The sequence below is a fragment of the Echeneis naucrates genome, chromosome 14, assembly GCF_900963305.1.
Source record: "Echeneis naucrates chromosome 14, fEcheNa1.1, whole genome shotgun sequence".
NCBI classification, from domain to species: Eukaryota; Metazoa; Chordata; class Actinopteri; order Carangiformes; family Echeneidae; genus Echeneis; species Echeneis naucrates.
In genome coordinates, this window is record NC_042524.1 from 18,603,624 (window position 1) to 18,658,845 (window position 55,222).

Sequence of the window (55,222 nt, forward strand, 5' to 3'; positions counted from 1 at the left end):
ACATAATTCATTCAAATACACTGTATGGGAACCATGAATGTCTGTTTAGTGCCAATTCATCTGCTGGATGGTAAGATCTAAGGGATAACTTTTTGACTTCCTGGGGATCAAAATGAGGAGGGTCCATCCCCAGAGCACAATGAAAGATGACAAGTTAACTGAAGGGACTGTAGTATGATCTGACATTAACTGTAGGTGTCATAAAGTTATGATACAATGACCGTGGCATATCTTTTGTTTTATACCTTTCACTTTACAAATAACGGTTAAATCAGCATCATCTTTACTTGTATACCATTAGAATATCAATCAGTGTCACACTAAAGATAATGAACATTCATTGTTCCTGACCAATAAATCAATAAAAGACAACTATGCACAATGGCTCATACATACATAGTTGATGGTCATCAGCATACCACTGAAATATCCACCGATTATCCCATACCAGGAAAAGTACACAATGCTGCCACTGATGATCAGTCCATGGCAAGTTTCATCACACACAGATAAGCTGAGGTAAGGTATGCCAAGGTTTCTTCATGATCAGGAGATTAACCTCCGAATGATTTGCTCTCCCTGGTTAACCCCACATGCTCTGGTAAATCTGCTTGTAGTCTAGATCCTGTGGCTTTGGCACAGATGTGTTTTTCAGTAGTTCAGTGGAAAAGAAAAAGCATTCAGGCAGTTCAACGGTTTGTAATCTTACAGTTTAATAGCACCTACAAGGATTGGTAAATGAACCAAAGGGGGCAGTTCAAATTGGTCAAATTACACAACACTCAATGATGTGAATGTCTTGTTGGTTACATAAGATGATCTTTATTTTGTTAATGCTGGTCTTGAAGTGAAACACTCTGAGAAATTGGCCACAAGAAAAGTATTTTAATACTGTTGTCCTAAAATTTCTGACTTTTTTTTTTTTTTTTTTTGGAACGTTGTTCAGTAATAGCCTAAGAAAATGTATGTACTTGGATGGATTTCAGCAGTAGCATAATCAGCAGTTCTACTATAACCATATTATGCAGCCTGTTTCTCTCCTTTTTTGGTGACGTTTAATTCACCAAAATGTTAACGACAAGTTAATATCACCCTGTGGAGCTTCAAGGAATCACCAGCAAAAAGACCAGCAGACATAGGAGATGACCAAAAACATTGAGAAAATGTTAATTTTACCGCTGAAGACATGCAAGAAACAAAGAGGTTGGGGCAACAAGAAGTTAAAGGCTAAAAGGAAAACTATTTCCAAGGCAAATCTGTCCATGACTAATGTATGAGGCAGTCAGGGGCAAGGTCAATATCTCAGATATTAGACTAGAGAATATTATAGCCAACAGTAGGTGATATTACACTGTCAGGTGATAACATAGGATGATAGTGGACGCAGACCTTCATAAAGACCCCGGGCAGGGACTGCTGTGATGAAATATGCCAAATAGAATTAAAAATCTCACTGCTAATGTGCATGTCAAAATAATGTTGATATTGCGAACAGAAGGTAAAGTATGTGTGTTCTCACTGTGAAGAAGGGACAGTCTATCTGTTCACGATTCCTGCAATTGTTGAGTCCTCGTGGATTTTGAGCATGATAAGGAAAAAACAGTTGACTGCCATATATTCTCCTAAAACACTTTTATTTGCCAGCGTAGAGCTAATCTGTCGAAACGACTAGTGTTTTTGCATGAACCCCAAACTTAAGGAACACGCAAATGCAAACATATTCAAACTAAATTTGAATGTTGTCCCACAGGTTTTTACTGTATACCAATAGACCAGCAAACCAACAGCAGTGAAGCATTTGTCCTATATCTGATATGCTGATGCTTAACACGAATTCCAATGAGCAGGCACACACATAAGCACAAAAACACTTTCTAAGTAACACAACAAGCCGCACTTCTTTCTGTAATTAAACATTGCATAACTGACATCTGGAACTTGCTGACACACTTGCAATTTCCAGTGAATGCAGAAACTCTTGAGGCATCCTATATAACATGAAGCAATGAGGTGTGCGAGTGTGTGTGTTTGTCTTTTGTGTAAGGGGTGGGGGAGGGGTACCAGCCCTCACCTGGCAACCCGCGTTGGCTACACTGTTCAAGCGTCAAACATTTCACAGTTCAGAGATTTCGCGGGGGAAGTCTTTAATATGGCTGGTAGTGTCTGCTGCTGCCTTTGCGTCTTTGCTCATCTGCCTTTGAGGCATAGCGGCAGATCAGATGCATCAGTGCCATCACTGCTTGTCATGAGGAACAATCACATCTTGAAATAACACAAACAGCCTTGTTCAAAGACTAGACATGAAAAGATGACATGCATATCAAGAGTTCTGAATACATTTTGGATGTGTGTGTGTGTGTGTGCCACAATAAGACAGACAGTTTTGCAGCAACACAGAAAAAAGGAGAAGTTTAACTTGAAGAAAAAAGGGGAGTTTAATGTGAATACAACTACTGTTGAAGAAAAGCAAAGAAAGAGTGAGAGGGACAGAGGCAGAACTAGAGAGACAGGCGGGTGAGGAGAGAGAGAAGGGGAGGGGATGAGAAGGATAGACTTTAACTGTCTGAAGGACAAAGCTACTGACCCGCAGATCATTCAGAGGATTGCCTTTCAGTTTCAGAGCAAGGTCAGGCTGCTTATTTTACCTCAGTGTTTTCACTAATCTGTTTTTTGTGTGACACAAACAAACACTGAGGCCATGTACACATACACACAGGCAGCACATACACACGCACGCACATGCAGACACTGAAACTAAGCCTTCCCATACTGCCTTGAAATAATAACAGCCTATGTAGGCTTTGCTATCAATAAACATTAGATGTGCAGGCTTTGTGCCTACACGGGTATCATACTACATTGCACCTGTCAGGAATATCAATTGCTGGGAGAGGGGCCGTCACACACTACACATGTCCACACTGCATTCTAATGTCGCCAAGATTTTTTCCTAGCTGATGATTTGGCCTTCAAATGAATAAAATAGTGTGAGCTTCATGCTTTGATCTATTGTTAGACATGGTGTAATGAGCTAAAATCAGCCTGTGTCTTATATTGACAGGACTTAATGAGCTGACAGTGGTGGTTGGTTGGCAGCTCATTAGTAGCCACACTACATTTATGTCAACGCATTTAGTGACAATCAGCAATGTTGGGAAGCGGTTGCCATCCCCTGGGACCCAGCAGCGTCTGTGGAGGCGACACACCAGTGGAGCACTGAGGAGTGATGGGTAGAACTGTCTTAGTGGCCTACTGTGGGCTTGAGGGTTGTTATGAAGCAGCAGGCCAAAATACCACACTGAAAGCAATGTAATCTGCAGCCAGTGAACGAGTGTGTGTGTGTGTATACAGGGTGGGTTGAAGTGCCCAAGTGTGTTCCATGCTGATCTGATAATGAGTGAGCAGGGTCAACAGGATGTTAACGTCCTCATCAGAATGGCTGGTGGCGCATGGGTGGTGGAAGCACGAGGGCTTAGGGACGCTGAGCCGTGTTTTCACTGTCCTCACTTACCACCGTGTGTGTGTGTGTGTGTGCGTGCATTTGGGCAGTGGGGCAGTGAGGTGCCTCTGTCCCTGATATTTGACTCTTTAGCTCAGCCCCTGCTGTGTTCTCTCAGAAAAGCCTCAGTCAAACAAAGCATCTCGTCGAGTGTAAAACCAACATCAACCCAGCAGCTTTGACTACAGATTAGTTGTTTCTCTGCTGCTTCATTTGTCACGCACATATTGAACAATTAGGCACATCATATGTACATAATAATAACAATGGGAGAAAGTTGGATCATAGTCAGCCTTGTGTTACACTGTCAGTCAGAAGATTGGCGGTACATGCAACAATAACAGTATGTGGGAAATGTGACTAATAATTCTCGCAAATGGACCATACTGTGTCGGATGAGCCATTATCCACAAGGTGAAGGAATACTTCGTTCAAACAGGAATAATCTTACAAGGAACCAGCATGCCAGCTGTGTGTCAGTGGCTAACTTCCTGTTACACGTGCGAGCTGACAGACAGATAGTGTTGACTGACTCAGAAAACACACACACACTCACGCACAAACACAATGAAAGTATCAGTGTTCCTTTGAACTAGTGGGTCAATACGGGCAAAATAATATGGATTCCTTTTATGTCTGACAAGTGGATGAAAGAAGAAGATCCATGATAGCACACAAGAGAGAGTGTGAGGGAGAGGGAGAGGGAAAGCAATGGAGACAGAGGGGAGGTGCGGGGAGCAGTAAAAAACATTGCATGTTGTGTTTGCAGGCGCTCCAGTAAAATCCCTTGATAGTACAGAGATCCTTTTTTTTTCTCCACAAGGCCCTGCCTTTGCCATCTGATATTCAAATGCAGAGGAAAGTGGAGGAGAGCTCCTCCCAGACCACCAGCAGAACTGTCAGGGATTAGTCAAAGAGCACCAACTAGGTCAAAAAGATGCAGGGCCAATGCATGTACAGGGGGATGTGAGGCATTTCACCCACACAGGAGCCGGCCTACTCTTGCCTGTGTGCTCCTATTCACACGCATGAGCTCCCTCTCTCTCTCTCTTTTTGTCTCAACACACAACAACACATGCACACAAATGCCATACTCTCACACAGAGACAGCCACGCTTACGCAGTGACCTGTTTTCTCATACTTTGACAGTTATCCAAAAACAACTCCAAAATTCCTCTTGATTTTTCTATTTCAGAGTGAGTGAGTATGGGTTAAGCATTAGATATGAGGACAGGCGTACGGAGATGTAAACATTCCCAATGCTGTCAGCATTGCCTTACAATTGATTCCCTGGTAGAACATTTGCTTTGCCACGTGAAAGCAAAGTGATGAAACAAGCAGTATTTTTGATAAGTGAAGATGTCCTTTTTAGAACAAAAAAGTTGTTTCATCTCTAAACTTTACACGCTGTGTGAGTCCAGGTAACTTAGACTATTGAATAACCTCTCTGAAGTTTCACAGTCACACCTTAACAAAACAGCTGCAGGCATGATGGCCTTGGAGATTTTTTCCTCTTCTTCAGCTTCTTCTTTTTCCTTGAAACCATGAAGGTGTTTATTAGACCTACTTTTCTCTGTGCCAGTAGCAGACTGAAGAAACTGTTGAATGGGAAAACAGACACCGCCCCTATTGTGAGGCTACCATCATGATATCCCTTCAGAGAGCATTGCGTTGTGTGTTGATCCTTTCAGTCCGCTCATTGGCTCTCCAGAGAAACTCAACACTGGAGCTGCTGCACTAAATAACAATGTCATACCTGGACAGTGACCATAGTATCAACTGTCTGAGTCTCAATACCCCTGAAGACATTTGTCAACGTCCCATGGTGACCTCAGTCAGATATAAGGTTGCTTACCTGGAGCACTTTCCCAACAGAGCTCATTTAAATAACTTAACGCTGCGTATTTATTGTGAATCTGATGAGAAAATAATGTGAAAAGGGAGAGGTGGGGTCATTGTATTCAGTACTTTGGCACACCTTCTCTGACAGTGGCAGCAGTGACTTTCATGTATCTCCTCTCGTATGGCACAGTGCTGCATTGTACTGGAATTATCTGTCTTGTCTATCAGACACAGTTTCATCGCCCTGACACACTTCAAGGACAAAAGTGGAATATTTACTGAGATGGCTGTTTAGCATGTCTGCCATAATCCAGTCATAATCACTCTTGTCTGTTTATTTTGAACAGAGGTCATGGATTTTCTTCCCCATTCATAGTTTGCCGCACCAATAAAGAGAGTTTCTCCGGTTAATGAGTAATCCACTCATCATAAGGCTGGAGTGAGGATGTCACTTTCATGACACTGTTCATTGTTTAGCAAGTTCACGCACTCACCTTGTTGAGAAAACTTTAACAAGCCATTGTAGATTTGGTAAAACTTATGTTATTACTTTAATACAGCCTAGAATTTACAGCATATGAGGCAGGCACCAATAAAATTCTGAGCACTTTCTGGTACAGTCAGAGAAAATAAGACTATGGGGAACAGGGAATCTTTTAACATTTAACTATCACCTGGAGCTGGTCAGTTTTTATTAGCACCAGAGCCATAGTAAGAAATTACAATGTAAATAGCAGGCTATATGTTGAGATGTTCTGATAGATTTACCTACTTATTTATTTATTAGCTGGTGAATTAAACATGCAATACAGTGGAAGAATCTAAACACACCTCATCTGTCTCTCTGTGGGCAGGCCTCTGCTGCGTCATATGGTTTTTAACAGAACCTTCCCTGCAGCTGTATACGTGGGGAATGTCACAACCACCCCACACTTATTCCAGTTCAAAGGTTACAGTATGGTGTGACTTCCAGAGGGCCCTCCCACTGCAGCTCGCACCTGCCTCCTCCCCAAAAGGGCCTTCCTTCACTCCAAACCTTGGGAGACAATGTGGCTGAAACTGGGGAGCAAGAAGGGTCAAAGGTTAAGGGTTAATGTGTCCTGACACTGTGACTCCCTCCCTCTGAGACAATCAGGCGTCTGAATCTAAACTCTCCTATGTTTGCACTGCAGGGCCGAGAGAACAGCGCCACGGAGCCGACCTTTGCCCACGTATTCGTATGCTTTAAATCTATTTGTTTCGTTACCTTGAAGTATTCAGTGGAGTACAGTACAGAACCGGAACTAAAGAGGGACTGGGTGTCCATTTAGTTGATTCTTAGATGGAGGAATACATCAAATCTGCCTTCAATCCAAAGATTTCAATGATTATCTGCCCCCATAACTGCTGAATGAAGCCATGCTGATATCAAGGTGTATCTTAGATGAGCTGGCTACCTTACAGTATTACACTTATGGAACTGTGTCTGTCTGCTCTAAGTGTATATGCTTTGTAGTTTTTCATCATGGCGTCACCAAACAGTTTTAATTCATGGTATTCTCTATTAGGATATGACATTTCACTTTGTGTGTTGTTAAAGGAATTTTGAAATCCTCATTTTCACTTTGCTTTCACTGTGTTTGTTTACTCTGCAAAATTTCAATCCAGTATTGTGTTCCACACTTAATACGACACTGTGTTAATGGGATTGTGAAAAGTCAGTCATAAAATATCAAAGTCCATTTACTGATGATGTTTTAACGCTTGTTAACCTTCCTCTTTATAACCCAACACACTTTTCCCATTTTCTTTACTTCTTTTGTCCCAGGCAACAGCAGGAACAAGCAGCCCATTTACATCTGTATCTAACCAACTTCACTTAAGTTCTGAGCGGAATGTGTAAATCACATAAATAAAATTGTGAGAAAATGTTTTCAAAAAGGGTTCAGACTTTTTCTTTATTTTTTTTTTGTCAGGCTCAATCTGTTCCTTCAGGTTAAAGGACAGAGTTTCCCGAACCACATTTCAGTGAAAAGCTCCAAGGGCAAAGTTCAACATGCTCTGGTTGAGGGGAGGAATGAAAGGAGGGATATTGTATCTCCATTTATGTGGCATTGAAGGCCAGAGTTCAAAGGTGAAAGGTCACTCCAGTTTAGAGGTTACAAGGTGAGATACCATCCAAATGACGACGCCAGTCAGTTAATATGACTGAGAGTCTGAACACAAAAATAATGTCCTGGACAACACTTGCGGTGCAATCAGGCAACAACAATAAACACAGCAACATCAACTTTTTATGAATAGCACTTTGGCGAGGACTTTGATCAGACTTTTAACTGCTGTTGCACTCAAAATGCAAATTGCAGGTAAAACCCATTGCGAACAACAGCCTTGTAAAAAAAAAAACTATCCAATTTACCTGAATGACATGTTGAGTGCCACCTCTGTTTATACTACTGGCAATGAACTGAATTACTGTTTAAACACCACAGTGGGGTTACAGCAGGTTAGGAGGCACAGTATCCAACTGGCTGAATACAAGTGGCCAATAACACAGCAGGATGTGATAGCACAGCAGAGGGGGGAGGAGGGGCAACTCCCACACTCACAAACACTCTCTCTCTCTCTCTTTTCTCACACACGCAAGCACACACACAAATACCCTACACCCAATCCTCCACTTGAGAAGAGAAACACAGACAGAGACGGGTCAAAGTAGGTTCTGTTGTTGTGTTCTCATTCATGAGAATACTGATGTTCCCCAGGTCCTTAGAGACATTTTGTTCAAGGCCATGTTGAGATGACAGACTGTAGGCCAGTGCACCTGATAGCACAGATTAGCGCAAGATGACAGAAAAGAAAAGAGGAATTGGGAGCACAAACATGAGATTTAAGGATACAGGTTTGCATCTCTAATGGTCAACTGTGAAAACTACTTCTATTCAGAAAGCATGGGGGTGACATTTCAGAAGTTTCCTTGAGTGCATCTGCTATTTGTGAATGACACCCTACTTCACACTTAAGCAGCACACGTTCACACCTGGGAGCTGCTTGGGTGACTTGTTCAAGGGCGCCTTGATGTCATTTCTGTTGTTCATTTTCTCCACTTGGTGTCTTTGTGCTGGGGCAGGTTGTAAATCTCCACTACTGTGGTAGATATAGTATTTTAACTCTCATATTTTGGACAACATCCAAGGAGAGAACTAATGATTTGTTTAGAGATGCTGACTAAAAGGTTGGTTGGGGCACTTTTTACTTAATTCTGCATTTAACTAAAAGGCCATTCTATTAACCTGCTTTTGTTATGCGGTAGCTAGATTGAAGAATTATTATCCAGTTTCCATTAAAATTGCTGTCTCACCATTAATTGGTATTTCATTGGTCATGATAAATATGAAACATAATAAACATGACACGTAGAAGTGATGCATTGTCGCAAACAATGGCTGCATTGGTCACCTCCACCAAGTTCAGGATTAGTCAAACTATGGGGAACAAATTTTATTTAGGAGAATTAAGGATGATCCTGTTGTTAATTTATGGCATTTTTATAGAAGTTACAGTAAATTGTATATATCAACAGGGGAGTGATTCATTACTGCACTTCACCTAAGTTAGTAGTCTTGCTAGAGTAAGACATTAAATCAAAATTCATGTTGCTGTGCTGGAGAAATCTAATTTATACTCCTTGTTATGTACGAAGCTACAATGACATTGGCTCTTACGTTTCATACTTTTCACCAGACCTCGCCTACATGGTAACAAATTCCTCCATTTCTTTGCTCAAATGGAGATAACCCTGACAATATCAATCGGGTCGTTTTTTAGACTTTGAAAGGCTCTCCCACAGGCACACGAGACATTAAAGAACTGTCTCCACATACATATAACTAGTAAACTGAAGTGGATGTGTTAAATTATTTGGCCCTTTAAGCGACTCTGTAAACTCAAGAATCCCAGATGATATACACTTTAAAACACATTATTTTTGAAGAGTATACTAATATACAGCAGCTAAGACTGCCACGGAAACAGATACTGCTGCTCTTCTATGAACAGATTAATGTTAATGTTACTGCTAGTTTTAACATTACTGGCATGACCTGGCGGAAGACTGTGAGGCTAGCCATGCTGATACTGTTTTTCATTCATTCATTCATCTTCTACCACTTATCTGTTTCTGGGGGGTTCTGGAGCCAATCCCAGCTCACACTGGGTGAGGGCGGGGTCACCCTGGGTAGGTCACCAGTCCATCACAGGGCCAACACACAGAGACAGACAGAGACCAACAACCATTCACGCTCTGACCTTCTTGTTGTGGGGCAACAGTGCTAACAATTATGCAGCTGTGCTGCCCCAACAGCAGGATAGCATTACTATAATTATTTTTGATTGATTGTCAGCATTCAATGAGTGACAAACAAACTGACTGATGAATTATATTCTACTCTGCACCCAAACTGAACTGGCAAACTTCTTATTCATATTGTGGGGCTACAGCGCTAACCACCATGCTGCTGTGTCTGTTACAACCTCTAAGCACAGTCACAATAAGAAACAAGAAATTGCAAATAAAGTGTGAAAAAATAATGTGTAATAATAACAAAATTGTATTAAAAGCATATACAGTATATATATTACATTTCAAATGATGGGCTTCTACTGGGTGGGTTTCAAATCTTTTTCTCAGAGTTTACGCCGATATCACTGTATTTGTGTCCTTTTTTCTGCCAGATATCGTCTTATTGAACAACTAATCAATACTTCTGTGGGGAGAAGAGTTTATTAATCATTCATTCCAATTGCCATCAACTTTAAAACAACTTTGCATCTCCTTAACCTTTAGACAATTAAGATACCAACACCATCATTTATCTCCAGGGATCAATAAAGTATTTATTGATCCCTGGAGTATTATTATTATCATTATTATTATTGTTATTGTTATACTGTGTTGTGTCATGTTGTTTCGTGTCGTTGCGTTGTGTTGCATTGTGTGATGTCTGGCTGTATTACATCGCGCTGTTGTCTGATGTTGTATAGTATGTTGTGATGTCGTGTTGCCGACCAGCAGCAGCGGCAGCGGGGGAGGCCTGTCTCTTTAAGGGTGGTGTCAGCGGCAGCAGAGGAGGAGGAGTGTTGCTGTCTCCGCTCACTTCCCCACAGCGAGGAGACTCCGAGAATAAACAATTCACAGACTGTACGCTACACGCCTCAGTCCGCGCGCAGTCCTTCCAAATACGAGCCCTTTTTTTTTTCCTATTTGGGACTAACGTTTTCATTTTTATTTTTTTTTTTTAATTTTCATTTTTCTCCGTTTCCTTCCCAAAGTGTCCAGACAGATGCGACCGTTTTCACTGGATTTGCCTCCTCCTCACGAATAATAACGATGCGCCTCTCCGGCTGACTGTGGGGTGGACAACGCAGGTAGGGATCCATGCCTGTAGATAAACGCACTGTCATATGTGGATGGGTATTATTACTGCGGGGAGGGAGGGAAATACACGGTGTGGGCTGTGTCCGGGACGATGTGTCGACGTTTGTCCGGGAAACGCGGTGTTTTTGTCGAGGAGAGGGAGGTTGTTGGTGTCGTAAGGCGAACAGAGGCGCATATGGATTTAGCGCTGAAAACGCTGCATAAAGAAGAAGTGGAGAATAAGCCTGAGTGTGCGGACTCCGATCCGCCTGCTTTAGATCACTGAGTGCTTTTGTAACATCAGCCTCAGACTGTAGCCACTGTCCGTCTTCAGGCCAGCACGTTTGGCCTAGAATAGGAACATTTTTTTCTGTATGAATGTGGCTGATTTGCCCATGTTCATTTATCCTGTCCGAGCGACCGCAGCTGAGTCCGATGAAACCGGCCGTAGTGTCTGCCAGCCTGAGCCCAGTCCTCAACACATCCACGGGGACTGTGTGTTGACACCCTGGACTCTAATATAACGACTATAAACCCTATAGGGCTGTCAGAGTCACAGCAGTTACTGTAACGTTAACGCAGTTAATGTACTTCATCACACTGAGTCATAACAGTAGGAGCCTCCTGGTCTGAAGCACAGTTAGCACCACCAATGGGAAGCACTTCACAGTTGCACTCTTCTCTAAATGACAATTGGCAAGTCCAGCTCCTTTCAAAGACCTGCAAGGACTGTCAGGGACCCCCTGGGCCTTGAAAAGGACGTGAGTGCAGGTAGGTGTGTATTGAGCATGAGTCATAAATGGGCTTTCAGAGGTGGTAAAATACAGCTGTGTCCTGGATGCATTAGGCCACTAAATGAGAGAGCTCCATAGCTGCCCAGAAACATACTTCACTGTGAGGTTTTTGTGGGTGTCCGTCCAACTGTCCATCCTCTCCTAGTCAATAGAATGTCTCACGGGATTGCTTCCAATTTGGCACAAACCTTCAAACAGAGTCCGATATGAACTAATTAGATTCTGGTGGTTAAGGGTCCAAGGTCTAGGCCGCTGTAACCTCATGTCTGTGTCATATTGAACACAATATCGCTGGAATGCCTATAGAGGATCATTCATATTTTGCAAAAATGTTTATTTGGACCTCAGAAATAACTGATTAGATTTTGGTAGCCACAGGGTAAAGGTTGAGGTTACCATGACCTCACATGCGTCCCTTCTCGTAAGTGTCATATGTCACGCGCACCTGGAGAAATTTTCATCCCAGGCCCAAGTTGGGCACAAATGTTCACTCAGATTCGAGGATGAACCGATTAGAGTTTGGCAGTCAAAGGTCAAGGTGACGGGGAGCTCACAATGCACATTTTTTGGCTCTTGTTCAAGAATCTGCATACTAATTATAAACTGTAACTTGACTGGTCGGTGGAAGCAAACAACTGTGTTGCAGCAATTACAGTTTTTGGCTGAATTGGTCTTAAATTGGATTAATGTCTGAAGGAGTCAAAACTTTTTATTCTCCACAGTGTCATTCTCTGTATTTTTCACCACATAACCACCCAGAGGCACCAGCCCCTGAACATGTACAGTAAATAGGCAGAGATAGCTTAAAAAAAGATTATTAATCATTATTGTAACAAGCGTATATAATAAGCAGTATAGAGATAATTGGACACTTTTCTTCCATGACCTCGATTCATGCTTAAGATGATGCTCCCCATTAGTGGTCTTTTTGTTTTGCCTAACATTGGACCTACTGAATGGTCCCTTGAAGTTTATGGAGAGATTTCAGTTAAATGTACAGACCAAAATGCAGCCAGTTGAAGTTGGTCAGTTGCAGCCTATCACATCACTGTCATTATGTCAGATATGTTTTGATAGAGTTCAAAGACTCATGGATGTTTTTCAGTAATTGCCAGGGAAGCTTTGTGAATGGCCTTTGCGTAGGTGCTCCATTTCCTGAAATGTCTTATTGCTTCATTGGACTTTGGATCAGTGTGGAGGCAAAAGGTTAGGGGCTGAAGTTTGCTGCAAGTAACAGGAGAGAGGGCAGAGTGCATCTTCAGTTCATGTTCTAAAAGGGCAATTCACAAAGCCTCCCAGCAGCAGTATCTTTGGATGTGATGATATGAGAATGAAAGAGAAAACTAGGTATGTTCAGTTAACACACTACCTTGAAGAGAACCACTGTGACTTAGACTAACAAAAAAAAAAAGTAATATGAAGAAAAGTGAAACTTTTTTTGAAGCCTTCTAAATACTGTTGCTGTGTGGGGGTCTGCCTTTTAGCCTTCCTTTCGTTGAGCATTTAAGCTGCTTAATTATTTGACCTGAACTTACACAAGATGTTCACGGTAGTTCAGCTTGTCCTCTGTTGCATAGATGACTAAAACCTCCACATTTATAGCCCAACGTCAAAGTTGTGCTTAAAAAGTAGTGTTGTTTGTGTGGTTTGACCAGCTGTGACATACCTCAAAGATTTCTATGAACTGGAAACACCTCAATTTGATTGAGCCGTCTGCTATTGTCCTGGGAGCTGCTGTTGAGTGATGTGCACCAGTCTGCAACAGAACCAGAGGACATTCAAATGGCCAAATGCAAATGTTGTTGAGGCTGCTGAACAGTCACAAGATTGGACTATGTACTCTTTGCTCTTATCCACTGGCTGCCTTACATGATACCAAATTTTTATCTGTCATCAAAACAATAATCCTGTTGTGTCAAAGTGGCAAGTTTTGACGTGTGAGTGATTGTGTTCATGCAGGTGTAATCCCATGATCTGTCCCCCCCCCCTATTTTTTTTTTTTTTTTTCAATTGTGTATTTATGGATGAGGCTTAGATTTGTTTTTAGTGTGTGACTTTCCTTTCTCCTTTAAATAGTTTGATGCAGTAGTATATTTTTGTGCAGGTTGATTCCACAGATACAGGAGCCCATGCACAGTCACTTATCTCCACTAACAGCCTCTCTAACTACTACCACTCTGCAGACTCAAAGCCCACTGGTTGTAGATCTGTCAGTCACAACAGCACGAGACAGAGGGCAGACACAGATTGAGGGTGACATCTTGTTTTTGATTGCTGAGATACAAACAGACTAATGTTCAATCTACACAAACAAGTTACACATTTACTGCAGAGTTTTTGATTTATCACAGACCTGGGAGCTGCCCAGCACTTGTGTTGTTGGCCACCGAACATTGTTCAAGGGCACTTTGACAGTAGATGTTGAGGAAGAGTGCATTTCTCATCCAGTTACAGCCCACGGAGGAATCAAAACAGAGACCTACTGTCCATGAGCTAATTTCTCTGATTGTTTGGGCTTCGTAATATCTGTGTGGAGCATGCTTCAATCAAAATTATTTTATTGTTCTCTTTATGGTCTGTCTGCTAATAACAATGTCCAATACAATACTGTTGAGACACCACAACACATGTGCTGTAAGCAAATTGACAAGATGAATATACAAGTCAATGTGGAATAAAATGTTTGAAATAATCACTTCATGTAAAAGGTCCACTGTTGTATGGTGCAAGATGTCTTTGTCTTTCAGTGTAAAGCAGCACTATGTGCTGTGTTAATACAATGGCATGTGGAGTCCACAGACAAAATGCACGCAGGGCATGATCAAAATCTGTGTCTTAAAACCTTCATTGGGGCTTATGCAACTTTGTGATGTCACAAAACATAGTCCACATCCCAACCACATCCTACCACGGTCTAATGGTGGAGAATTAAATAACGTCTTTGTGTTGTTCATCTGAAAGATGCTGAATTGTCAGTAAATTAGAAGAAGAAGAGAAGGAAAAAACTAAATCTTCATATGGACAAAATCTTCAAATACAAGTATGACATATTTGGCCCTTAAGAGCATATTAGTGCTCTTTAGTATCTAGTAACTGTGCCTCTTCGTCCACGCCTCAAATCTTTCAATGATTATGCACACATACACACATAGAAATATCCCAGACACAGTATCAGCTCTCATCACTGCAACAGGGGCAAATTGTACAAAGTTGGAATACAATGAATGCCTTGATATGACAGAGACAAAGCTTAAATGTCAAGGCATGAGTGATGTCAGTGTAAACATACACAGATTGATGTAGCACCTGATGACCACTGAAGCCAACAAAATATGCAATGCACACTTTAAAAATCAACACTGGTGCTCCACTGCTCCGAGGAGATCATAAATTAGACATGCACATACATAAATGGCCATGTGGAAACGTGTACTATTTGCTAATCAGAATGAATTACGCGTGTATTCTACTTTTCATTTCAGAAAGCAAATTATAAAACTACAGAGTTTGAGTTTTGCTTCCTGGAATAAGATCATTGTGTGGACAGTTTAAGATTATTCCTGCTGTGTGCCGCTGAGGAGAGAGGGTTTTAGTGAGGGCTCGCTGTTATAGCAGCACTATCTCATTCAGAGGCAATCGCTCCAGCTCCTGTTGGTGCTTCTGTCATGAACAGAAGGCAACCAAAGTCAATGGGACTCATTTTGATGACACGGCAGGAATTGCTAAATGTGTCTTTACAGCCATCGCTCCTGGATGCAGGCTGGAATGACGAAATGCGAGGAAGAAAGATGAACGCCTCCACTGCAACCCCTTAGAGCGATACTAGCCCAAGCTCATCTGTTGAATGGCTCCCCTCCCTCCTTCTCCTCCTCCTTCACCCTCAGCTCCAACTCTCCACCCCTCTGCCTACACGTTTCACCTTGGCCTTGGTGCAGTGACAGGGCCCTCAATTATCACCCCCGATTGATCGCTGCTGATTGCAATTGCTGTGAATTATTTAGACTTTGCTGAAAACTGCTCACGGAAAGGGGAAGAGCATTAAAGAGAAAGATGTGGGGGGTCAAATAAATTGCGTGATAACCACGTGAAGCATGGGCTTGTTTCAAAAACAACATCTGTGGAAGCCTAACTAACAATCAATGAGCAGTGCAGGGTAATGGCGGCAAGCTACTTTGTACTGTAACTGCACTAGCAGCTTCACAGTGAATCTCCACTGTATCTGTCCCCTGGTAAATTAAGGAAATGCTGGGGAGATGTAGTGTGGAGCAGCAGACCTCTTGGCTGATGTAGGAGGAGCTGACTCTTTTCCTGTCCAGGTTGGTGTGGTCACAGCATGGAGTGTAAAGGCACTATCTTTCTCCCTCATTCCTTCCCTCTCTCCCTCTCTTGCTCCTGTAGCAGAGCTGCTGCCCCGGGCTGTAGAGGTGCAGTGGGAAGGTTTCTCTACCCATTGTGGCGAGCCTGCTGCCAGGATGCTGCAGTCAGTCTAGGGGAAGGTCTCACAGACCCAAGCAGGCCAATGTCACATGCGTGACAGAGTGGGCAGTCTCCAAGGGGAGTGAGAGGACAGACGCCCCCAGATAGGAGGCGTACACATTCTGTGTAACACAGAGCGTCTGCCTTGTTTTCTTAGATAGGGATACACAGGATAAAGACAAAAAGTTCTCTCCAAGCTTGTTGCTTTCGTTAGGATTGTTTAGATGCAACCATCTGAGGAAATTTCTAACAAAGTCTGCGATAATACAGTTGTTAATCCAAAAGGTCATATGAAACACCAATTCACACAAGCTTGCTTTAGACATTGCAACCCCTGACAGGCAGCCGACAGGGCTACTGCACCTAGTGCACTAAATGCTATTCCCGTTGACTGCAGACCTATCCTTGCATATCTCCCTGTCGTGGTCTAAGAAGCCTAAGGTTTGGAAGCTATAATAATGGGTCGCAAAATCCACAGACAGAGGTCAGCTGTTATTCAACTGTGTCTTATTTTAACCAGGTTATGTGGCAGAAGTGCAGGGGAGAAGCAGGGGCTAAGTGAAAATGCCACTCATTCCTGAAGAGTCCCTGGCCTCATCAAGGTTAGTGGCTTGTCTTTGTAAGTTGAGGGATTGATGCATGAGCCTGTCTGGCGCTGAATTCAAAGTCCAAGGCTGTCACGGGCAGCAGCTCTCTCCCCCTCCTCCCTCCCTCCCTTTGCAGGCTATCACAGGGCCCCGTCCTTCCCAACTTCTTAGCAGCCTGTCCTTTTGGGAACCTTGAGCAGCACAGGCAAGGACACAGCGTCTGGTGCAGTAAGCCTGTGCAGAGGGGGAGGCTTTACGTAACGTTCTGCTTTAAACATGGGTGTATGACTTCCCTGACACGGAGCAGTGCGGTGCAGAGCTGCACAGCTCATAGCACATGTCCCCTCGGCCCCCCTGGACAAGGAGGGGGCAGAGAGAGATCCCTGCAACTTAATTATATCTTTCTCTTTTAAAAGCTTTCGTTTGAAATTAAATTTTCTCAGGCAATTAACTAAAGAGGAGTTTTCAGCATTTATGAATGAATGATGGATATATTGCTTGGGACGACTGTGGGGGTGGGGGGGGGGGGAGTGGAGGGAGGAGGGAGGGAGGGAGGGAAGGGAAGGAGTGGTGTATGCATATGCAGTATAGGCTTCGAGGCTGTGTCCCTGAGATTTATTTCCATTGCAAAAAGGTGAAGTTCAGGGAAATACAGGCATCATTAAACTTTGTACCTAAGAGCCACCAGCTCAACAACACTTCGGAGTTCAAAGTACAACTTTCTGCTGTCAATATTTGGGTTTTGTCAGTGTAACTCTGTGAACATTCACATGCTTTGACATTTCTTGACTCTGCAGCATGTGTGGAAAATGCACAATTCAGGGTTTCCCCACTCCATCGTTCATTCAGACCCACATCTTAAAGAAGTTGGATGTAACTTGCTGAATGATGTTACGTAGTCCAAACCCCAAATCCTCTTTTGGCTTGAACTGTAATTGTGTAACTTTTTGGCTTCTAGTGATGAGCTGAATTGTTGCTGGGCAACAAGGGACCTGTGGGGGTGGCCATGGAGAGTCAGAGCTGTGTGAGTTCAGATAGATCTGCAGCACATTACCAGGGCTTCTGAGAGAGGAATGGTACTGAATCCCTGCTTAAATTCTTCATGCTTTGCATGTTATTCAGAGATACACGGCGTGCTTTCTGGCCAAATTCAGATTTCATCAGTGTTTCTTGAAAGATGCATAAACGGCGACCTTGTAATGGCTCTGGCATTTCAAATTCTTACAGCCCCATTTTAAATTTGTCAATGAATGCATAAATGACTCATTGCTCCGCCGATACATACTCTTCAGCAGAACGCGGCAAAATAAGTGGCATATCTCTAAATTAAAAAAATGAATGCAAGGACTGAGGACATTTGGCATATGTCCAGTCCCCCTCTTTCACTGACAGTGGTCTCTTGAGTTTCTGAAACATGCCGTCCTTTTGTGAACCTCCAGCCCACTTGTAAATCCATTAGTGAGGTGGTGTTATTCAGTACATCCTCACTAGAGCAGACTAAACAGTCTGAAAGACTGAGGTTCAGGAGAGCAGCTTTCTGATAACTGTGTTAGAAGGTTCCCAGTAGTAGAGAGGCCATTTGAGAGAAGATAGAGAGCACTGGGCTGATGACTGGAGGCAGCCATATGACCTATTACTTAGGGAGAATGGACTGGTGACCAGAAGATTGCTGGCTCATACTCTGCTCAACCTCTGCCCTTGAGCAAAGGCAATTAACCTGGATTTCTCCAGTAAATATCCAGCTGTAGGAAAGGAAAGAGATCTGCAAGAGTGATAATTGTGTAAGTGACTTTGAATAAAACTGTCCACTAAGCAGGAAGATTAATACAGCTAATAAAATCAAAGCTTGTGTTTTCAAGTTATCAAGGACCCGAGACTGCTGAACATGTAGAGAAGAACATCATCACTCTTCCCTCTCATCTGTCTTTGTGCACTCTTCCATGCACACATGAAGAGACTTCTCTCTTTTCCTTTGGCATTAAGGCTAGAGCATGACCTTGACCCGATTGCTGAGGAGGCTTTTTAAGTAACTCTCCAGAAGGAGATCCAATCATATGACACCCTTCACCCAACCTCAGCCCCTACCCTCTCTCCCAACCTTGTATGTCTACCAGGACGAGGGGGTGGAGACACATGCCACAGGCCTGCATGCAGCTGCAGGGCCCGCCATTCAATTGGATAATGCTCCAAGGTCACGGAGGGTTGAGGTCAGGTCAGACAGCCACGTAGCCCAAGTGGCCTCTGCCTTCATCTGAATTTCGGGAGTGGCTCGGCTACACGTTTCCACCCTATGTGACTGAGCTGGCAAACCAAGCAGCCTTAGTCATCTTAATTCTCAATCACTGATACCAGCATATGTCATGGAAAGGTCGTTTCTTGTCCAGAGTGATTCATGTCCAGAGTGAGTTGGCTGCTAGGATTTGTGTCATTGCAGTTGTCTTCACTCCCTACAGCTGCCCTCACTGTCTAAACCCCACACTGGCTCACTGTCTCTGCTTTTTTTGTTAGTATGTTAACATTTCTGCCCCCTGGACATGTTTACCATATGGCTGGGGAAATCAGGAGCCCCACTCCCTATGTTAGAACCGAATTAGTAGCCAAATACCAGTCTTCTGCCACACAGGTTAAATACTTTTTTTTTTTTTACTCTTTCAGGACATTTAACTGCTCCTTCAGTATATTTGGACAACCAGACACGGAAAGAGAGGCACTGTTCTCCTTGGGCTCTTTAGTGATATATTTTCATAATGTGTACTGTAAGACAAAATAAGAAGTAAAAATGAGGGTGATTTATTTCTTTCTTTTTATTCCTCCCTTGTGTAAATTCTAGGCTGGGTTCATATTATTAGAAATGTTGTTTTAATTTAACTTTCATTTCTGATGATGATGGGGTATCAGATTCCAGTGAACTTTTAAATTAATATTTCTTGTCTAAACGGTATTCTGTCCTTTTATTTACATTAAATCAACCCATGAGAGCAGCATAATCGAAATGCCAGTTGAATAAACATATATTTTTATCAAGTCAAAGTGCTAAATTGAATTGAATTAGGTCAATTTTTTTAAAAGAAAGAAGGTATTTTGCCAAATGATGACAAATTACCCAAAATACCCTCCACTGTAAATCACAATCCTGAAATGATAATATGAAACTTAATCTGATGATTTTTTTAGCTGTGCTACCCCCTGATATGGGTATTATGCTGCATCTGACAGGAGAGACTTCCAGGCAACTATGTGAAGAGGCAACTTAATCTCTAGCCTTGTTTTCACAGAAATGTTGTGCACTGAGCCAAGTGTCACCAATTCTCAAATGCTTTGCCTCTCATCTCGCTGTGGTGTTATTAGAACACAAGCCAATTCTTCAGCTTTAATAAAATGAGCTTATCATGTTCTGCTTGAGGGAGTGAGGAATTACATAAGACTGTAGCTTTAGTTGCCACTGGCCACAATTTGTCTGGATGGATAAGTGAGGATTTAGAAAGGAAGAAGATGAGCATATGTTTCCTATCTGTTACACACAAAGAGCAAGTTGAACTCATTGTAATTCTCACATTTGTGTAATCTTTACCTTTTTTACTTTATCTCTGGATAAGTTACTCAAATATACAAAACATTAAAATTAGAATTAAACTTTTTCGTTGAAAGTTTTTGCACTTTGAAAATGTACTGCTTCAAGACTATTTAGGGGGCTGAAATCATCAGTGGCCCCCTTTGCAGTCAACCCCCAAAACACCTCATAAGGCTTTTTCATTATGTGATTAGAGTATTACTGTACCAGGACTTGACAGTTTTAAAGTCACACATACCCAACAGAGGCTACAGCAGAGGGGCATAGATGTGTAACTGTACTATGCTCAAAGAGCAGAGCACAAAAGTTGCTTACCTTTCTTTAAACAAAGCCTTGTTTTGGACGTAAAAGCAAATGTGAGCTACAGCAAAGCCTGCATGTCCATGTGTGATATTTTATTTTAAACAGACACACACGCACCCGCACACCTAAGCATACCACAGAATAACTGTGTGCTTGTGTAACTGTGTTTCCACGTCTGGTTGGTGCTGGCACAAGAGCCAGACGAATGTGTTTTATCCAGGGCCTCTTTCTCTCTAAGCCACCTTCCTTTCCATTCAGCATTGACCTTGGTGCTTATGAGGAGGCAGGGCTTGACCTACATCCACCCCCGTAACTGGAACTAGAACCTCCACCAGCCCCTGCAGAATAAAGAGACCTGACACCATATTCTACCTTTTCTCCCCAACAGCCATTTGCTCTCTGTCTCTGGTCATATTTGCTGCACTTCACACTTTGAAAGTACAATCCGGCGTAGCTCCAGCATTTTTTGCAGATTGTCTGGCAGCTGAGGAAAGTGGAGCAGCAGGCTTCATGACTCGTCTCTGAGGCACCAACATGTCTGTGTGCACTAGGTCACCATTAGCACGCAGGGGCTTAGCACCATGCTGGTGAGAGTTTAGCGGCAGGTAAACCCTCCTCTGGTTTTTAAAGCAGAAGTGTCAAACTGGCTGATGCAAATGGTTGTACATACATGTAGCTGCTAGCATCTGGTTGGAGTAATGTTCTTGTTCTGAGAAACTGTGTGGTGGTAACAGAAGGTTAGGATAAATCTCTAACTATTTGTAAGAGGTGTGTGCAACCAAAGTCTAAAGATTTACTCACACATGTGTGTGGTTTTAGAAAGGCTTGGTTGGGTTAAATCATTGTAATGCACAGTGAGTGACTTGCTAGTGCTGAATAAAAAAGTAGCACATCACTGCTGAAGTAGAATTGTTCAGTTCAGCAAGTCTCTTTAAAGGTAAAAGGTTTTTAAAATGTAATAATTAAATGTCGCTGTCAATGCTACAAAAATATCTCTTGAATAGAGGCTAAACAAAGGTTGCTAAGCGACTCCAAGGTGCGGGTGAGTGATGAGTGGTGATTTTTGGCTGGCACATTAATATTCAAATTAGCAGCCAAAGGTGCTTGTTGATGAGGTATTTCAAAGTGAGTTCAAACAGGAATCAAACACAGACAAAGGGTGTCACACAGTAAACCATCAGTTTTGTGAATTAATGAAACTCTTAGCTGCTGTTGGAGGAGCAGGCCCGTTGAGGAGAGTGTGCTTAATGTGCGGAGGGATTACCAAAGCAATGCATGAGTGAGCACGGTTTTGTGAGGGGAGGGTTTGCATGAAAGCACCATGCGTGATTGGAGATATATCATGAGTAGTCGAAACCCACACAGAGGAAATCAAAGTGGTAAGTGTCATGCTACCAGCATTAGGGAAGCTCCTGGCAGAACACAACCCGTAATATCTGACCCTTAGCCAAGAAAGGCTCATCATTTTTCTTGCTGGATGGCATGTCATACCTCCACTGGTGTTGAATGACTGCAAAAATGCGTGTGTATATGACAGTGTTTAAATAAGGCCAAGGGACCCATTTAGCATTCTGAGAGAGACATGAGATAATGGACACAAGTGTTGATGTAGAAATCAGGAGGTGGGGTGGACTGATGAGGCCTCTAGATGGTGTTTCACCTCAGGAGCAGTTGTATCAAGGCGTGGGAGGGTTTTTGCTAAACATACAGCAAGCCAGCTGATAAGGGTTGCCTCTATTCCAAAGACCACAGGAACAGTTTGCCTGAATGCAGGGATTCATCACAGAGAAGTCTCTGGTTCTTTCTCTTTTTTTTTTTTTTTTTTTTTTATTTCCCTTCTTTTGTTTCCCTCTCTCTCTCTCTCTCTCTCTCTCTCTCTCTCTCTCTCTCTCTCTCTCTCTGTCTCTCGCTCCCTTTTACTGTCTCACTCGATCATGCTCTGCAGAACTCCTTGCACGATCTTAGGGAGGGGAGAAAAAAAGAAGAAGAAAAGTGGGTCAGGGCGACCTATTTTTTTTTCCCACAGTTCACGGAGGCAGAGGGTGGCAGTGTTATCGTCAGTTAGACGAGGAGCAGGGCCTGATGGGGAGGCAGGGCCTTGTCGCGAGACGCAGCCACTCAGAACTGGGTCAGCAGCAGAGGCTACGTCTTGTAAACGGCTTGTCATACTGGGGAGAAAAGCTGCAAATGAACCATAGATTATACGCCCCAAGCTGAGCACTGAGGTCTCTCCTCACTCCCCAGCCCCACACTTCAAAAAACATACACACATATAAGCCTCAGAGTAGTGCAGGAGTCTCTGAAGTGCTGCCACCTCCTATAAGTTCCTCTCTCCTCCTCTCAGTCCTCAGTAATAGCGTTTGATTACTGCAGTCAGACCTGACAAGCTCAAAGCCTGAGCCACACATGCTTTTAAGTAAAGGATCTTTTCACATTTCTCTTTCTCTCTCACTGACACACACGGGTGCTGTTTTCTAAATATAGTCTGCTTTCTGCCAGATTTGCTTCGCTTTATTCAGGTCAGGTTATTTACTGTACCAAGTTCAACTGTGGTTTAGATACGATCAATAAAGATGCTTATTCAGATGAAATGACCTATTTGCATATCATCTGTCCCAAATGTCAGGTTAGTGAATAGATAATATGCTTATAGAAGTCCCTGTGAGATGTTATTTGGCTCATTCTGATAAACTTTTCAAAGGAATCCCAACATTTGAGCAGACTGATAATAAGAACAAGGCACATGTCCATATATTTTTGATATTGATTTTCACATGGGCCTGCTGCCTCATATCGTTTGTGTCTTCAGACAAGACAGAGCAGGTTAAACACTGGCTTTGATCGTCTTCTCACAAATAATTGCTGCAGCTGTTGTACTGAGCTAAGACCTTTACAACTGAAAATCAGAGCTTATTCTTGCATTGGGGGTCTGCTTATGGAGCAATGCAATTTTCAGGCAGTAGAGCTCACTCATATTTCACTATGTGGAACAAATCTGCCTGTAATGAATCTCCCAGGACACACTGGTGCCTCTACAACCGAGTCTGCTTTTTGGCTCTAATGTGGGGGGTGGAGGGGGCATATAGTGGGTCTTTTTTAATATTTTAACGCACCATTCTCCCTGATATGAAAACAATATTTTTTATTTATCTATATATATTTTTGATGGCAGACATTTCATTGCAAATAAGCACAGCGTTCATTAGAATTAGTCTTTTCTCTTTTCCTATATCAGTTCTGGCTAGTGGTAATCATATTGGTTTTGCTCTCTGTAAAAACAGTCTTATTAGACAAGGTGTCACGCTAACAAACATAACATAATATCCTGAGGTGGGGCTAAACATGGCAGGGGATCAGATTAGCAGTGAAGACTAGTACACACACACACACACACACACACACACACACACACACACACCACTCTCCTCCGTGCCACAGCACCCGAGCCCTGCCACTGTCAGGAAGTAGACCTATCTCATGTTATTCTTAGCCCCAGAACCTCATGTCTCTGTGCAAAAGCCCCTTCAACACTAATTGAGGAGACTGCTCATGGCTCATGTCGCTCAACGGCAGCCTCTGAACGGGTGTATACATGTCACAGCCTGTGTGTTTGTGTGTCTGTGTGAAGGTGAGACATGCTGAGCAGCAAACCAGTCAGAACCAGTACCTGGCCACTTCAGCCAGTGCTTTTTATATATTTTTTTTTTTTTTTGTTTGTTTTTTTTTTTTTTTTGGTGACAGGGAGCCACCACAGTGCCTTTAGCAGATGGTTTCCAGCAGGCCAGCGTATGACATGTGATAACATTACAGTTTTGAAAGGTCAGGCATGAAGAGAACCAGCAGGAGGGCTAGGACAGTCTCCTGGTGTCCAAACCTCCAATACAGTAGTCTGTACACGCACAGTTGTTCATCATATGTATGTATGTTCAAAAGAAAATGCCTTTTATGAATTTTCAAAGTATTGTGCACACTGCTCCCAACAGGGCAATGCAAATATTTACTGGAGTATTTGATCCTTTGTGGCCTGAGCTGCCGTTGCAGGGAGGCTGCTGCAATATTTGCATGCTGATAAAAATCCTTTCTTGTACTTTTACAGTAGACTATGCTGAGCACTCATGCAAGAGCCCAGTTTGACAGTGCAGGGCCAGACTTTGGACTGTGGACCAAGGTGTTTACATTGGAAAAACAGAGGTCTTCATTGGAACCCAGTGCTGTGACATCAACCTTTTAAAACACCGAGTCTGAGGCAACACCCCATCTATTTAGTAAAAGAAAATTGAATGACTGTTAGCTCACGCTCACCCTTGAAATGGAGGTATAGGAAAAACAGCTTTGAATTTCCTTGGACATAAACATCACCTCTGGAGTGGATGGATGTGTCATCACACAGGTATATTCCAAAAGCAACAGCACCCCACAACCCCTACCCATCGACCTCCCAATCCTGAAATGGCACAGGGCAGCCTGTGCATCAAGGAATAGGTGGTAGTTTAAAAATAAATCTACACAGGCCGGTCAGAGATTTTGAAATTCTGTTTCTATCTCAGTCTGATAGAGAGGTTAAAGATACAGCATCCTGATAAATCGCTTCCCACCAGAGGGAACAGATAAGGAGTGGCGTAGATTGAATAAAAGAGCTGAAGAGAAAGGGGTAGGATAGTTTAGGGGTTGGTGTGGGATGAGAGGAGGGCTGAGATGTCTATCAGGCCACATGAAGGTTTTTTTTTTTTTTTTTTTTTTTGTCTTGCAGATCCAGTTCAAGGGCGCCTGCAGGCACGGCAGCTCTCGCTCTTGCCGTGCCAACACTGCTGCTCAAGGTCATATGAGCCAGCCCTGTGACATTAAAGAGGAACAGGAAAGGGGAACACAGGAGGGGGAGGGGGGGCATCAACCACAGACATGCACACAAACACAGAACTGAGCTATGAGCTGGAAGGAAAAAGTCGCTTTCAACTCCCTAAATCTTTCCTGTGACTTTCTGCACCGGTGTCTGGGGCTACAGTGGATTTTGTGAGGGCAAGAACTTTTTAAGGGCAGTAATGAGAGTGTCTTATTCTCTTTGCACAGAGCCAAGAGATGCTTGGCTAACTGCTTTGTAGTTGCCAGCCACACATACTGTGTGTGTGTGTGTGTGTGTGGAGAGAGAGAGAGAGAGAAAGATGGAAGAGTAGAGTCACAGTGATAAACCTCAGGGGAGGGAGGTAGAGAAGGGATAAAAGGTCTTAAAGTTATTTAAAGGGACAGGGAACCAATGGCAAATGTCCCTCAGCTGAGGGTTTGGGCTGAAGTGAGTTTTAGCTTAAATTAATTCCACCTTTTCTGACCAGTCTGGTCCCTGTGAAGAGCACACACTGCTGTACAGGCCAACTGTAGTGTGTTTGCTGGTGGTTTCAGATAGAGGTTCACATGTTTTTACAATTGGTAGCTGGCGTTTTTAGGCATACTGTTGAACACAAACAACAACTAAAAGGCTGAAGTGTAAATGTAAACAGTTTCGGCTCATTTACTCAGCATTTTAATAATGGCAAGCCGAAAAGTCTTTGCTATCCTACCCACCTGCTGTGTTGATGAAGTGCTCATTCTAACACAAGTCAGAAACACAGTATGTTGATGGTGAAGGGTCCTGGTTTTGTTGATGCTGATGCTTTGACACAGCAGAACCATTCCTAATGTTATCAGTAGCTCCTGTGCTTCTATGAAAATGTCTACATAGATATTTGTGTAATATGATTACATAACATTGTCATTTTCTGGAATTGATGACACATTCATATAAGAATTTGTTAAATAATTTATGAATAAAATGTTGAGTAAGCTAGTTTGGCCAATGGAGGCTATGTAAGAGAAACACAGCCTACATTGTGAATCTAAATATCTGTGCTGTCGTGTATATGTGATCCTGTAAGCTGAAAAGCGCAGCCCTTTCTTATTCATTCGTTCAAGTAAGGTAGATGTGATAACATCTGTATTTTGTGTGTTTATCAGGGAAGCACACTGCTAACCATGTCTGTTCATGCACTAGTTTTAATCAGTAATTCCTGGGCAGAGTCGACTGGTATGTTGTTGTAAATAGTTGATAAGTTTGTGTTTTGTGTTGTGATATCATAAAAGGGTTAGGCTCATTGCTGAATATCATCCAGGTACACAGACATTATAGATAATAGGATGTTGTATTTAGTATCCATGGGCTGCTTCACAGGTCCTCTTTCTGTTTACATTGTCATCATGTGTTCACTGGTCAATCAGGGATTGGTTTGCGGTGCACATTACGCCTGCTGCACGCTAAGAACATTTTCTTGTCTGATAGCAACACCCAGCTACACATATCAGTGTTGTATTTAGGTAGGGGCAAAGTAATGAGTTAACACCACTTTTTTAACTGGATCACTTCAAGCTGCAGTACAGGGTCTCTGCTATTTGGTTAACCTCTGACCTCCCTGTGTCAGGGAAAGTGGAGAGGGTTTCTTACAATAGACCATAAAGTTAATAATAGAATGCATTTAATATAGATGAATTAAAGCACAAGAGTGTATTCTGCAGTAGCCCAATTCAGTTCCCGAGCTATGATTTTATACTGAAATTGAAGAGGAAGTATGAAGGTGAATGGAATTGAGGCTGATTGTTGGATGGAGATAAGGCGAGGCATTCTGGAAGAGAACAAATAGTCCTCCTATCATCTAAACTTCCTTGTAGATTTTAAATCCCAGGCAGACACTATATGGGTCCACTAAGTCTCTCTTCCAGGCTGCTAATGGAGCACCTCGGGCTATGCATCAATATGACATCACAGATTACAATCTTTAGACTTTGGGAGCACTTTAGGTACTTTCAGTGCTGGAAGAATAGAGCAAGAACTGGCCAACAAAACACTGAGCCATTATAATAACACTCACGGAGAAGGGTGGAGTCGCTCGGTGATACAGCCTGACATGTATTACAGCAGTATTCCCAGAGAGGCTTGTGGGTCTCTGGGACCTGATAGAGAGCTGAATGAACTGGATGGTATCTCTTGTCTCACACAGTGTCAAAATGTCACTAAAGGCTCATTAATGGAATTGGAGACTGTAATGTAATTACAAAATATAAACATGTCATCAAGGTGTGTGTCACAGTCCAAAAAAATAATTAGTTAACAGAAAGCAGAAAAAAAGTGAGAGTGGCTTTGGGTGATGAAAAACAAATCAACTTTTAAACTTTAGAGTGTTGCTGAGTGGATTTCAGCGTTTATGTAACCGGACATTTCTCCTCTACCTGCATGGCCCTCTGTGTAAAGGGGCAGATGGGGTTTCAACCCAGAAACTTGTAGCTGAGTGGAAGTCTTTCTGAGGGTGGAGGAACATGTGTTTCCAACCTGTGTGACATCTATCCTTAGTCCCCATGAACTGTACTTTCTACTCAGACAGGATTTACCGGATAAGTGTCCTCGCACTTGTGATGCAATCCTTTTGAACACTAACCACTCAAAGCAGGATTTGAAGCTCCACTGAACCCTGATGAACTTTGACATTTCAGGCAGAAAAGAAGGAGAAGGGTGTAGAAAGAGTCCCCTCAGAGCAGCTAAAAAGCCCACCCCATCCCCACTGGGCCTCAGCTCCCAGGATGTTCGATCACACCTGTGCTGTCTCCCAGCTGGCGTAGTACCATTTTGACTCTATCTTTTGATTAAACGAAAAAGCATTTAGACTAAACAATCAATAGGTACAGGCTTGAGTCGTGCATCATTCTAGCATAAATCTTCAAGAGGCCTGGACTGGAGTCATCCCTGTATCGTTTTTGCTGATTAGTTTTCCCATTACTCAAAACAGATGTGTTCACTGGTGATGAATGATCCAATTATGGGATATTTGTCACCCATTTCATATCTGCTACTAGTCTGGGACAGTAAAGAATTTCTCTTTGGCGCTCCCCCTTCATTCCATGGTCCATTGTAGCTCAGGGCCTTGTGATCTGGTCTTTGGATTTTGTGTATGAGATGGGACTTGCCCTGTGGAGTTTTTATGTCCCCAGTAGCACCCCACCATTTCACCCTGATCATCTCATCAATCTTGTAGTTACAGATAAAACAGGTACTTAACAGAATACCCAACACCTGTTTCATCATGAGTTTAGAAGGATATCCCTGTCCAGAAATTTCATTGAACTTATGTATCCTCAAAAGTTTGTAGACCCTGCTGCCCCCCCGTTGACGTGCGTCAGATAGAAGTCATACATGTCTAAACTGTAGGTGACCCCCAGCTGCTCCGCACACGCACACATACTCCAAAACAATACAGCACAGACACTCACAGCTGAAAGGATTCATGTACGCTCCCTCAGCTGCCCCACCACCACGCTCCCCCACTCTCCGTCTGTGGACAGTAGGCTGATTCTCCTTCCCTGAGCCTCCTTCCCTCCTTTCCTCTCTCCCTCTCTCCTGCTCTGCTATACTGAGCTGCGTGTGCTCGTGCCTGTGCATGTGTGTGTGTTTGTGTGTGTATGTGTGTGTGTGACAGCTGCCTAATTGGGCATTCTCCCCTCGTCGGAGCGCCTGCCTCTCCTCTCTCTCCTCCAGCCTGGGCCGGGGCTGCTGACGAATGGCAGCGGATTACAGATGAGGACACGGTGACCCGCCTGACCTTGCTGCACAGCCGCGGGGGAGGGAGAGTGGAGGGAGGGGAAAAAGAGAGCGAGGGGAGGGGCGGATAGGGTGCTAGGACTGCAGAGGGGCGGTGCAGGGTATGGCTTGGTGGGGTGGGTAGGGCGTAGGCGATAGTGAGCATAGGTGGGGGGGATCAGGTCAGCAGAGGAGGAGGTCGCGTCAAGGTGGGTGAGATATTGGGTGCTTGGGGGTGGGGGGGGTGGTTTGCCAGGTGGCTGGGCAGACAGGAGGGTGGACAGACAGGTGATCAGGCAAATGACATGTGTCACATGACAGTGCCCCCCCCCACTACTTCATCCATGTCAAGGGCACGATCCCCCGCTGGCAACTACCACTGCGGCATTTCGCCCCCCATCTTTTTTATTTATTTCCTTCCTTCCCTTTCCTCTTCTATCTCTCTTTTTTCTGTCACTTTGTGTTTGTCTATCAGAGAAGCAGCTTCTATATGGCTGCTGGTTTGTCTCAACACACCCCCGGGGTCTGATGTGGTCGGTCAAAAGGAGGTGGCAGATCCCTGAGTGTGGTGAATTTTAATTTCTGTGCGCACTATAGATATTTCCATGCCCCCGCCCCCAACCCCCCACCTTCCTGCTGTGCGTGTGAGACTGCCAAGGTGAGGTTGTGTCCTCTTGTTAAGAGCGATTAATGGCACTCGTTATGTACATAATGAAATATCCCTGCTGATGCATAGGGTGGTGTTGTCTCTCTCTCCCCCCTTCTGTCACACACACTCTCTCCCACAGCCTGTTTACGTGTGCATGTGTGTGTGTGTGCGTGCAGTGTGACAATGAGGACACTTTGTTACAGCCTCCAGGCAACTCCGGCATGTGTTTGATATGGTGTTGAGACCCCCCCCACCCCCCCAGCACCCTTGTAGGCCATCTCTCCAAATGTAAAACAAATGGGAATTAAAGTCATATCAATTCTCAGTTGAGTTTGTTCCTCTTTTTTGGCTTTAGAAGCAACACTGCGGTTCCCTGCGTGACGTGAGTTCTGAGAGATAGAGATGGGTTGCTCACGATAGAGTCCCATTTTGACTGGTAGAGTAAATTTAGATCTAATCTTCTTGTGTGTTCTTTCATAGCCCGAGAATGTTCACCTTACATATCTGCTTTTAAGTTGACCTTGTTGTGTTGTATGCTCCTCTGAGGCTTGTGTACATGTGTGCCTTTCTTGACGAGACATCATTCCCTATAGGTTATTATTTTGACCTAGTGTGTATGGGTATGTGTGTGTGTGTGTGTGCGTGCGCGCGCACTAACACCATTCAGTGCCTGAGTCAAGCTGTGCAAGCTCTTTTAATCCCACGCCCCGGTGCACGTAGGCTTGATTAGTGGCAGCAGTTATCTGTGCAGAAGACAGCCCGCCCTCCTTTAGCATTTGGTCAGGTCTGGGGCACTGGGGGGGTGTCAAGTCATGAGAAAGGTGAACGAGGAAGGAGAAAAGCAGAGTGGGGGTGGTGGTAGAGGAATAGCGGGATCGAGGAGGAAGAGGGGAGGGCAGAAGCCTGATTAGTATTCTAAAGGAGCACTCCTGCCAGTAGAGCAAATTGATTACTGCACTTTACCTGTATCAGCCTCCACAGCTAAGGATGACAAGGTACGGGAGCATGATGTGTGTCTGCATTCACCTCCCCACCACAGCACAATAGGCGTTAGTATTTGGCTTAGTGTGTATTTTTTATACTTTTACTTATTTATTTATTTTTTTTAACTGTTGTACTCTCCACTGTATATTTTTCTCTGTCCTTCATTACAGAGAAATAATAGGCCAGTGGCAGTTTGTTGCTTGACTTGTCTCTCTCTCTCTCTCTCTCTCTCTCTCTCTCTCTCTCTCTCTGACTTCATTGTCAATGCCTGACTGAGGGGAGACAGACTCATTTCCTGCTGGCCTCAGCCCCATGCTTGTCTGCATCTATGCTGACAATTAGCATGTTTCTCTTACAGTAAAGGCAACCTGATCAACCCTATCAATTCCAAAACAACCCATCATCATCTATTTTACAACTGATGTCTCCACTTCTGGTCTTCACCCTTCATATCCCTGCCCGATTTTTCACTCTATCTACTCAGTCATGGACTGATTACACCTTGGCTGCCAAGGCAATTAATATCAATTAACCTCTGTTTTAAAACCAGCAGTAGTTCGAGTAAAGACAACCATTACTTCTGTCTGTCTGCATTTGTCATCGGTAGCTGAAACAAATATGTAAAGAGGAAAATGGCCTCGGAATTTTTTCTTTCTTGCTTCCACTGTGAAATTTGAATTCAAAGCCACTAATTAGTTCAGCTTGTCAGTTCTATGCACCGTGTTGTCAATTGTCAGTGGCCACTGCAGAGATTTTTTACTATAATTTTTTTTGTTTTAATATTTACTGCCTGGCGCCCGGCTGGCCCTAAGCCGTGAACCCTCACATTCACTGACAGAATGTGGCCACTGGACGTTGATTAAGCACAGCCTTATCTAATCCACCTGTTTTAAGAGGATCTGGTCTAAATGCAGAAGTAGAGTTGTTATTTCAGCATGATTAGGTTTGTTATCATCCTTGATTCAATTGCATCAACGAGACCTGCTCATACACACCTGACATGATGCTCATGAGTGATATCCAGATGAATACTTCCCCCTAACCCACACCCCTCACATTCACATGCTCGGCTGCCAAAATCCATTTACTGTAGTTTGTTTGGTTCATTAGCATTTTTTCTTTTCAAATGCTGCCAAAATAGGCCTGGACATTACCCTGGATAGCTCATGCAGGACCTCACCTCTTCTCCAGTGGCCCTGCTGCAGTTAGCAAGTAGTACTGTGTGACCACTGTGTGTTAGACTTCCATGCAGAGGAATGCTTCGTTATAAACTGGCGGTCAAGCTGAATAAAGTGTGTTTTTGGCCGACAAAATGTACGTTTTCGGTGGTTCTTTTGGGAATCATGCTGATCTCTGCACATCAATAAAAAGGACACATAGCACATAAATAGTCACACATTAACTTCTTGCTGTGTTTAATCCTTGTAGAAAACTGTCTTCAATTATTTTATGTTATGGATACATATTTTTACTATATTTAATACGTAACTTAAGGTGTCCAAAGTCTGGAGACAGTATGAAAAAGATCATGGACTTTAAGGTTACCCTTAGCACTCCAACAAGTCATGCCTGGATTCAGTTATGCCATTGTCTTTTAAGCAAGGGATTAAAGAGGAATCTTCCCATGTCATGTTGTATAGATTTTTGTAATGCCCCTTTAAAATGAAGGTTTTTAGCTGTGTAATTCTCTTAACTACACTGCAGTGTTCTGGGAGTTCTGGTTACATTTGAACTATGCAGCAGTCAGCACTGGAGTCAACTCATACTCTCACTGATGTGCAGTAAAATGTTTCAAAAGAGAGGCTGCGTGTCTTAAAATTTTTATGGTGAATGTAAAGCTTTATATTTCTGGTAAATCACTGCAGATAGGTGTGTTTCCAGAGTCAGTTTGCAAAAGCCTGGTTCAGGTTCTGTCCTTTCTCTTTTCTCTGCAGATTACACTGCATGATGTTTAGCTGAATACGCACACACTGCTTCAGTGTTGTTTTGCGTCATGAAGTCCAAAGTGTTTTAACTTTAGTGTAACACGGGACATTGCTTTATCGTGTTGCCATGTTGCCATTTCCATGCCCATGACAGTGTTGTTGTTGCTATTTCCTAATAATAAATAAGGATCAGATAATAAAGATATGGATTATGTATTCCTCTCTCCTAACCAGCATATTTTTGTTGGCTGACAAAAATCTACAGTTTCAACTGAGCTCATCTTATTCTGACCCAGTTTGCAGTTACTGAGGACAACAGACAACCACATATATTTTCATTATAGTTGACGAGGGTTGTCCTGTTCTATAACCGCTTAAAATTAGTTTCGTCCTTTGCCCTGCTTGGAAGGAAATCATAAGAGGCTTGTAACATGAACTTAAATAGGTGTCTTCGTCTGTGTAAAGCTTACACCTGGTCTTCTCTAGGTTGTGTAACAAAAGGGTTGAAAGTGGCACAAGATCCTTTGCGTTGACAGGACAGCAAGCATATATATATATATATACTGTATATATTTCTATATATATATATATATATTTTTTTTTTTATTTGTTTGTTTTCTTGGGGTTATCCCTTCTGCATTGTCTGGAAATATTCTTGGCAGCTGTTACTCATGTTTTTAGTGCAGCTCTTAATGTACTTAATCCTCTCACAGTTACAGTTCAGTTATTTATTTATTTATTTATTTTGGTCAGTGTACTTCTGTCTTTCTTGATATTTGTGCCATCTGCAGCTTTTTACAGCATGTTGCTTAATTTATTTAAGTGTAGTTGAATAATAAACCAGATCATCCATTCATTTTATAGATCTATGGATGTGTTTGTGTCTCCCTTGCCTGACTGCCAAGTCACAGGCTTAAAAGGGGATTTTGATTATTAACCTGGATGCTAATTCAGAATCTGAGACCGTCAGGAATATTTAGAGCGAAGCTGTTTTTGTTGGTTGCACCAGCCATTGCTCTGTGAGCACTGGGTTGGACATCAGAGCCAGGTGTAGGACTAATCTTATTGAAGTCTCCTGTTCATTGGCATGTACTCAGCCCTGTCCTGCCAGCTGGATTGGTGCTGGTTGAGAGATTTTCTCCAAAAAGGTTGCACATAATTGTTTTATACTTTATTGGGTTAAATGTATCTAATTAATTTAAGAGATTCCTTTAATCGTGTAACTTTGAACTTTGACTTTGAGTAAGACTGGGTTCCCACTTAGGTAAAACGGAGAAAAGAAATACAAATTGTGATTTTGATGTTTCTAATGGAATATCTCTTCACAATGCACTGTACCCTGTAATATTCTCCAGCCTCTCCCGGAGTGAGCATTAGAATGATTTAAAAACTAGAAAGTAGGTCATTGGGAGCATTATGAAAGGCAAATGATAACAGGGACGTGTCCTCTTCTTTTTCTGTCCTTAGATCTCTGCCACACACCATATTACTCCAAAGCATCCCAAATTACCCAGAGTGAAAGGAAAAAAGCAATACTGTTTTAACCCAATAAAGACAGACATCTCGCTGACTCATGGCAATAGCCTTCTTAGGGTTGTTGCCAAGGATATTATGGGAATGATTCTTTAAAGGACAAGGATTTTTAGCTGGTTTTATCCAGCTTTCAGGGCAGCTTGACAGTGGGACATTTGATCTCAATTGCAAAGTGGCCCATTTCCCGCAGACATCACCACTGCAGTCTGTTTCAAGAGCCTAGTTCTGCCTTTTGGCGTGCTGGCCATGGGGCAATCAGCTGTCCCTTTTTCCAGCAGCAGTGTTTACAAATGGAAAATGTGTGTTGTTTCGGGAGGGAAATGAGGACCATTTTGGACAGACGATGTAAGCAGGAGATTACCTTGGAGCCCCATAGAAATGAATCAGGTATAGATTGATGGCAGCCACGGCTCATTAAGAAGGAATGTGTGTGTGTTTAATTGATGCACTAATTCTCAGCCAGTCAGGAAATGGCCCTTGGGTGGGTCTTCCAAATCGCACACAAATATTTACTATAGACACAAACATTTTTGTAAGAACATCCATGCAAGTCTGGGCATGAAAGGTCAAGGGTCTGTGATAAAGTCCAGTGATATCATCAACGCACTGGCTTGTTTGGCAGGGTCGTATTCCAGTCAGCTGGGCTCTGAACCGCTGAGATGACTCATCAGTGTGCATGAATTCCTCTATGCTCTCGCTCAACCCCTAAGAACTCTTTGTACTGATGAGTACAGATGAAGTTAAAATCCACCCCCGCGCTCCTCATCCAAGGCCAGATGCAGGCCAAGAACTTAAGCACTCAGGTCCCATTTGCGTTTGAGTCTAAAATGTTAGCATTCAGTCGTCACACGTTCTTCCTCACACTGAGTGGATGGTTTGTGCTACTTAACACAAGAGCTCTGACAGACACCATTCACATATCATGTTTCCTTTATGTGGGGTACAGCCATGGGATTCTGTGTGCACACATGGGCATGTGTGTGCGCTATGCATGACTTGTTTGGCCATTGCATTCTAAGAAGTGGGTCAGAGTGCCCTAGTTCTCATTGTGCGGGTGTGGGTGGGTGGGTGTGTGTGCGGGTGTGGGTGTGGGTGTGTGTGTGTGTGTGTGTGTGTTTTTTTTTTTTTGCATTTCTGTGTTATTCTGTCCTGATTGACTTATCTGCAAAAACATTTTCTTGCTCCAGCTCTCCTGCTGTTTGGTAGCATGTTATTCTCTTGTTTACCCCTCTCAAGGTGAACAAGAGCTTTTAATTCAACTTTCCTTCAGTGCACCCGTTCACTGGTGGAAGGTGCTGCAACAACTGCATTTGGTCAGGTAGCTTATGTTTTGTCTTATTTAATCATGTCAGGGCATATTGAATTTACAAATAGCGGTCACATGGCATGTGTAAGTGAGCTACCCCCGTTGAGTATGTGCAGCAGGGCTGGGCTGCAGATTACATGATATAATAGTGTTTAGGCATCGCCTCTCCTTTTAAATTCCTTTAACCTTGACTTCCCTTAAATGCAGGGAGAACACATCTGCCAGGCTGGTGTCAGACATTAGTAATACACACCACTCGGGCAGCATTGTCACTTTTTATTAACGCCCAGAGCTTTGCATGGACACCAGCTGTTGCATGAAGTGGAAAAGCCTTAGCGGTATGAATGACCTTGACTTTAACTGCCGCTCCTTTGGCTCTTCCCCTTTTTAATTCTTTTGTTTGGTCTCATACATTTTAAATGGCTTAAATGGATTACCATTCCTGACAATGAAGGTCATTTAGGAACTTTTTTTTTTTAATTTAAAAAAGGAGTCTGCATTACCAGCAGGTTTATGATGGAGTGTTGCTTAGAATGGGTGGGAGGTTATGATCTGTAGGTCAGTGGAGAAGATAAAGGTTTAATCTTAAGATCTAATCATGTGTACTGACACTTTGTGATTTGGAAGTTTTGGAAAATTTGTGTGTCCTAGGAGAGAGCAGAAAGTGTAATGACCTTTCCTGCTCTAGGTGTCTTTCTAAGTACAAGAGGAGCAAAAGAGAGAAAAATAGATGAAGCCCCTCCACATCACTTGCTCTCCCTCCCACATGTACGTGGCAAACTATAGGGGTGAAAATCACTTCAGAGCGGTGTCGGCTCTGTCATTGGCTGACATTGTCAAGGATAATGGATAATGACCACAGAACCCAAAGAGCAGCTCATTGGTGCTGGGGTGGCCCATGGATGGAGGGGCGAGGTGGGGGTGGAGGTCAGGCTTTTTGGGTGCCACCACCAATGAGATGACATGTTAACAGATGTATGAGGTCATTTTCAATGTATACACCAGGGGAGATAATGTAATAGTAATGCACACATCACACACTGAGAGTGGAAAAGAGGGGGGCTGTATGCTACAGAGGACAGCGCTCCCTGTATTAAGGTCATTTATTTGTTAACAGAGCTCTGTCACTGAGGAGAACATATTTTTTCTTGCCCTTGCTCCTGCAGGACTTTTTGACACTGCTTCTGTCATTATTTGTCTCTCAAGAGCCCAAAGGTCCCCACTTTTTTTTTTATTTATTTTAAGAGCAATTCATACCTTATGGAAGATAGTCAATGCGGTAGCTGTGATGTATATAAATTAATAATGTGCAGGGTCGTAGTACACCTGTGCTGCCTTGTCTGCTTTGTATTGAAGTTTTTTTTTAGGCAAAAGCATAGGTAAGGTCATCTCATTCCAGAGGTTCACTGCCAGTAGCAGGGAGATGAACAGAATTGCCCATGTTGAAACCATGTCAGTGTTTATTTTCCATTTTCATTTTTCCTCTCTCTAACTGGAGGTGGGGCACTGTATCGTGGCATTTTAGTTACTTTGCAGAGTTGTGCTGAAGGTAAACATGTTTATCAAATGTTGTGCTACAGGGCATTCTATTATAATTGCGTTAAGCTCACTGGCGGGAAAATAGCTCTAATCCTGAGCATCTAAGATTAGCATGACAGCAGACGTCAGATGGCCCAGTGTGACCAGGTTGGCTTTTGTTGTTGTCAGATTTAGGTCAACAGCTTAAAGATGGCCTTGAACTGTAATTGATGCTGATGGGCTCATCCCTGGGAAGTTTTTCTATTTTATACAGTCTGAAATGTCTCATCCAATTTTGGAGCAACCTGATTGTTTTCCAACTGCCACTCAGGCTTAATTACACTCAGATGAATTTAAATTCATCGTCTAATCCCAGCTCATTCTCAAGGTGGCATTAAAAGTGCCACTTTGTGTTGCCCTGACTGTCATGACAACCTGTGGACCTTGGCCACGGGGGTGGATTTCAGCCTGATTAGAAGCCTGCTGCCTTGTTGTTTTTGGCCCTTGCTGCTGCACTCTGTGAAGTAGTTAGACTGGAGACTGCGTGGGTTGCTGTGGCCTTTCGTCATAATCAAGGGCTGCTGTCCTGTTGTGTGACCTCTATGTTGGTCCATTCAGCGGACACCAAAGGTGAGGACAGCATTGGGAAAGGACATGGACAGCAGCTGAGCTGAGGTGGAAATTCTGTATTAATTAACCTTTATGGGTTGTGGCCAGGACTGTCGGAGGTGTCCTGTATCCACGGAAACCACGATGACAGGGTTCAGAACAGAGGTCTCCCAGGGCAGCGCTACTGACACTGTCATGGCAACTGGCACAATGCTCACCCTGGTGTCACTGGTTCTGCCCTCATGACAATGGTGTGGTGTGACAGGTGCACCTGATTCTCCTGATTCCACACACACACACACACACACACACACACACACACACACACACACTCACTCACTCACACATCCACACATCCACACACAAAACATAAAAATACACAACTGTCAAGTACAGCCTGTCTATTAGCCATAACTGTGCTGTGATTCTGCATTGCCTTTGTACTGTACTCATAAACACAGTCAGTCAGTTCATTTTGCTGCTCACCTCTGATTTAAAAACAATTCAGCCTTAGAAGAGCCAAACCTGCTAAAGGATTCAGAGCTGAGCAGGTTTTAGCAGAGACCACGCAGACTGAGCTGGATTTCACTTTCTCTGCATGACTGAGAGTATGCATGCATGTGCTTTATCTACATCATCATGCACATATCTGTGCATACATGTGGGTGAGTGGGTGGCTCCTGCTCTGTGCAGACTGAAGGTTTGCTTGGTGTGAGATGCTGCTCAAGTGCATAAGGAGCAGAAGGCGGCAGGGGGGATAATCCACTGAAATGACAAGCTGCATAAGAAATTATTCACAGCTCTCAAAAGGCCCTTCACTTTTGAAAGACATCGCTGTGAGGGGCTTACAGCTCAAGACCTGAATGTTTTCTAGGTAGTGGTCTTGAATTTTCAATTTGGATCCAATCAGGCCTAATCTACATTTGTCGTCTGTTCGGTGGCTGTGAAGGGAGAGTGCAGAGAGAAGGAGCCGTGTGCAGTCAATCTGAAATGTTGCCAAGTAACAGAGATGGCTGACAAGGTGGTGAAATGAATATGATATAGTGCTTTGCAAATCCCTGCCTCTCACACAGTTTCTCCTTTTTCTCCTCCTTTTCTCTACCCAACCATCCCTTCCCTCTGTTCTTACTCTCATTCTCTCCTATAGGTCCCCCATATGAGATCTGCAAAGCTGAAACGTGCTACTAACTGAACCACTGCCAGGCCTTAGGACAGACATCCCAGACATCCACAGCCACGGAATGTGTCACCATCTTTGTGGTGAAATCCCAATGACTCCTTGCTTGCTGCTCACATAAGCCTGGAGCCGGGCCTTCTGGGAACCTACGGTGTTTAAAGGCATAAAACAATGCCTGGGAGGCCCACGTTACCCAGATTGCCTCCAAATATGGCTGCCGTTTTATCACGGTACTGACTGTGCCCACTACAGAGAGGGATCACATCTGGCGAGGGCATCCTTCAGCCTCCAGCAGACTCACTCTGTACAATTCCCTGTCCTCATTTTGTTATTTTGGAAGTACATGCCACTGTCAACCAGATGACCTAGTGGACATTTGTTTTCCAGTAGCCGTGCTGAACCATACGAGGGGATCCTAGTATTGAACATGACTCATGGGGAGGAGCCTGGCCCTGAGACACACAAGGATTCAGCTGTTTTAACTTATCTGGAAGGTTTACTGATGCATCCAGTGGTGGCCGGGCCTGGGGCCACGGCTAGTGGGAGGTCTGAGGCTGCCCATAGCAACCAGGAGCAGGGTGACAAAGTGGGCGGGCCATACCAACTGCCCAACCATGTTCCAGCAGCTCCCAAGGCTGGAACCAATGGGCCCACACTGGGTTCTTCACAGCACCTGAAAAAAGCCCGCCTACTGCGCTCTGGAGCCTGGAACGATCCAGGGAATCAGCGGATGAGTTCGCCCCCAATGGAACTGAATGGTCAGGGGGGAGGCCTGCAAAATGGAGGACTAGAGGTATCTCCTCATGCTGGAGAGAGCACACTGCTGGCTTCACTGCTTCAGTCATTCAGCTCACGGCTTCAGAGTGTAGCAATGTCTCAGCACTCTAATAAGCCTCCCAGTGAGTGCTCCTCTCCAGCCAAAGCACCACCTGCAGACAAAGACCCACTTCCTGTGTACGGGACAGCCTCAAGCCGCCTGAAAGGCCTAATGAGGAAGAGCAAACTTCAAAATCACAGCAACACACCTTACAGTCGAAGGGGACACAATCAAGACAGACCCCCAGAATCACCTCGGTCTGCACATAGCGCCACACCCCCCTCTGCTCCAACAGCTGCTGAGTCAGTGTCCTGTGCTGAGCGTTTGAAGGCCGTCGCCAACATGGTGAAAATCCGTTCTAGTCCAGCACCTTCACCCAAACCCAGTGTGGCCTGCAGTCAACTGGCTCTGCTGCTGTCCAGTGAAGCCCATCTCCAGCAGTACTCCAGAGAGCATGCACTCAAAGCCCAGCTCTCTGGAAGATCTGCCAGCGAGAGACTTGCTGCCATGGCAAACCAGCAACATGGCCAGGACAAAAGGCCACCTAGTGTGGGAGGGACTCTGCCTGGAGCTCCAGACACCCTAAGCTCGTTAACAACCCAAAATGGAATGACAGCAACAAACACAATAACAACAACACTCTCTCGAACAGCCCTGTCAAGTCCACAGAGCCCCTCTTTGCTGCGAGGCCACAGTCAAAACTCCCCAGCCACTCCCCCACATCCTCCAAGCCACACTCACAGCCAACCACAGAGGGAGAAGCGAGGCTTTGACTCACGTCCAACACGTCCTCCCCAGACATGCAGCAGCTTGCTGCTCCTGCTACTCAACAACCACAACAACCAGAAGCAGCTGACCAAGAATGGGCACCTGGAAGACAACTGTGGTGTCCTGCCACCAAGTGGCTCGTCCTCAGTCACATCAGACAGCGAGTGTTCGACCCAGGAGAGGAGCCTGACCAAGGACAGCAGTGATGCAGAGAGTTCCTACTCTAGTTGCTCTCCCATTGACCTGTCCATGAGAAACCGAGCCAGCACACAAGATGCAGGCCAGAAAACTTCCACCCCTTCTTCCTCCTTCTCCTCCTTCTCTTCTTGCACCCCAACCCTCTCTGCTTCCACCACAGTGTTTTCCTCCACCACAGCAGCATTTTCTCCTCAAACCTCAGCTCAGCCCTCCACCACAGCCTTTTCACCATCCTCTATTGTTGTCTCCTCCGTTTCCAGTGTTATTTCTTCATCTTCCTCTTCCTCTATCTCTTCCTCCTCCCTAGACAAACTAACAGAATCTTTAATAAACAAGTGGAAGCCTGACCCATCAGGATCAAAGGTGTCCAAGAGTAAGGAGTCTGAAATCTGCCCAGACCTAAAATCTCACCCTAAAGTCACACTGATGCAACTTCTTCTCGACCGCAGAAACAACGAGATGGGTAACAAGAGTATAGGTAACCAAGATTTGCCACTTGATATAACTATGGCCACCATGTCTCGAAGCCAATCAAAGGGACTGGTGCCCTGGGAGGACACAAGGACAACAAGCCCCACAGATAGGCCTGTAGCCCCAGCCCAGCCAGTCTACTCACTTAATCGTGACCATAGTGGTGCCCTATCCCCATACTCTTACCCATCCCCCAATGTCCAGTCCAGCCCACTGGATTTGTGTAAATCTAAAACCTTCCCTGCTGAGAAGGCTTCAGAGCCCACCTTCAGTGCCAGTAAACTGTTGCAGAATTTGGCTCAGTGTGGCACTGCTTCTTCCTCCCCACCCATCCCCTCCACCAAAGAGCTTGATACCAGCAGGCCCATTGCCCTGTTAGAAAGGCTCAATGCTCCAATTCACAGGACCACCACTACTCCGCTGTCCGACAGACCCTCAGGCAGCGGGACACCTTTCAGCCGAAAGGAAGCCTCTCCTCCTTCGACACAGATCGAGAACCTTCTGGAGAGGCGCACTGTGTTGCAGCTCCTTCTAGGAACAGGCTCAGCTGCTACAGTCAGCCGTAAAGACAGGCCCAGTGGGAGGAGGAGTGTGGAGGCGGCAGGAGTGGGCTATGAGAAGAGCCCTAGTGCCTCCATCATTTGTGACACCTCCAATGGGCCTCCTTTGGATGTAAAGGTCAAAACAGAGATCACCGAGGGGGTAGGACTGTCCTCTGCCATGTCTGAGGACCTGAGTGGCAGAAAGAGACCTAGTAGCTACGAGAAGAGCAGCCCCCTCTCAGATTCACAGCAGGACTTAAAAACAGAACCACGGCCTGCGGAGGTCATAGCAAAATATGGCCTCCTCAGTCAGCTGCTCAAACAACAGACTGCTACCTACTATACCAGTGCTGCTATGCAGCCTGAGTCACAGCCCAGACAGGTTAAAGAGGAGCAGAGGGAATATCCAAGCCCCAGTCCTAAGAAGCGACGCCTCTGCTCTGATCGGACTGACAGGATGAATAATATCAGCTCTCCACGAGCACTGGACACTGGTGACACAAACATTTTTACTTCTTCTGTTGCTCAGGAGGACCCTGACCAGCAGAGGAGTCTAAAGGAAGAGGGGGCTCCATCCAGGAGTCCACCAAGTGATAGCCTCACTAGAGAGAGCAGGGGTTTCAACGTGCTCAAACAACTGTTGCTCTCTGACAACTGCCTGAAGGAGCTGTCCCAGCAGCCCCGGGGGGCATCCAGTCCTTCTGTCCTGCAGGCCAATGGCAAGGCCAACGGCAGCATTCTCAGTCAGCCTGCGCATAATCACAATTTCCTCCACCTGCCCAGCTGGCACCCCCACGGTTCCCTCAACTCAGGGCTACAGAGTAATCTCAGACCACTGCCCACACTGCCTGCAGGTGACAGCCCTCTCCGTAACCCCTGGGGCAGCCACCCAGCTCCATGGCCTGTGACTCAAAAACGGGACCCCCCTACTCTAGTCAAACAGGAGCCTGAGAGCCCTGTGCGGTGGAGTAGTCAGGAGAATGAGGAGGAGGAGGGCTGTGACTCAAACCCAGATTCTCCCCGGCTCTCGCGCTCCAACCCCATCCTGTATTACATGTTGCAGAAGGGCAGCATTCAGTTGAGGAAGGATGTGAGGGATCAGGCGGAGGGCACCCACTCTGTGGTCAGAGTGAAAGAAGAGCCAATCAGTGACATGCATGCCTATGAACACAGTCTGAGCTCCACCCCGCAGTCACCGACCCACAATGACAAGCACAGCCATGAGAGCCAGGGGCTGAGCCAGTCATCTGAGTAGAAGTTGTATCAACTACAGAGAAACAACAAGTGGATATCATATTCATTGACTCTTTTCTCATTTTTTAACAAATTGCCAAATTGGTTTGATGAGACAAAAACAAAGAATATAAAAAAAGAATGTCAATTTTTTTGTGGAATAGATGCAAGTTCAAATTCAAATGCACACCTGCATTGCATTCTCTATTTTTAGATCGTGAGGTGATGGGATGGTACAAAACAGGTATATCTTAGCAAAATGGCTAATTGACACAACCAAAACTACACAAGTCTCAAATGTGACTTTTCCCATCAGTGATTATTGTGCACGACATTATTAATTTTACCAGCTATGAAGGCCTCCCTTTATTATTTAGTCTTGCTATGATTTGGACAATTTGGTCTTGTCTTACACTTATTATTTATACCTTAATTGCACTCATATCACTATTACATGTCCTCTTTGTTGCCTGCCCTAAAACATTTAGAGAGAACATTTCAAGCAACATTTATTATTAATGACTCCAAAAATGTTTGTACTCAGTTCAGTGGACATTTATTTATTTTCCCCATCAGAACATTTTCAGAGAGAGTCCCATCAATTTTAGATAAGATTGCAAATAAAGTCATTGTGGAGCAGCAACAGCACACTGTCGCGGTGACATGATGCAGTAGCTTCAGTCAGGATCCTACAATGATAGTGCTTTGTCTTGACTTTCCCCTGGTTTAATTGCCAAAAGAGCAGGAACATATCTGAAGAGGATTGAATGGCCACAACTCATTGTGTTTTGCTTTTATTTGAATTGAATTTTTAAGGCCACAATTTGAAAGTGCAAATTCAGGCTAATGTGTTTGCAGATTGTGCATTTTTTTTCTGAGCAGATGGGTCAACGGTGCTTACAGCTGAGTGACTGTGTGTAAACAGGTTTCTAGAGCAACAGTTAAAAGGCTGCAATGTCTGAGAAACTTATCTTACCATCCTGGGTAAACCCACACAGCTTTTTTTTTTTTTTTTACATACAAAAAACCTTTCAGTGTGAAGCACATGGCTTTTTCTTTTTATTTCATCTAAAGAAGCACCCGGTTTTTGCACTATTGAAACTGAGTTCTTTTTGTCCTTCTCAGAATGATTTAATGGCATGTAATTAAAAAAAAGTCAGTATTGTTATCCGTTGAAAATTTGACAGTTTGTGGTTTAATTTTTCATAATTTCTTAACTGTTGTGGTTTCTGGACATCTCTTTTTATTTTTGTGGCAGTCTCTTAACTCATAAAAAGTCAAAAGAATTGCATGATAATAAAGAGAAGACCACAGGTACATCTTTGTTTTCAAAGCAGCTGGATATGTGTACCTGCCCCCCAATAATCACCAAGATGAGTTGGTGTCTTGAGGGATATTTGGTATCTAGCTCCTTATTTTGATTGTACTGTATTCTTTTCAGTTATTTTCACACACCGCTTTATCCATTTAGTCTTGTGACCTTTTTAATACATATAACTATGATGAAGTATGTCTCTTCAATTATTAATACATTTTCACAATGGTTAAATATATTTGTGTAAATAGTACTTTCAGTATGAAAGATGACTATTTTGTAATGTTTAAGAAAAGATATTACCCTAGTTTTTAATGCCCTGATATGTAAATATGAATTATATGCGTATAAGTGTACATACAAAGGCAGAGGATGCTATGCCCATCTTTTTCTTTTTCTTTTCTTTTTTTTTTTTTCTTTCTTTTTTTTTGGTTGGTTTGTTCTTTGCATGTGTCTCTATGTGGTAAATGATAATCTATCCTGCCCTGTGTTGTGTAATAATGTCTGACTCTCCTCACTGCTGCCTGTTGCATGCAGACGCATGGGAACTACCTGTGTATCCCTACTGGTGATGGGGGAAAATGTCAAGTCTTAAAATAGGTCTTTTTTTATCACAGAGAGAGGTTCGTTTAGAATAAGAACAGTCTCTAAATAACCACAGACTGTTGAGCAAGTTGATAAAAATGTGTGAAAAATAAACGTGCATTGAATATTTTTGTGTTTTTTGTTTTGTTTTTCTTTTCTGTTACTGGTTAACAAAGCTCTATAAAAGAGCTTGGGGCTTTAGTGGGGGATTGACGTACAATCATAGATCTGCATTGTGCATCTAAGAAATACATTTGTAGCAGCAAATATTAAAAAAAAAAAAAAAAAAAAAAAAAGATGTTTCATTTTTTTCATGTGAAGACCTGAAACATTATTTCATTTTTTATGTTTTCATTTTTTGGTGTTCATTTGCACTGATATCTCAAAAATAAAGTACTAAAATGCATGACCTAGTATGAATGTGTTCCTCTTTTTCTAATTTGCAATTGAGAATATTTTCCATTGTAAGAGGTTATGAATTTCAGTGTTAGTCATAGTCTTTGTATTTGAGCAGCCAACACAGCAATGCTTCTGTTTTTTTAAATGATATTAATAGATGATTGATTGATAAATGTGAGTCAGTTTTACAGGACAGATTACTTTGAAGCTTCCATTAGGGAAGCAACCTCATATCCAGTATTAGGAGATACAATAAATAATTGTATAATTGCAGATGGACATCAAAGTGAAATTCACGCTTGTGAGCCAAAAACTGATGCAGAGTGAAAGGATGTCCTGTATTTGCCCCAAAACCCCTGCTTCTGAGTGTGCTGCTGTTCACTACAGTGCTGAGTCTTAACAAAGGCAGGAAAGACACTGAGAGGAGGGAGCACACATAGAGGTCACCAGATGTACGCTGAATACCCAAGGATATGCCAAACAAAATGGGACACACATCTTCTGTTTACAGCCTGAAATAGATTGCATTGTATAGTTGATGCAAAAGCCTTAATTCATGTTTGTGTGTCCATTTTGTGATCCTTTTCTTGACTCAGTTGAAAGAGGCTATAGCATGAGACTTCCTGAAGGTGAAGATGAGTTCAAACTGAACCTCCATTGCTCTGGCTTTGAATATGAAGTTCAGTGAGTGAACAGACGGCTTTTTGTCTGCAATGCACTTTTGAAAGTGCGGTGCAGTTCCTCAGCCCTGACTTCCCTTTTATTTAATCCTTCCCATGACTGACTGCACTCTCTTTAAACTCCTCATAACCTTTCCCCTCTGTGAACTTCTCCATTTCAAGATTCTTATCAAGGCTGAACCACCAGTAACCTCTTGATTTCCTCTGATTGCTCCGGCAGTCGCAAACATAAAGGAGGGAGCTCCAAGTTTAAGCTGAGGTCAAGGTGTAAAACTTGACAATCGGCTGTTTGTCTGTGGCTTCTCTCTTTAATTTCCTGACCTCAGTGTGAGTCCAAAAGGATGTGAGCACGGCACACCAGGCCACAAATGACTCAATCACAGGCCAAGGACTTGGAAGTCCCACAACAAGCATTTCATAGTGACAAGACCTCCAAAAAATATTTCCTGGCGTTGCAGATTCCTTTTCTCTGACAAACAACTTAATGACTACAGTTTACTTTACTGCTCAGTAAAGGCTTTCTTTACATATTTATTTGTACACTATTTAAAACACTCCTCCTGTGCTTCAGTTTTAGTGCTAATGAGTTAGCTACTTGTTAAGTGCTTTGTTTATTCACATGGAGGCCATGCCAAAGCTAATGCTTGTTAAACGTTCTGGTGAGTGGAGTGATAAATATGCTCCCAGATATTTGATCACCTTCTCTTCATACAAGACTTTGAACTTTGATCACATGGTGTGACCTCACATGTTAATACAGCAAAAGACAGAGAGAAATGATGTAATTGGAATTTTATGGGTCATATGACCCTGTTTAAAACATAATAAAGAGCAAATACAATGCTAAAACACTTTCTCCAACACACACCAGTAATTTCCTCTGCGCTTTGCCTGAAGCTGGTGTCACTGCAGTGCCTGGATGAGTGTAAAACACAGGAGAGCAGCACCTCAAGTTAGACAACAACAACAGAAAGAGGTCAAAGCAAACACCTGGGAAATTCCTGCACTGAGAAAGGATGTCAAACTGGTTTATTTTCCCGACCTTAAACTGGTTCTCCCAGTGGGGCATTAGCTTTTGAAGATGTACCTCTTTGTGAAGTCTGTTCCTTAACCTCCGGGGTCACGACATCTTGGCCCCTTCCCTGACCTGACCTGGCTGATCCTGTTTCCCGGGACAGGATCAACTGCTGGCCTGCAGCTGTGACCCCCCCCACCACCACCACCACCACCACCAGACTGACATCCCCACCCCCCCCTTCACAACAAATATAGAAGCCACACACACACATCACTAGCACTTTCTTTCCCCCTGCCCAGTTTTACACCCATGCCATTCTTCCAATGTATCATGTAAATATGACGTAAGTAGTAGTGTGTCTTAAGTGCGCTCTTTATCCTCATGCCTATCCACCTCCCCAACCTCACAGCTTCCTGTGGCATTCTAGTATACATACAAAAAGCTGTAATTAGTCATGAATAAGTAATAAACATGATGTACAACAAGGCCAAAGAAATAATGGAAATTGATTATATATTTATTTTGTTACTATGTTCAATAATAGCCATTTTGTCAAGCTTTCTTACTGATCATCATGTGCATGCATGTAAACAGTCCCAATGTAATATTCATGATGAGTGAGATTCCCTGTAGACCACAGAGCAGCCTGTCAGCTTGAGGGATCTTGGCTGACATTGAAAGAACATGGATGATAGTTGCCATGTCCGATAAGCACAAGAGTAAATGTTTTACAAACTGGCTGGGGAGAACTAGCTCTGTCAGTCTGCTGTCTGCCTGTGTGCTACCTCCGCAGGCATTTTCACACGTGTTTGACTGGTTTTGATTCAGGCAGATAACAGCAACTCCCCTCTGTGGTCTACGTTTACACAGGTGATTCAGTTCTATCCTGACCTTACCCTGCATCGCTGCTCCGTTTGAGCCTTAAGTGAGCAAACAGTTATCAGACGTCTCGCTGATTCCTAACTCTTTCATGAGAAAAATCTCATCTTCAGGAAATGTATTTACCACTAATTTCCTGTACGTTTCATTGTGAACAATAACATTGTGGTTGATCTGCAGGGTCATGAACTTTTCAAGTAAACATCTGTCAAAATCCCCAGTTGAATGAAAAAGGGCAGTTCAGTGTCAACTGATCTGGCTAAGACCAGTTTGGATATGAACTTTGTGCTGCAGGGGGTTAAGGGCCATTTAAGATGAAGCATGCCAAATTTAACTCATGAGTTTGTACTCTGTTCCACTCAGAGAGAAGTCATACAGGAAAAAATAACAGCTGCATCTGGCACTCAAAATGGATTTACTTCCATTTGAAATTACAGGAGCAATCAAATTGTAGAACATGAAGAGGGAACAGAAATGTATTACTTATTGCTCAGCAACAGCTATGGGATTGATTGCCTCAAAATTTTGTGAAGCCAGAGGTTGATTCCCTTTTTCACAGTGCATTCATAAGACTGAAGTTTTAGCTCATGCAGTGAATTACTTACTGAGCTGATCTGTTTTCACCTGAGGACGTTTCCCTCTGTGATTCCGGCTTCTATAATCAAAACCACAGATATATAGAATTGGACATAGGCAGCAAACAGAGACAGACAGAGACCAACAACCACTCACACTCTCATTCAGACTTACGAAGAATTTAGAGTCACCAGTTAAGTTAAACATCATGTCTTTGAACGGTGGGAGGAAACCCACGCAGAACATGCATTCTTGTTTTGGGGCAACAGCAGTAAACACGATGCTGCCATGCTGCCCTACTTTGATTTATTTGATCAGCAAATCTTGATTTAATAGTCTTAATCTCTAGTCTCAAGTTTTCCATTCAACTAGGTGTTATTTTTTAAATTATTTAGAGGAAAAAACAATAAGGGATGTATCTGTGAATGGCTACTGTGTGTTTGACAGAATGGATCACCCAATCAGAATATACACAGCAGGTCAGATCAGGCGCTCAAGCTCCACCTTCTCGTCTAAAATGTGCTTTCTACTGGTTTCAAAATCCAAGCTGGTCTCAAGACAAATTACAGATTTGAAGCTACAATAAAGTGGATATACATTTTGGAAACAAAAAGCTTGCAACTTATATTATTCTCATCATCCTGTTGTAGTTTGTTTACAGCTGATAAGCAAGAGTTAGCATGTCAGCACACTGGATGAAAATAGCGAACTTATAAATCATTTCAGCTGCTGAACGTGGACATGCTAGCTTTGCGATATTATGAGCATGCTGCCACGTACCTGTGCTGGCATAGTTAGCTAAAAGTGTCCCTAGGTGTAACTACAGCCATTTTCAACATTTTCAACATGAACCAGAACTCCATTTTGTAATGCAGGGTTGATTTTTTGTTTGTTTGTTTGTTTTGTTTTCCTGAACCTATATAAACAATAAAGTCTGTTCCACATGGAGGTTTTGACTCTGGGGAAGGTTTTCTCCTTTTCTCTTCAAAGTTGTAGCATAATACTACAATTATTATGGACAGACCCCGGTATTGGCTATTAACTTACCTTTAAAAAAAATCCTAATAAATGTGTAATGAAGGTTTTTGTTGATGGGAGCTGCCCAGGGGAAGTGTTCGATGATTGTAAGAATTAAAGCTAGAAAATGGCTGAAATCCTCACAAACAAAAATCTTGTCAGGATGCCTTACATCCACCCATGACAGGGTTTAACTACTTCATTCTTTACACTGTCATAAAATCAATGCTCATATTACACTCTGGGGAAAAAACAGCAAAAGGAAAGGACACAATCAGTGTTGTTTATAAATAAGTGAACTACGTATTATTGCTGCTGCCACTGTTTCCAACAAAATACATTGATTTGTGTTCACTGACTGTAATTCTCTGCTGGGCTGTGATGTTGCTCAGGTAAGTTAGGCAGGTTCATATTTTCTGTATCACGCATTAACATCTATCATAGTTGTTTGTGTTTGTATGTGATATTAAATATGAGGATCAGCAACTAAAATCTCAGTGTGATACTGTAATTTCCCCTGACTGCAAAAGACCCCACTGAGGCTTATCTTGTTTATATGAAGACCCAGACTTCATGCATGGTCCCCTGGCTTAGCATGAGGAAAGGATATGTTCAGACAGCATACTGTGTTTTATGTTTTATGGCAGATAAATATCCTGTTGGGAAATTATAAGTCAGCAGTGCTGAAAATAACTACTGTGATGTGCCGCTGGAGAGAAAGACTCGATTTGATTGATGTACTGTTTGACTGGGCACTATCTCTAAAGATGTGATGACTATAATCCACATGTAACTACATAATTTTTTTCTGGTGTGTACACTCACTCTTTAATACAGTATGTCAAATTATGTATCGTTGGAAACTAAGCTGTCTTTAAGCCCCCGCAGTAAAACTTGGACTGTGGGGAAAATTTGGCAAGAACGCAAACGGACTCAAGAGGGCAGCACAGAGGAGATGACCATGGATGAAATTCAACAATTTGTCTCCAACGCTGTTGCAATATAATGTGTACACAGAGCGTGTGCCAAGTCAATCTGGTGTGTTTTCGAAGGGTCTTATTGTAGGAGAAAGACTGGACCCGTGGCTGATGTTTTGATAAAAATATGAGACTCATAGGACAAGTTTGGCTTCTCAAAATGTATTCATCCATTCATCTTCTAAATCTGTTTTTGTTTTTCCCATGATCCCATAAATGTGGGCAGCAATGCAAGAATGCTTAGGGTTAAATAAAATAATAACCAAACTAGACTTAATAGCTATAAAGCAGTTAAATCCCCATTAATGAAAGACAACAATTCTTCTGCTCCTAATTAATACTTCATTGTTTCATTTAGTGTGTGGGCTAAAGGCTAAAGACATGACGGGGTTACCCAAACAGAGACTCTGGAGCACACAATCTGTACATGCACTGCAGATAAATTTGAAATCTAACACTGAAGCTGAATTGCAGTGCTGGATTATATGCATTCAGTCTATTTACTTTCTTTTTTATGAATTTGTATTTTTTCATTTATTGGGCTCAGTGACTTTCTAGATCTTTAGTAAGGCTGTGAATGGAGCAGTGTTTTACGGTACATATTATTAGTGGCAGATTACTGAATCAGACAGCGAGCAGGGGGATTTTAAATATCCTGGTGAGAAGAGTGAAGCTATTATCACACAGCCCTCAGGCTCACTTTCAGGATCTGTTTTGATCTTCAACAAACAAGTCTGAGCTCTTTATATATATCAGCTTGTCAGCCAAGGATCTATTCAGACTGCAGCCGCCGCCGTTTGACTTTGCCAATTGATTCATCAACTTATTTTCTGATTAGTTTTCTGACAGCTTCCAAGATTCTCTGACTGATTGCCCTACCTCCTGCCTCGAGGTCAAACTATGTGATGTCTCTGCTCAGACAAGAGTGCGGTTTTAAGAAGCATTCTGGTGTTAAAGATAACCTCTGTACACTCAGTAGCTTATTCTGCTGGAGACAGGCGTTGCTGAAGATTGGATACAGACTTTGTGACCTATAATAGCACTTGATTCACAAAAATGGAATGATTTTCATGATTCATTTCCTTTTCCACATACCTGCTGTGACTATGTAGTTCTGTCATTAAGGAAGCTGGAGCTCTAAAGGGGGATGTTGCCCTCTGCTGGGCAACAGCTGAACGACCATTAATGAATGCCCAATGTTTTCACAGAATTAATCATAGAGGCTATGAAAAAAGACTATATTGACTTTACCAGATATGTATACATATTTTTGTGTAGCTTGCCTCAGAAATTAAATGTTGTACTTGACTTCATACAGGTTTTTGCTAAATCATTCCACAATAACACCACAAAGTTCTGTCTATTCCCATTAATATTTATACGATCTACTTACATGACACAGTTCATGTTAACAAAGAAGATTGACTGCTTCAGTCATAACTATTACAACAATGCTATTCCTGATTCTCTAAAGGATGACCCAGTTCTGTGGGAGATGACTGTTCTTTCCCATCTTACACTGAATTAATAACAACTGACAGCTTTCAATGCCCACTGTTTGCATGTTCCTGTTATTTTTTCTGTCTGAATAATTGGGCCATAAATTAGATAACTGAATTTAGCATCTTTTTCCACAAATTCCAAAGCCTGTGCTGTTCAGCCATTGATACTTTGTGTACTTACATTACACAAATGTGCAGAAAACCACTTCATAGAATGCCCCTGATTAGTACTATAATTTTGCATGAGGGCAATTTAAGGGGTTGCTGATTATCAAATGTATCAGTAATATCACTTTATTCAAGATGATTCATATATCTGTTTACATTTAAACAATTCGAAATGTTCTTAGCATTATGAGTTTCTTTTTACTTACTTTAAAAGGATACAGGACTGAATAAGAAACAAATGATTTGGTTGAATTAAGATATGTTCAAGTAACAAGTAATTACATGAAGTTAGTTGATTATAAAGTACAACATTTCACCTTGGAATGTAAAGGAATAAAAGTGTAAGATAGCAGAAAATAGTAATAGTAAAGTACAAGTATCTAAATTTTTTAACAGGAGGAACCAGAGTTAAAAGGTCCTGGGCTGTTGATTTCCTCTCAAAAAAGTCCCTGCTCAGGGGGTATGATTTTTCATTGTCCCAGTGAGTGAAGCCTGCAGTTCTGAAAATTTTGGATCGGTCATGGTAAGTGTATAAATGTTGATTTGAGTACTTGAGTGTACTCAGCTACTTTCTTTATGATCATCTGTGCTGTCAAGGAAATCATGGAGGTGATCACCATCTGAATCTTCCTACAAAGCGTCAAAGATATCAAATTAATTTAAATTGTGGTTCTGTCCCATAACAAAAGCAAGCAACTCTACAAGTTGTAGGGCTAATCCAACTCCTCCTGAAGGCAGAAGAATGCCTCTTGAGTAAAAAGAGGGGCCAAAGATAAATTGCAGGAGGTAACAGTTGAGTATTTCAGTGGTGTGACTTAAACTGAATGAAAAGTGACATAGGTCTTTATGTGACTTTGGTAAAATTGCACAACCTCCCCACCCCACCCCAAAAACACAATATGTGACAGGCAACAGGGTCAAATTAATATATTCTAAGTTCAGTAATTGAGCACTCTTAGAATATGTGTAAAGTTACAGAAATAATAATAATAAAGGATCAGTAATATCACTTTATTCAAGATGATTCATATATCTGTTTACATTTAAACAATTCGAAATGTTCTTAGCATTATGAGTTTCTTTTTACTTACTTTAAAAGGATACAGGACTGAATAAGAAACAAATGATTTGGTTGAATTAAGATATGTTCAAGTAACAAGTAATTACATGAAGTTAGTTGATTATAAAGTACAACATTTCACCTTGGAATGTAAAGGAATAAAAGTGTAAGATAGCAGAAAATAGTAATAGTAAAGTACAAGTATCTAAATTTTTTAACAGGAGGAACCAGAGTTAAAAGGTCCTGGGCTGTTGATTTCCTCTCAAAAAAGTCCCTGCTCAGGGGTATGATTTTTCATTGTCCCAGTGAGTGAAGCCTGCAGTTCTGAAAATTTTGGATCGGTCATGGTAAGTGTATAAATGTTGATTTGAGTACTTGAGTGTACTCAGCTACTTTCTTTATGATCATCTGTGCTGTCAAGGAAATCATGGAGGTGATCACCATCTGAATCTTCCTACAAAGCGTCAAAGATATCAAATTAATTTAAATTGTGGTTCTGTCCCATAACAAAAGCAAGCAACTCTACAAGTTGTAGGGCTAATCCAACTCCTCCTGAAGGCAGAAGAATGCCTCTTGAGTAAAAAGAGGGGCCAAAGATAAATTGCAGGAGGTAACAGTTGAGTATTTCAGTGGTGTGACTTAAACTGAATGAAAAGTGACATAGGTCTTTATGTGACTTTGGTAAAATTGCACAACCTCCCCACCCCACCCCAAAAACACAATATGTGACAGGCAACAGGGTCAAATTAATATATTCTAAGTTCAGTAATTGAGCACTCTTAGAATATGTGTAAAGTTACAGAAATAATAATAATAAAGGATCAGTAATATCACTTTATTCAAGATGATTCATATATCTGTTTACATTTAAACAATTCGAAATGTTCTTAGCATTATGAGTTTCTTTTTACTTACTTTAAAAGGATACAGGACTGAATAAGAAACAAATGATTTGGTTGAATTAAGATATGTTCAAGTAACAAGTAATTACATGAAGTTAGTTGATTATAAAGTACAACATTTCACCTTGGAATGTAAAGGAATAAAAGTGTAAGATAGCAGAAAATAGTAATAGTAAAGTACAAGTATCTAAATTTTTTAACAGGAGGAACCAGAGTTAAAAGGTCCTGGGCTGTTGATTTCCTCTCAAAAAAGTCCCTGCTCAGGGGGTATGATTTTTCATTGTCCCAGTGAGTGAAGCCTGCAGTTCTGAAAATTTTGGATCGGTCATGGTAAGTGTATAAATGTTGATTTGAGTACTTGAGTGTACTCAGCTACTTTCTTTATGATCATCTGTGCTGTCAAGGAAATCATGGAGGTGATCACCATCTGAATCTTCCTACAAAGCGTCAAAGATATCAAATTAATTTAAATTGTGGTTCTGTCCCATAACAAAAGCAAGCAACTCTACAAGTTGTAGGGCTAATCCAACTCCTCCTGAAGGCAGAAGAATGCCTCTTGAGTAAAAAGAGGGGCCAAAGATAAATTGCAGGAGGTAACAGTTGAGTATTTCAGTGGTGTGACTTAAACTGAATGAAAAGTGACATAGGTCTTTATGTGACTTTGGTAAAATTGCACAACCTCCCCACCCCACCCCAAAAACACAATATGTGACAGGCAACAGGGTCAAATTAATATATTCTAAGTTCAGTAATTGAGCACTCTTAGAATATGTGTAAAGTTACAGAAATAATAATAATAAAGGAGTGAATACAAAATTAAAGAAGAATCATTTTAATTCAAATATAAATTTTACTCTTATGCAGTTTATTACAAAAAGTGAATTGGTCAAATTTCTTTGATTTTTGGTTGGAATTTATAATATAATGTGATGTCTAATCTAAATTTCTAAAATTCTTTTTGAAAGGAGCAGCCATATTAATATTAGACTTGATAAATATGAAGACTTTCTGATCACTTTGTTTTGTCCATGTTGGAAACATTGCAGATTATTATCTGTTTGTGTGGAAATGTTGCAGAAGTCCTTTTCTTTGAACTTCAGTACACAGGAAATGTAAAAACTACAAACAAAACACCTTAAGGATTTGGTACATTAGAAGGACAAACACTTGAAAAAAATGCAAAGCTGTTGCAGTTTAGCAAATGATGCAATGACAAGTTCTTTTTTTTTTTTTACCACCTCACTACTATTACTTTCTCCAAAATGTCAATATTCTTATATTCAAATTTGCAGTATTCATTGTTTCTTTACCTTTGTTTGCAAAGAAATATGTGACAAAAACCAATGATGAGAA

General features: G+C 42.5%; 1 protein-coding gene across 1 annotated transcript; it reads left to right on the top strand.

The window, feature by feature from the left end:
- Positions 1-10,564: 10,564 nt before the first annotated feature.
- On the top strand, positions 10,565-45,006 carry nrip1b (nuclear receptor interacting protein 1b). The gene is made up of 2 exons (XM_029520092.1): positions 10,565-10,748; positions 38,733-45,006. The coding sequence occupies exon 2, from the start codon at positions 39,190-39,192 to the stop codon at positions 42,811-42,813; it is 3,624 nt and encodes a 1,207-aa protein (XP_029375952.1). The 5' UTR covers positions 10,565-10,748; positions 38,733-39,189; the 3' UTR covers positions 42,814-45,006.
- The last annotated feature ends 10,216 nt before the right edge of the window (positions 45,007-55,222 follow it).

Excerpts from the sequence above, each read along its gene's own strand:
- nrip1b (XM_029520092.1), top strand. The coding sequence starts at position 39,190 with ATGACTCATGGGGAGGAGCCTGGCCCTGAGACACACAAGGATTCAGCT.